Raw genomic sequence first — 72089 nt, 5'->3', positions numbered from 1 at the left:
TATCGAGATAACTTTACAAATGCCAATTTTGATTCATAATTTGTCCTTTCGCGGATGTTGCATGGAAAACATCACATGAAGAGTATATAAAGGTTGCTGATATTGAAAATATCTGAAATAGTTGAAGCATATGCTGGTCGCTCCTTTATCATATTTGTTTTTGCAAAAACTTTTAGAAGTTTAATCATCTTTTACACGATTAAAAAACATGCTTAATTTTTTAAGGTGATAATTCAGGGGCTAGAAGTGCCAAAGGAGCCATCTTATCTTTGATAATTGGGATAAAATTATTCCTCTGCACGTACTTAAGAGCCTATTTGGGTTGGCTTATTTTTGGTTCTTTTAAGTCAAGATAGGCCCATCCAAATGGGCTCTTAAAGCATTTCTTCTGGAGTCGCATCTATAAGTATATTTTTTTTTTCCTCTTTCGACGATATCTGGTCCATAAATGTGTTGACTAAAATCAGTAGATGTGTGCATTTTCATTTTTATTTTATTTTAGCTTCTTGGTATATCAGGGAAATTGTAACATCCATTCAGGACTGTTTGAGTATTTTGGAGTTGGAGAGTTAGGCTTGAAGGAGAAAGAGTTTAGGGCAAAACTTTGAGCTCAATTTTAAAGTTAATATTCATTTTAGACTATTCTTCAAATTTTTTGTACTCTTCTCTTGATTATTGTTGTCATGAGTTCTTTAGGCGGAGATGTGGGATTGTTTTACTCTAATTTTCTCTATATAAATCATATACTCTACATAGTCCGCTAATTTTAGAAGGTTAGCACACTATTTATTCTGTATTTAGCTTAATTCTTTTGGGGATAATATTTGGGTAAAATAGAAGAAACTGAATGTTTGAAGGAAAATTCTTCAAGAACAGTGAGCAGGAAGGTATGTAATTCTTTTGCTTTTCAATTTGTTAATAGGAGTATCAATATGCTATATGTGCTTCCTGATTCTCTGTTAGGAAAAACTAAAAATCTTCAGGTTTTTTTTCTAAGATATTGTTGTAGGGAGAGACAACAGGCAATGTGATAGAGAAATTTTTAAAAAAATAATATGATGATTCCTTATTGTAGAGGAGATTCACAAATTTAACTGTAGTTAAGATACAAATTACAGTTTCAAATAAATTTCATGACTGAATTACGAATATAAAGTCTGCCCTTTTTTTTTTCGAGGGGTCGGCACTGTTGATTTTCCAGAGAAAGTCTTATGAATTCAAGAAGTTCTTTCCTCAAAAGGTTCATTCTGCAATTTGTGGATGCAATTATTTAAATTTCATGTCTTTTATTTCATTTAGTCGGAATAATTTTGAAGAAAGTCCACCACTTCAACTATGAAGAGGTAATTTGTGTGTTCTATTCACGCTGTTGAACCATGAATAGCTCATGTTATGTGTTTCTCCGAATAGTCATATGCCTTACTGATAGTTTTGTACCTTTGAAAGTATCGCCATTTTGTTCCTATCATTGTTAATTTTTTCTTTTGGTTCTGATGTTATATGCTGCGGTATGATGATAAATAGTTGTAATTGATATTTCATGCTATATCGTATCAGATGTGTGCGGTGTACGAATAAAAGTTTAAACTTACAATTGAACTTGTATAAATTTTGTGAAACATTTACAAACTGTTTTTGTTTTCTTTATTTCCTTGCCACAGGAATTTCCTCCTGATGCTATCCAACCTCTTGATAATCCCTGCTGGAATTGGGAACTGATACATCATATATGTTGGTAGGGCATCAAGGACTGAGTTGATGAGTGTCACTCTACCCCTCAAGGACAAATATTGGCTCTTCCATCTGGCTAATTTCCTCTCAGGCCATCCATGAATCATCTGGAAAATGCTATGGCAGGCATGTTGCGAATTATCTCTGGTCAGCCTCCTCCTTAGATCTTCCTATTTTCTGTTAAGCAATGGTCTAAGGTAGAAGTAGTTCTAAATGTTGTTTGATTCAAGGTTTTTCATTATTCTCTTAGAAGCATAGAGGCACTTTAGTCATGTAAAGATCAACAACATTATTTCCTTTGAGAAATAAGAGCTTCAATCTTTTTAGAAAATTATATGAAAATTGAGATGACAGGAAATTAATGAGAATAAACATAATGTAGTTTTAACTAGCAAGTAAATTTGATAATGGTATTTATGTTGTTTCCATGTACTTCCATGATTTGAGCATAATTCTTCTTTCTCCTTACTTACGCCATGTGACACTACATTTTACAACACTTAGGAGAAGGTATCTGATTATTGTATGGTATGCAGAGGCATCGATATATCTATTTCATGGCGTTTTGTTATTAAATCAAAATAGATTTACTTCTTTTGGATGCCCCTTTATAATCTCTTCCGTCCTTACTATTGGTGCCTTGTACTAATCTGCTCCTTGCAATGTATGTCGATGCGTGTCGCCCAATAGTTATTTCTCGGATTACTGCTTTAAATATTTATTTTGATGTACAAGTGGAGTCTTAATATGTCCAAGAATGAAAAGTTACTAGCTTCAAAAAATATGTCCAAGAATGAATAGATTGTTAAGTGAGTTGGAGGAAGCAGTGGAAACAATTTTGGGCTTATAGGACTCAGTCTGAGGTCTCTGCTCCTTCTTTATGCTAAATAATATTTCTATTATTCCTTGTGCTTTGTACATACTTAAATAGAGTTGTAGTTGAGGCTCACACAACTCGGCCAGCTCAGGCTTGATCATTTGGAGGTTTGTGTTCTTCTTAGACGGTGCTGACTGTTTCTTCCTCTACTTAAAACATCTTTCTGCTTTTGCATTTTCATTTATGTTTAAATGTTTGAAAATGGATCGACATGGAATGTATGACAGGCAGTTGTAAGTTGTTAAGTATTCGATCCTCTTTACAAGTTCTTTTGAGGAAAAAAAGTCATAATTTGGATGAAACTCTCACATACTCTATTTTTTCATTTAGTTGGACAAGCAGCCTTTTACAGTTGATTAGTTTTCATTAATACAATAGATTTATGTTAATGAATTTGGAACGAACTAACCCAATTCACAAAATGAGAGGAAGTATATGTAGTATTTTCAATCAGAAAATGGAGTTCTTTTCCTCTAATAAGAATAGACATCGAAGTAAATTAGAAGATTTATGAAAAAAAATGACATGCGTATAACCAATCAATATGTTTATTTCCTCTTTTTTATTGTGATATCGAGATAACTTTACAAATGCCAATTTTGGTTCATAATTTGTCCATTCGCGGATGTTGCATGGAAAACATCACATGAAGAGTATATAAAGGTTGCTGATATTGAAAATGTTTGAAATAGTTGAAGCATATGCTGGTCGCTCCTTTATCATATTTGTTTTTGCAAAAACTTTTAGAAGTTTAATCATCTTTTACATGATTAAAACATTGTTGAACGTGAACGATGTTTCTCTGCTTATAAATTTCTCCTACACTGACTGTATTATTTGTCAAAATGATGTTTGTAGGAAGAAATATCCTTCATATTCATCAATGAATATACTTAAATTACGAAGACTTCTTCTTTGTGCACATCTTTTCAAATATACCATATTCTCCCTGTGCTTGATAATTGTAATAAGATAAATTCTTTTATGATATCAATAAGTTCAATCTGAAACCAAGGATGTTCAGCCCCTCTTTTGAATACAAGTTAACTGGATCATTAAGGTTGGTGCTTTATATACTTATATTCTTGCAACAGGCATCTTGTGATTGTTACTTTAATACTTATATTCTTGCAGCAAGCACGTTGTGGTTGTTATTATTGCAACGTAATAATCTTAATTCTTACTCTCTTATGCTCTTTTGGGGTTAACAGTCTGTGTTTGGGATGATATGTGGTTTGTTGTTGATAGTGCTCTTTAAGCAGTGATCACCATTAATTTTGGTTTCTCTCTGGTACATTGATTCATTTCACAAATTTTCACTTATCGTGGAAATTACATTCTAAACTTAAACAAGCATCAACATTTTGCAGGTATTATCTTGCTTTGGTGATGGTGTGAGACAACCTGAGAAGCTTATGCTTTTCACGTTTCAGTATCCGAGAGCAAAACTGTCACCTGTGACAGTGGTAACGACCGAACTGTCATCCCTAACAGTGGTAACAAAACTGTCTCTAGCATCAACATAAAGTTGCTTATGTGGTCCTTGAATTACGAAGCAAGCTTAAGACGTCTAAATGTGTTGTATTAGATAATTCAACTTATACTCTTTAGTAAAGAAGCTGAGTTAGTTCCATTGATTCTGTTCTGAAAATGTCCTTTTTAGTTATGTGATAATTCAATTTATTCTCTTTTAAAAAGTATTAATAAATTTTCGTAGCAAACACGAATATAATAAAGTTTTAGATACGGAGCACAAACTATAATGTTATATTAATCGTATTTTGAACATAGTATATATATATATATATATATATATATATATATATATTATCACGTTGGGAAAGCTTCGTGAAAATAGAGGATCTCCACTTGACTTATAGCTGCGTAAGAAAAGCTAGTCAAAGGAGTTGGATGAGATCCCGCCTCAGATGTACTCTTTTGTGCCAGCTCATGATCTAAACGAGTCGCACATACACCCTAGTACATGTTCCTCGACGCTGAGGGCACCCCCGAAGAGCGGGGGATTTCGTGACAAGAAGCATCGGACAAGTTGGAGTTCTTACCTTCTTGGGACTCCATGGACCAAGAGTCGGTCGGTCGAGTAGCTTATTCGAACGTTGTGAACTCATTTCTGCCTTTGCAATACCAGCACATCTTGTGCCACAGAATCGGTTGTGCTCTGCCTCTTCCCCTTTATCAGAAGATTGCCTTGTGTGGAAGGTTGACTCTGAACTTCAGTCAATGGGAGGAATCCCCTTATCTAAGGTTCTTTGTATGGCACTCTAAACTCTCGTTCTTACGCGCAGAGGGAAAGGTACTTCGCACGGGCATAGACCATCTAGTAACATATAGACATACTACTATAATTAGAAAATAGGGGCCTTAGAGGCCTTACCCTCCGGCTGGCACTGATTTCTATGTACCTCGCTGGTCCTGAAGAATGAATACATTGACATAATACAGATATATTTGTATATATATTTAACCAAAATTTGGTTAATTTAAATCGATTTAGCAATGTGGTTTCTTACTTGAAGTTCACTAGTGACGGCACATATTTTAAAGTTTGAAATATCAACTGTATTAGATTTGCGGTACATTAAAAAAGATTAAAAAAATATCTTAATATATATCTTTCGTAAGTTATACAACTTGAAGCTGTCAAGACAAAAAATTCCATTTCCTTGAGCGCGTCTTCCCAAATTAACCAAAATGGTCCTTAAAGCACGAGAGTTGGACCATTTTGGCACTTGATATAGCTACTTTACTGCAATAGTCCTTAATATTAGGTGACTCATTTGGTTTGGTTCATCAATTTTGAGAGATAGATATACACTACTATTCTTTGAAGATCTAGATTCTAACTCTTCAATTTAAATATAGGCTTAATGCATATGCAGCCTCCTAAACTTGCACCTTTTTTTCATTTTGACATTCAACTAAGCGTTGTTCCTATTGAACTTCAGAACTCATCCTCAAATGTGTCTATCAAACACAATTTGACTTGCAAACTTTGCAATAGGATAGAATTATTCTTTGTATGCGTGAGCATATATCTAGTTAGTTTCATTAGTGTCATTTTCTTACTTAATTACCAACTTCCAGTTCATATGCCACAGTTTTTTGGTTGATCATTGATTGAATTGATTTCTAATAGGTGTTACTGTTTTGTTGCACTTAGGTAGTCAAATAATTGAAAATGTTCTAAAGATTTTGTTGCGGGGTATCTGATTTAGTTATAGAAACTACATGGGGTTTACACTTTACAGAAGACAGTCTTGTTTGAAGTTTCTGGATATGAAGAAAAATATATGGAATTTGGGTTCAAGATGGTTCATTGACCAGATGGCTAGTTTTGTAATAGTATGCTTAGATAGTCAAAGAAATGGGTTCATATCTACTATTTGAAAAATGTTATTTAAGTCGGATTATGTTTGATAGACACACTTGAGGACGAATTCAGGGGTTCAATAGGAACAACACTTAGTTGAGGTGCCAAAATGAAAGAAAAGATGAAAGTTTAGGGGGTTGCGTACGCATTAAGCCTTAAATATAACTGTACTTCTTTTCTTTCTTTGGGATATTTAACTAACCATTGTGACACGTGATTCTTAAAGTAAAAAAAGCAAAAAACATAAAAGCAAATTGGTACCACATGCTAACTACTCCTTAGGTTACAAGATAGGTGGTATAATTTTTTTAGTCAGTTTTTTTTTTTATAAAAATATTTCTATGTTTAAGAAAAATATAATTCTAAACTTCTCATTTTATTCTTATTGAAATGATTTATAATCACATAAATATCTATGGCTTGTTTATATATCACAATTTTCAGAAGTCTTTTCACGTTTCTTAAACTTCATGCACAGTCAAAGTGCATCATATAAAATGGGAGGATCGAAGGAAGTATTTCTAAGGTTTCGCTTATTTTTATTAAAGTTAAATGTCTTAAATAAATCTTATTGCTAACACGTTGTCTTTAAATCTACGCATCGAATATCTAAATTAATGTTGTTTATTTCTTAGCATCTACATGTGTATAATTTAGTTTTATTTAAAAACTAGTAATTACAAAGTATTGTATCAACAAAATATTAGAAAATTTGAATTAGTATGGTGTTGTAAATTATTCGGTTGATGAAGCACACTCTAAAAGCTAGGCACAGTCGTGGGTAATGGTAGACGTCGACAATTATAGTTGTGGAGTACGTAGTAGTTGGTGTTGGTCATGGATGATGGCGGTAACTGATAATGGTAGTCGTGCACTGTGGCTTGGTGTTGTAGTGATGGCTAGAGATGATGGTTGTACAGTAATAATCGGTGATAGTACCGGGCAGACTGAAAGTAAAGATGATAGTTTGTGATTACTGGTCATGGAGGTTACTGGTAAAGGTGGTTTAATATAATTAGTAATGGTGACAACTGATGGTAGAAAAAGTTGATCGCGGTGGCCGATAATGAAGATGGTTGGTGGTAATACGTTAAATAATTGGTGGTGATGGCGGCTATAGGATGGCATGGTTGATATTAGAGGTGGTTGAGGTTAGTGGTAAAAAGTAATTTTTACAAGAATTTTCAAATAAATATTTTATTAATTTTAATATTTTGTACGATGTTTGAATAATTATTTTGATCCTTTCTAGCTCTGTCTTTTTACTTTCTTGATAACTCAAACCCACAATCTTCGGATTGGAGATAGAGAAGGCTTACCATCTGAGCAACCCAATAATTCAAAACTTATTATAAGACCGAAAAGCAATTATAAAAGCAAGGATATAGATATACTTAACGGATTAAAATATGAATAATTCATACCTCTATCGAGTAAAAGTAAATGGAAGCTAAGTCTTCTAACCAAATATAAAATAGCATCAAGGAAATGGGACTACAATGTGTTGCACAAATTAGATCAGCGACTAAACGTGCGTCCTTTTCAATCCTTCATATTTTGTCTTATGGTATTATTGGTTAGAAATATATGGTCCTAAAAACCATGCCAGTAAGGGATTGATGCATGTCATTTTCTCAGGCTGTCATTTCGTCGGTCATTTGGTTTGAGGATTTGCACATTTCTTAAAAAAATATTAATTTTTAAATAAAAATAGATAATTTGAATTATTCCTAATTAAATAGGTATTGAATTTAATCATATAACACTTAATAAGGGCAAATCTTAAAAAACAAGGTTAATTCTTTCTTAATTTGATAAGTGAACATTTTTTTTACCCAAGAAGAAAAGGCTAAGTGGACACTTTTTTAATCCGAAGGGAGTTTTAATTATGTTGGAATTAGTGATACAGAGATTAATTATGCTCGGATTAGTTATCTTGGTATTATTTCTTATTGATTGTTTGGTTTGTTTTATTAAAAATAACATGCATTGCATAATATCTAAAAAGAAGATGTTTGTTTACGAAAATGCCCTCATGTTTGAGGGACCTCAGGGTATTTTTGTCATTTTCATTATTTTATTGAGGGATAACTAATCTGGAAACTATCATTTTACTAGCTAAAGGAATAGTTTATCTCGACACTATTTTTAATCCTGATATAATTTACCCAAGATTAGTAACCAAACAAAAGATAAGACAATACTATATTTTTATCTCAAAACTATTTATATTTGTCCAGCATACCAAGCTACTGGGCACATATATAGATTGAGAAAAGGCCATAAATAGTCCCTTATCTATGGGAGTAGGTTTAAAATGATCCCTTAACTATACACTTACCGATTTTAGTCCTTTAACTATTCAAAAACTTATCAAATTTGGTCTCCGTCTATTTTTTTTATACAAACAGTGTACAAACTCATAAACCTTCATGAGATTAATCATTAAACCATTACTTAGACCTATATTTCTCTCTCCCTACTTTTTTTTTCCTCAAGTTCATTCTTTAACCTCAACTTTTTTCCTCAAGTTCTCTCTCGCGTTTCGTAACCGACAGACTGCATCGGTTAAAACCAAACTAGTACATCGGTTTTGTTAAAAAAAACAATTTTTTTTTTTAAAAAAACCGACGGTCTCACGTCGGTTTTTGATTTTTTGAAAATTAAAGAATGAAATGTAGGAACTTGGAATCGAACCCGGGTATGTTCCTTGGCATTAAAGGCTATACCACTAGAACACTGATATGTTTTGTTCATATACTTACATTGATTTAATTTTTACTGTTTTTCGCTCTAAAAATCGACGGAGTTCGTCTCCGTCCGTTTTTTTATAATAAAAAATAAAAAATCAACGGACTCCATTGGTTTATTTTAGAAAATAATTATATTTTTTCGCGCATTTTTGTGCAAAAAATAATCGACATAGTCCGTCGGTTTTCTTAAAAAAAAAGATTTAAAAAAATTATTGAAAAAACCGACGGAATCCGTCGATTTTTTCCATTGGTTTTTACCAGTTTTTAGTAGTGTTTGAGAAGAATGGTTACATAAATTTTGTGCCTGAGTTTGTCTTTTCGAATTTAGAGACTAGAGAGCGACACCAGTGCCAGAATGCTCTTTTTTTTTTTAAACAAGAGGAACTTGAGGAAAAAGAAGCAAGGAGAGAGAAATATAGGTCTGAGGAATGGTTTAACGATTAATTTCACGAAGGTTTATGAGTTTATACGCTGTTTGTATAAAAAAATAGACGGAGACCAAATTTGATAAGTTTTTGGATAGTTAAAGGACTAAAATCGGTAAGTGTATAGTTAAGGGACCATTTTAGACCTACTCCCATAGATAAGGGACTATTTATGGCCTTTTCTCTATATAGATTTGTATTTCCGGTTGTTGTGCAGCAACCAATATATGTTGAGCAGTGAGATTTGTCATGTGAGATCATGACACTTGTGTAAAAGAAAAAAATTAAGGTGAATCCACTGTAAAAAACTCTAGATATGTATAAATATGGGAAAAGAATAAAAGTTATTCAAGTAACAGTTAGGGTTTAGCAAAAAAGGAAAAAAAATAATCCTCCGTTTCAGTTTATGTGAACCTATTATTATTTGGGGAGTCTACGAGGTGGTTCTTTGACCACGCTTCTCTTATATTTTTTCTAAATTGTTTGAATTATAAATTATCATAACCTATAGTATTTTTTATGTATTTTCTAAAAATATAAATTTTATTTTTACAAACTTGAAAAATTTATGTCAAAATTTACGATCAAAGTTATAAAGTTTTGACCCTCGTATTCCAATAAGGTTCACATAAAATGAAACGGAGAAAATAGCTCCTACTATAGAAAATTACGTTACAATTTCTTGCTTTTTCTTTTCCTTTTTTATACCGTATTGAAAAGAATTAAAGAAAGTACTAAGTATGAGAATCAAACTTACTAATGTCTATATCAATTTGAACATTACTTTTGTACTCTTTTTCAAATAAAATATTTATAATTGGTAATCAGATAAAAGTACTGCAAATTAAAAAATATTTTATCTCAACTACGTGATGTTTATCTTTTAATTTGGTCAGAAAAAGAATGATATCTAGTATTAGTTGGATATAACCTATGGTGTACTGATTGTAGTGCCAATACCAGTGTCAACAACTTTCAATATTTAGAAATAATTAAATTTTAAACTTATATTTGTAACTATAATGAGATAATTTATATCACAGAAATTCTTATGATATATTTTAGAAGATACGTTATTTTTAAAATTATTCATATAAATTCAGTGCACAATTAAAATACTCATATAAATTGAGACGAAATAGAATAATTTTTAAAAAAAATTATGATCAAGAAATTAATTATTTGACTCTTGAAATTATACTAACATTAAAATATAAATGGATTCAAAAAGAGTGATGTTTTTAGGGATAAGGTCGGGGTCCATAAATTGCCTTGAAGTGCTTTATTAGTAGGAATTTTAAGACCTAATTATTAATATTAACTACCCTTTTATTTAATTATATTTAGTATCTAATTAACTTTTCTAAATTACAAATGGTAGCTATATCAAAAATACATACCCAAACACATATATCTTTCTTTTTTCCTAATCACTACCCATTTCTCAAAACCCTAAAACATCTCTCTCCCCTTCTCTCAACCACCACCACCATGGTCGCGCCGCCTCTCTTCTCTTCTCCCCCTCCCTCTGTGCTCACCCCTCTCTCTCTCCGCCGCCCCTCTCTCTCTTCTCCCTCTCCCTCTCCTTCTGTGCTCACCCCTCTCTCTCTTTTCACTCTATCCGGTGAGGCGATGGCATAGATCTGGCCGTGTGTATTTGTTGGTGGTGGCGGCGGCAATGACACTGATTATGAGATGGCGGAGGAGAAGATGACATGGAGGTGGAGAGATTAGGGTTTTGTTGGTGGTGGAAAGGTTAAGGTTTTTTTGTGGTGGTGGTGTGTCAGATTTGGGTTTTTGGTGGTGGTGGTGTCTCAGATTAGGATTTTGGTGGTGGTGGAGAGATTAGGATTTTTGGTGGTGGTAGTGTCTCAGATCTAACCGTGTGTATTTGTTAAAAGCCAAATACAAATACATTTAAAAATCTACATCTCACAAATACACTGTTTTTGAATGTATTTGTCTTTGTATTTTTTTAGTGTATTTCTTAGTGTATTTTGTTAATTTTTGTTTTTGTATCTGAATGTATTTGTTGAAATCCATTCAAATATATGAAAATTTGAATATATTTGGCTTCATATGTAGTTGGAATGTACACAATGTATTTGAAATACATCAAAGAAGTACATCAAAAAAAGCCATTGAAATACATCAAAAAAAATCAGTACAATATATAAAAAACAATCACTGAAATACTTAAAAAAAAAAGACACTGAAATACATTATAGCAAAAAAAAAAAAAAAAAATCACTGAAATACATCAAAGCAAAAAAAAAAAAAAAACTAAAATACATCAAAGCAAAAAAAAAAAAAAATCACTAAAATCCATCAAAAAATATATATTTATTATCTAATTTAATAGCTCCACCGTTAAAGGCTAAAATCAAGGATCCTTTTTTTTTTACCCTGTTTTCATGTATTTGTTGGCAACAAATACACGTGAAAACATACACTATTTTGCTAAAATGTAGCTACAAATGGTAATATTTAAAAGGATAGCTACAAATAGTAGGAAGCTACAATAAGGTAGTCATTTGAGTAAGTTTGCCTTATTAGTATTATTACAAGATTTACTAAAATTTAAACCACACACATTGAAACGTGTATAATCAGATATGGGACCTACTTAAGAAGTGTGGGGTCCACCAATAAAGAGAATCTGAGTTCTTATATTCAAGAACATATTGGTGCTAGGATTTGTTGTTCATTTCCTCTGGATATTCGATATTTATGTTTGGATCGGAGTAATTTGAATTCGAGCCAAAAAAATTTATCTTAAAAGTAAAATGCTTTATATCAAAAGAGAATACATTTTTAATGTTTGAATTTAAAACCTCTAATTAGAGAAGAATAAGTATTTACTTCATTAGCAAAATATTGACGGGGGCCGTTAGGTAGCTAGTTAGAGTTATACAGATATTTGTAATACAGAGATTAGTTACACGGAAATCTATGTATTATTTTATGTAGGGATTAGTTATGCAGGGTTTAGCTATTTGTTTATTAGTTATTCATGTATTATTTCGTCTTCTATATTGCATAAAATAATACATTGATTCCCTCATAACTTGTACATATATTAGTTAAGAGGTTTCTAAATTGTAAATCAAACACCATATTTTTTTTACATGAATAACTTACCTCCTAACCAGCTATCAAACTTAGTATTATGCAGGATTAATACCTGCATAACTCAGCTCCAAACAATCAACCAAATCGACCCCATTAATTCACATGAGCTTTTCAAAGCCCTTTCTTTTCTATTTTTAGCCGTTGAACGGATCTAATCTATTTAGAGTAAATTCCCAAAAAGATCAATCATGTATTTAGAATTGTCTTTTAATATCATTTTTTTTAAAGAACTTGAATATCACTCAACTTTTACTATTTTCTTCAAAATCTACTAAACACACAAAACTTCCTTCTCTCCTAGTTGGCATGCTGTTTCATATAAAATTCTATTTTTTAATAATATATTTTACTCATCCAATCCATTTAACTCAACTCAATTCAAGCATACAAAACTACATTTGCGTAGCCATATTTTTAAATTACACCCCGCATAGGCACTTTTTCATAATATACAACTTTATACACCTGGAGTAGACAAATGTATCAACCTTGAATAAAAGTGTGTAATAATGTATAAGAGGTGTTTATATCCAAGAAAATTCAATTGTATACAATAATATACAACATTTTTTCAATTGTAGTGAGGGTACAAATATACAACAGCCTGAAGTGAGGGGCACAACTTGGGCCATTTCGTGTAATTTTACAAACATGGGCCATTTCGGGTAATTAATTTTCCTAAATAGTCATAGAGGGTTATTTTCCCTGAATTAGAACGTATGAGTCTCATCATGTTCCGTATGCTATCTAATTTTGCTTGTACTGAATTTCACTATATTGCCACTTCGATCCTTCATCTTTTCCTTTTTAAATTGATGAGTCCTGCGAAAAGATATTAGGGATCTTCACACCCAAAATTTCGACAAGTTGACACATCAGGCTTAAAGCTCACTTTCGATTAATTGTAAGTCGTTGTTGCATACTATCTCCTTTGGTAATTCGTAACTTGCAGATAAAGTGCCTTAACCAGCTTCAAAATATGATGAGAATTTCTTTTATTTTCAAGAACCAAGCGGTTGATTACATAAGAATAATCTTACAACGGTGCCCTTCTCCCTTTATATTTTATAATACCTGTCACGACAGTGTTTCAACTAAACCTTTTTCTCAAAAAACTTACGCATATTTACCTTCAGCCAAACTTAATTACGGACAACAACCCAAATGTACAAAACCTATACTCTGATATGTATATTGTATATATATTATACGTATAATATATGTATATTGAGGTATAAACCTATACATTTTGCTGTCTATTTTGTAAATAGATCCAAAGATATTAGAATGTAATTTTTCCCCTTTTCTCCCTCTAACTCTGGCCTGAATAGACAAAATTTGTTTCATTTTTAAGGAATAAAAGTTGGCTGAAATATATGTTTGATTATGTTCGCTAGTGATTCAGAAATAACAAGCCCATATATCTATGCTAAAAATAAAACTAAGTGTGCAATTTGCACGATTACCTTATTCGGGGGTGGTCTTTAATTTTTGCGCCTCAAATTGTTGGTCTTTAATTTTTGTCCTTTGCCTAAAAACCTATGAGCTCCGCGTTCAAACCACCGCTCAGTAAAACATTAAAAAAAAAATCGCAAGACAGAGTTTGGATTTGCAAGGCAAAATTTGTCTGCAAAACTCTACCTTAAGGCAGGTAAAACTCTTCCTTGAGGCAGAGTTTGCCTTAAGGTAGCAAACTCTACCTTAATTCAATACTCTGGCTTCCGAATCCAAAATTCTGCCTTGCGAATTTGTTTTAAATTTTTAACTGAAAGGGGGTTCAAACTTGGAACCCATAGGCTTTTAGGAGAAGGCCAAAAATTAAAGACTAACAATTTGAGGGACAAAACTTAAAGACAAGTGCCTTTGAAGGACAATCGGCGCAAAAAAATGAAACTAAACTATGCCAAATGGATCTAGCTTACCTTATGCCTTCCTAGCCCAAAACGAAAAGCCCAATAATAGAATATACCAAAAAGTCCTAGCTCTCCTGAGAACATCCACAACACTCAAGAAAAAAAAAAAAAATGCTAGCAAGAGCTTACTTAAATAAATAATTATGTGTCAACCCTCAAAATATTGATCTACCCTTACAGCTAGGAGTAATATGTTATGGTTTATCATTAACATTTGTTACATCTTCTCTCCGTCGTTAACTTTAATAAAGACTTAAAATTGTCATTAAAACTAAATGGTTCATCATTAAGTCGATTTGATCAGTTTTTGGATGTAATATATTAATGCCATGTATTTCTTTTTAACATTGTATAGTCATTTAAAGTTCACATAATGGAATAGACCAAAAAAGTTCCTAGCTCCCTCAACATCCACAACACAGAAAAATTGCTAGCAAGAGATTATTTGTATTAAAAACCAAAAAGTGCCATACAATGAGATCAAGTTTATATACAACTTTTTTTAACTTATATACATCTAGTAATTAAACAATACTTGCTACGTTTCAATTTATATGAATCCATTTGACCGAGCACGATATTTAAGAAAGAGGGAAGACTTTTGAAACTTGTGGTTCAAAATAAGCTTTGAAAATTTGTGTGGCTGTAAATCATTCATAAAGTGAATTTATTTCTAAATTAGAAAAGAGGTCATTCATTTTGACACGGATTAAAAAGGAAATAGGTTCAAACAAATTGAAACAAAGGGAGTATAAGCTTATAAAAAGCTCAATAATATATCATTTGTCACTATTAAGTATTTGGCATTATATAATATATACTATCTTTTTCACTCTTAACTATGAACAATAAAAAACAATAAAAAAAAAAAAACTATGAACAATAAAGCCACAATTCGACAAATTATGTAATTCAACTCCAAAAAGGAGATAAATGTTTTTTTTTTTCATTTTGCATTGAAATTTGATGCTATGGTAGTAGATTTGTGCACTTTAATTATAGTATATTTAAAGTCACTGTCTTCTAATTTCACGGGTGAAATCCATGTCAATGTCCTGCACGATAGAATTTTAAACTCCATAATAGTAACTATTTTTTAAATTACAAAGATTAACAAGTGACTAGTTATTTGTGAATTTTACCCCGAAAAAAAGGGCCTCTTATTTGAGTGATCTTTTGTCTGGTAAAAGGCAATTTTTAGACAAGCAAGCCGCAAATTTTCAGAAAGGGAACAAACTAAAATTAAGCCAAACCGCAAATAGAAAAGTATTTACTCTCTATCTATATTTATATTATTTTAAAAGCATGAATCTAAATGTTATGCCGGAGGGGGCATAACTTTTCCTCAAGGCATAGTTTTAGTTATGCCTTATGGGGTAAAACTTTTGCATAAGGAACTATGCCTTATGAGGCAGACTTTTAATTAAGAATAACCAAAAGTATGTCTCATAAGGCAGAATTTTTCCTTAAGGCAAACTTTTAGTGTTGCCTTAATGAAAAGTTCCGCCTTATGGGGCATACTTTTAGTTATATTTTATGGGGCACACTTTTAGTTAAGGCATAACTAAAAGTATACCCCATAAGGCGAAACTTTTCCCTAAGGCATAATTAAAAGTTTGCCTTGAAAAGTAAATAAAATAAAATATATGTCTCAAAGCAAAGTCTGCCCCCTCCGGCATAACTTTAGTTTTTCCTTAAGGATTGTATGCCGGATCCGGCATACACTCCCCCAGCCTTGCCTTGCGAAATTATTTTTTTATTTTATGCCTGAGCGGGGGTTCGAACCCAGAACCTCAGGTATCCAAGCGAAGGGCAAAACTTAAAGAACACAAATATGAGGGGCAAAATTTAAAGACCACCCCAAAAGAAGGGCAATCCGTGCAAAAAAAATGGAAAATGTGTAGGTTATTATTGGATCGTATTTTAATAGGCTTATATTTTTTTAGATTACCTCATCGGTTTGGTTTTCAAAAATAGAATAAGAGTTTATAAATTAAAGTAAAGTATTTATTTTAAAAGATAACGAGTATACTAAAACTTGGATAAAATTATAATGTTGAAGATTTTATCCAGTATCTAGAACTTTAAATTCGTAACTAACTAATAATAGAATCTTACTAAATTAGGCTACATTCATATTTGATAAAACAGTTGTAAGGAATTGGGAAAACTTAACTTATTTATTTACTATTTGGAACTTAACCCTATTTCTTTTTACGTTTTTGAACATGCCAATAATTTATTTCCATTAGTATACCTTTTAAATCCAAAATATAGGAGTATCTGTTATTAAAAAACATGAATGTCAAACGCGAAATGTGAGATTATTGTGTGGAGTGAGGAAAGCTGATTAAAATTAAAGGATACAATTTTTCAGAAAAACAAATCTTAGCTTTATTTAAAAAAAAAATAAAGATATGTCAAAACTAAACTAAATTACCTAGAGCCTGTTTGGATGGACTTATGCCTATAAGCTGAAAACAACTTATAAGCTAAAAAAAATAAGTTGGGGTAGTCTAACTTATTTTTTTTAGCTTATAAGCTGGTTTAGATAAGCTAAGTCAAATGGGCCCAATTATTTTTTTGAGCTTATTTTAAGCACAAAATGATTTTAAGCTGACCAGCCAAACACTCAAAAAGCTGAAAACAACTTATAAGCAATTTATAAGCCAATCCAAACGGGCTCCTAATATTTTTTGCTGACCTGTGCAGTTAAAATGTCTATATCAGTCAAAACTCACAAGAGCTTGTCTCTAAAATAATGTGAACTAGATCTATCAGAATTATTTAGGGCCTGTTTGGAAAGCCACCTGGTAATTGGAATTAGTGTAATTACTAGGGTAGAATTACACAATAGTGTAATTACAATGACCTGTTTGTTTGTCATAATGTAATTACAGTGTAACTACAAGCGTGCTGTTTGGTTGCACAAGGGTAATTACACAATCAGTTTAATTTAAAAATAAAATTTAAATATAAAAAATTTAAAATTAATATTTAAAAAATATTGCCTTTATAAATGATATTAAATTAGTTATTTAATAACACATTGTTTCTTGAAAATATATTAATTAATAATCATATATTTGTAACTAATATTGTAAAAAATAATTGATATATATATTTAAAATTAATATTTAATTTTAATTAATTATAAAACTTAAAAGAAGACTTTTTTTGTGAGAACGTCATGGATTGGATGTTTGACAAAAATAATATTATTCAAATGTTTGACATAAAAAATCCATCAAAGGTAAGTGAAAAATAAATAACATGCAATGTGAAAGCAAATAACTTAAAATTGAAAATATAACCTAAATTCAAAATTCAAAAGAAAAAGTTCAATAGAATACTCTTATGTCAAATTTCCAACATTACATAAGTAAGTTCTAACGTAACTTAAGTAACTAATTCAAAAGAAAGGAAAAATATAAGTCTATAACCTCATTCACAATGAAATTCTACTTTAATAACGTCACTCGTTATATGTCAAGTTTGTCAATGATTCATTCTTTCCAATATTAAGGGGTGTAGTTTCAAATATTAGAATAATAACACGGTTATGCTAAATGAATAAAATAAAAAAATACGAGCAATTACATGAAACCACAAGAAGTAAAGGTTGGGAATGAGAAGAAAGAAAATGAAAAATAAATAATTTAAAAAGAAAAATACATTTTAAAAAATAAAAATAATTAAAAAGTAAAAATAAAAAAGAAATAAAAATAATAGAAATAAAAAATAAATTAAAAATAAAAAAAATAAAAAAAATAATAGAAATTAAAAATAAATTAAAGTAAAAAAATACAACAACAACAACAACAACAAGCCCAGTATAATCCCACTATGTGGGGTCTGGAGAGGGTAGAGTGTACGCAGACCTAACCCCACCTTGAAAGGTAGGGCGGCTGTTTCCGAAAGACCCTCGGCTCAAGAGAGGAGAGAAAGAAAGACAAGACAAGACAAAAGGTTAGATATGATCAAGCGTATCGAAAACAATATGAAAGCAAGGAATAACAAAGCAAGAAAGTCATGGTAAAAGGAGAATTAACTGCTATAAATAACTATGAAAATGAAAACAATGAAGGTAAATAAGCCATTATGAACCAACAGAAAATTAAAGTAAAAAAATAAACAAACTAAAAAGTAACTCTGTAATTACAGGGTGTAATTACACCCAATTCTCAGCCTCCCCTTGAGAATTGGAGAGTGTAATTACACCCTGTCAATTACACCCAATTCTCACCTAACTGTGTAATTACTTGATCAAACAAACAGGCCAAACTGTGTAATTACACCCAATTACACCCAATTCCAATTACCTGGGTGGCTTTCCAAAGAGGCCCTTAATGTCACGTCTCCATTATTCAACATTTTCTATATTGAAACTTTCAAATGATGACCCTGCTTATGAAGAGCTCAACGAAAATTTTCAGAGAATTTAATGTTATGTGTCCACGGCTAAAACTTTTCAGTAATAAAATGTCATGCATCTTTTAATGCCAAAACAATAAAAAGAAAGGGTGAATGGGCGAGAGTTACATGAGATAAAGCTGTTAAGTACTCATAAATTTAACTTATATGTTATGATGGTGTAAATTGTTTTTTACCGTAACGTGCTATATCGCAGGTAATATGTCTTATATTTCATGTTAATTATCTTACTTTTTAACGACAATTTCATGTAGCTATCTATTAGCTAGGTATCTGAGTGTAAAAAGAAATTAAATTATCGGTATATAAAAGTTAAACTCGTTACTTTACCTAAAACTAAGGTCTCGTTTTTTTTTTTATCAAAATTAAGATTTTTGAATTGGAATATAGATACATGAATATTGGGATTTTATTTCAAACTATTTTGAACATGAAATAATCAAGTATTGTTTGTTTCTTAGCATTTATATTTAAAAAATATAAAATTCAAAAGATATTTATAAAATTTTAGAATTTTTTAAATTTACGTGGTACTATAAAAATTATTAATTTAATAAAGCACACTATTAAAAGCAAACTATGGTGCTAGCTAACAGTAGTGATCATTGATATTGCGTATAAAAGCTCAAAAAGCACCCTTGAAACCAAAATCACAATTGGGTGCTTTGATTTCCAGGCGGAACTTTCTCCACTCAGGTTTTATGTTCATTAATTTTAATGAGGCACCCACGACCCTTAAATTCTGCGTCCGCCACTGGTTGGAGAAGGCTAGTGTTGAAGGTGGTTGATGGTGAGGGTGAATAGTAAAAATAGTTAGTGGGTGATTTGAAGTAGAGATTGGTGATGGTGGTGATAACAATTAGTGTAAGAGGCGGTTGGTGCAGAGGCGGATCAAGGACTTGAAGGGAATTGAACCCCCATCCACAAGGTCAGCTAAGCTTAATTAAGCAGGTTCCATTACTGCCGTTGAACAAAAGTCTGCTTTGTTATTGGCTTCACAACTGACAATTCTTATATATTTAATAGCTTGTCAATATAAATAAGGATTTGCACAAAAGTTACTGGGTTTCTGAGAACACGCACTCGGTACCCTAGATCCTTTTGCTGGCTTGGTGTTGGTCGTGGTTGGTGTGATGGTGTGACTATGATTGGTGGTGATAATAGTTGTTGTTACTAATGAAAATGTAACCGTGACTTACCAACTCATTCATAAATCTCACAGCAAACTGGCATTGCACTTGGTGAATATTGTCACGAGATTGTGATAAACTTGTCCGTCACAAAACTAATGCTAAAAGTTGTAGTACTATACAATCTATACTACTAATAATACTTAGAGAAGTATTCTTAACACACGTACAGTGTAGATAAATAGGTACACAAATCAAGCTTGCATTTTCTTAATCACACATTAATCATATTGCGAGAAAGATGCCATTACGTATAATTTAATGCCACACAATAGATCCAGTGTACCTACGTACGTACCCAAAATATATATGTGAATATTTCTGAATAATGCACGTGACATATAAGACCTTGAAGTAAATACCAAAATAAATTGGAGGGTCTCAAATTCTCAATGGCCCATATCATGTACAAGTTGCATTTGTGGATATAGGAATAGCTACTTGAACGTTGGAAATACAATAGACCCAGTGTGCCCATGTACGTACTCAAAATATAGATGTGAATATTTCTGAATAATGCACGTGATATGTAAGACCTTGAAGTAAACACCAAAATAAATTTGGAGGGTCTCAAATTCTCAATGGCCCATATCAGGTACAAGTTGCATTTGTGGATACAGGAATAGCTCCCGGAACGTTGGAGCATGTTCAATTATTTCTATGTACCGCACTAGTCCTGAAGAATGAATATTTATGACATAATACAGATATAAGTGTATGTGTATTTATGTGTGTATATATATATATAACCAAAATTTGATTAATTTAAATCGATTTAGCAATATGGTTTCTTACTAGAAGTTCACTAGTGATGGCACATAAAAGTTTGAAATATCACCTGTATTGGATTTGCGGAACATTTTTTTTTTTGGTACTTTAAAAAAGATTAAATAATATCTTAATATATATCTTAAGTTATACAACTTGAAGTTGTCAGGAGAAAAAACTCCATTTCCTTGAGAGCATCTTTCCAAATTAACAGATATTCTTGAGAAATTAACCAAAATGGTCCATACAGTACGAGAGTTGGACCATTTTGGGACTTGATAGCTACTTTACTGCAATAGTCCTTAATATTAGGTGACTCATTTGTTCATCAATTTTGAGAAATCGTGTCTGAGCACCGTTAACTTTAACATCTGTTTCAATTATTCAAATGTCCTTACATCTGCGCCGCTCGTTTATAGGAGTACTAATTTTACAAATATGTTTAGCAATGACCTTTGTGAGCTTCCAACGAATATTTACAATTTAAGGGTACTAATAAAGGTAAAACTTACTGTAACCGATTATTTTTTTCACCAAATTATACGACTCTGTCATCATTAAATCAAAAATCAATATGTATATTAAATTAACTATGCTTTAATAATAAGAGTGTAAACTAAAATATATATCACTATTCATTGAATTGGTGTACTCACCAAATTAAAAAAAAAATTACAATTAATAAATGCCTGTTGTAGAACATATTAAGTTCTATTAGGTAGATAGTACACTGACTATTCTTTGAAGCCCTAGACTCTCTCACTCTTCTCGGCCGCCGTTTAGCCATAGATTTATAAATCGGAAAAGGGCTAAAATTACCCTTGAACTTTGAAAAATAGTTTATTCATACCCTTCGTTATACTATAGGGCCAATTATACCCTTACCGTTATACTATGAGATTAATTATACACTTATGTGTAACGGTTGCCACGTGGCATCATCCCAGACCTTAAAAAAAAAATTCCCCTCAAAATTCTTTTTACCCATTAAAATAACCCAACCCGACTCAAAATTATTTTTCCACCCAAACTAATACGGACCAACCCATTTACCCTAAAAACTATTCCCCCCCCCCCCCCCCCCCCCCAAACACACTCTCTCTCTCTCTCTATCGTCGACGACTTCAACTTCATTAGAACTCTAGGTTTTTCATCTCGCTGATTCAGTCGATTTAAAGACTCAAAAAGGTACTGTTTTCATCATCAAATATTGTACATATACGTGTTTATCTGTTGTTGTTATTCATAAGATTCTTATTGGAAGAAGGTTCTTTACAAACTCCATAATCTTCATTTATCTGCTATTAGACTCTTGTATTTTCAGCTTTTTAAAGGTTTGTTGCGGATTGTTAGGTCTGAACGTTAATGTATGTTGATTTTTTATTTTTTTTTGAAATCTGGGGTTTTGCCCAACGTTAATGCATGTTGAATTTTGTGTAGTTATCTTAGTTGCTCTAACCCCACCTTCAATCTTTTCGCGATTTTCATTGAATTTAAGGTTTACAATGTTCGAAATTAGTTGTAATTCAATGAAGAAGTGTCACTGTGGTGAAATTGCTCGTTGTTTAACTTCGAAAACACCTTCAAATCCTGCCAGACTTTTATCATCTTAATAACTTGCAATTAATTAGTAAATAAAGTAGTTAATGTAAATGAGTAGACAAAATACCATTTAGCAAAACAGAAAAGCAAATAGTAAATTAGTTAAAATAAGGGACCACAAACTGAAACCAACACACAATAGTATAACAATGAAAAAAAGATATAACAATGAAAAAAAGATATCAAGATATCAACTACTTCGGGGACAACACACAAACTGGAACTTTTATGACAAAACAGTTCCTACAATGAAGGATCTTCTAGATGTTATCATTAATCATAAGAGCAAATACCAATTAGCAAAAATGAAAAAAGAAATCAATTTTGGGGACCACACACAATAGCATAAGAATAGGGGGCCACTTCATAAATGTAGAACCATGCAGCTAGCTAATAAATAGGTAACATATACTCACATTTTACGCGAAGGAAATCAATTAGCTGATGCATTAGCTAACAGAGCTTTAGACAAAGGAACAACAGTATATGAACATTTCAATGAGATAGAAGTGGAGCTAAGAAAGATTCTAAACAGCGATAAATCCCAAGTTTCATACTTAAGAGTGCAGATCAAGTAATAGAAATGAAATACACAGCGTATGAGGAACGAAATAGAAGGCTTGAAATTTTGGAGACATACCTGAGTTTGAAAGGTTCAAGGGTAGAATTGCAGAATCAAAGGAAGATCAATTTTCTCAGAAGTCAAATTCATGATTCCAGCATATACATGAAAACAATTAGAATGTTAGCAGCTATAATGGTCAAATGCGTACAAGATTCAAGAAACAAGGAAAATACCTGTGATTTCGAGGACAAAATGAAGGAGCTTGAGAGCATTAGCAACCCCATCAGCGCAGCAACGATGAGAAGATGCTTCGAAGTTTTCTCCTGATGACAAGAAGAAGATAGAGCAGGTGATGAGCAGCTCAAGGAGCAGCTAAGGCAGAAGAGAAAAATGGGGCAACAAGAAGCAGATAGGGCAAATCGTTTGGACATTACTTTCCTAATTATATTTTTGTTCTTTTCGGAAAAAAACAAAAAAAAAAAAAAGCTAATAAATAAATGAACTTCCCATAAATGTGAAACAATAAAAAAATACTAAGGGACAACAAGACAACAAAACACCACACAACCAAACATATACCAAATAGAATTGTTTATCACACTAAGCAATATAAAATTCTGGAGAAAGTATAAAAACCATGAAATTGTTTATCCCAAAACACACGCTTGACATGAAATTGTTTATTGACTAAATTCCCCAACATTAACAGCATTTTGTTTTTCATAAATCAACCCAGCAATAAACAACTCAAAACCAATCTAAGCAATATAAAATTCTACAAACCAAACCCTAAAGAATATTTTTTTAAAAGTAAAAATCCTAAAACAGTATCACCTTTTCATTATACCCCTCCCTCCCCCCCCCCCCCCCCCCCCGCCCATTAATATCAGGACCACAAAAGAACCCTAAAACCACTAAAAACAAAACCCCAAAAGAAAACACTAAATATAACAATACAACAGAGGCATAAAGTAACTATGTGAGTCCACCATTTTTACTAATAAGCAAGTATGACCAAACTTTAAGTTTTTTACAACCTCCAAAATATACAGCCACCTTTCCAACTCTAACCCGAGGCATTGGGTTGCAAAATAGAGAAAAACTATGTTTATAAGATTCTGTTGCACTTTTGGTATAATACGTCAAAGACCAAAAAACAACTAAGACAAAAAGGAATCTAACGAAAAAGTTGAAATTAGAATATATTAATCAACAAACAAACCCAGAAATGAAAAATATTTAAAACAAAAAAGGAAACAATAACAACAGCTGCAGCAGATAAACGCATATATGTACAATATTTGATGATGAACACAGTACCTTTTTGAGCCTTTAAATCGACTGAATTGGTGACATGAAAACCTAGGGTTTCTATGGAGAAGGCGGCGATATAGTGTGACGATAGAGAGAGAGATAGAGAGAGTGTGTGTGTTTGGTTGGGGGGGGGGGGGGGGGGGGGGGAGGAATAGTTTTTAGGGTAAATGGGTTGGTCCGTATTAGTTTGGGTGAAAAAAATAATTTTGGGTCGGGTTGGATTATTTCAATGTGTAAAAAAAATTTTGAGGGAAATTTTTTTTTGAAGGTCTGAGATGATGCCACGTGGCAACCGTTACACATAAGGGTATAATTAATCTCATAGTATAACGGTAAGGGTATAATCGGCCCTATAGTATAACAAAGAGTATTGATGAACTATTTTCCAAAGTTCAGGGGTAATTTTGGCCCTTTTCCGTTTATAAATTGAAACTTGAAACTTGAAACTTGAAAATTTGTGTTTTTAAAGTTGTGATATTTGGAGCTTCAAGTTGTGTATGAACATGCATTTTATTTGGAAAAAAATTAAAATTTTGTGAGTGGAAATGAAATTTCTCTTAAAAACTGACTCATGGAGCTTGAAAAGATTTTGAAGATAAATTTCAAAATCTGACAATTTCATGTACAAACAGATGTTTGAAGGTAAATTTTCAAAATCTATAGTCAGACGCTAGTTAAGCATAACTGTACTTCTTCTTTTCTTTCTTTGGGGCAGATGGCCAAGTATAACTAACCATTGTGACACGTGATTCTTAAAGTAAAAATGAAAAAGAAATTGGTACCACATGCTGACTACTCCTTTGGTTACAATACAAGTGGTATATTTTTTTAGTCAATTTTTTTTTTAAAAATATTTCCATATTTAAGAAAAATATAATTCTAAACTTCTTATTTTATCATTAATGAATAATTTATAATCACACAAATATATATAGCTTGTTTATTGATCAAAATTTTCAAAAGCATTTAGATGTTTCTTAAACTTCATACTAAGTCAAAGTCCATCATATAAAATGAGACGAAAGAAGTATTCTAAGGTTCTATTTATTTTTATTAAAGCTAAGTGTCTAAATAGATCTTATTATCAATACGCTATCTTTAAATATACACATCAATTATCTATAATCAATATGATCTTTGCGTCTAAATGGGTATAATTTATTTTTATTTAAAAACTAGTACGTAATAATTACTAAAAATGAAAAATAAAAAGTACTATTAAATTAACAAAATATTAGAGAAAATCTAAATTAGTATGGTGTTGTAAATTATTCGTTTGATGAAGTACACTCTAAAAGCTAGGCACGGTTGTGGGTAATGGTGGTCATCGACAATTATAGTTGTGGAGTAGTGGATGGTGGAGGTAACTGACAATGGTAGTTGTGCACTGCGGCTTGGTATTGTAGTGGTGGTTAGAGATGATGGTTGTACAGTAATAATTGGGGATAGTACCTGACAGTAAAGATGATCATTTGTGATTACTGGTCATTGAGGCTACTGGTAAAGGTGGTTTAATATAATTAGTAGTGGTGACAACTGATGGTAGAGAAAGTTGATCGTAGTGGCCGATAATAGAGATGGTTGGTTGTGATGGTATGTTAAAATAGTTGGTGGTGATGGCGGCTATAGTATGTCATGGTTGATATTAGAGGTGGTTGAGGTTAGCGGTAAAAAGTTATTATTACAAGAATTTTCAAATAAATATTTTATTAATTTTAATATTCTGTACGATGTTTGAATAATTATTTTGACCCCTCCTAACTATCTTTTTTTACTTCCTTGGTGACCTAAACTCACAATTTTCGGATTGGAGATGAAGGGGACTTACCATCGGAGCAACTCCAATAATTCGAAACTTATTATAAGACCGAAAAGTGATTATAGAAGCAAGGATATAGATATGCATACACTTAACGGATTAAAATATGAAGGATTCATACCTCTATCGAGTAACAGTAAATGGAAGTCAAGTCTTCTAACCAAATATAAAGTGGCATCAAGGAAATAGGACCACAATGTGTTGCACAAATTAGATCAGCGACTAAACGTGCGTCCTTTTCAATTCTTCATATTTTGTCTTATGGTATTATTAGTTAGAAGTATATGGTCCTAAAACCATGCCAGCAAGGGATTGATGCTATGTCATTCGATGTAGGGATTTAGTAACTGAGTTGGTTGACTACCTGAACTTTCACCTTATTGGTGAGGGTTCGAATCTCCACGCTGTAATCTCCTCCCCCATTTTCCCTTCCCCTACCTCCTATGTAATAAAAAATATATATATTTTTTAAAAAGATGCATGTCATTCATCATGTTCCTATCTTGTCTCATGCTCTGTCATTTCGGTTGTTTGGTTTGAAGATATGTTATACTCATATCGGTAGTTATGTTGTTATTAGTGATACTGAGATTAATTATATAGGGATTAGTTATTTTGGTATTATTTTTTATTGATAATATGGTGTATTGTATTTAAAATAACATGCATTGCATAATTTCTACAAAAAAGTTATTTGTTTACAAAAATACCCTCATGTTTAAGGGACTTCAGGGTATTTTTATTATTTTCATTATTTTATCCAAGAATAACTAATCCTAGTACTATTATTCCTATATCTGAAGGAATAACTTATCCCGATACTATTTTTAATCCTGATATAACTTACCCAAGATTAGTAACCAAACAAAAGATAAGACAATATTATATTTTTATCCCAGAACTATTTACATTTGTCCAGCATACCAAGCTACCCGTAAGGGCAAAAAGTTTTGTATTTCTGGTTGTTGTACAGCAACTGATATATGTTGAGTAGTGAGATTTGTCATGTGAGATCATTGTACAGGGCAAAAAAAGGCCTGAGATCGCATATGAGACCGGACGTTCGGGGGGTTCGGGGGAACCCTTACAGTTGTTCCCTATTTTCACCAACTCCAGTCACATCCACGATTTTAAATCAAAGAGTCACTGCCTATGCTAATGTTGAAGGTAACCTCATGTCCTGTACTTTAGAGGTAGAAAAGTCTCATTTTGGTTTACATATAGATAACTTATCATGTAAGCCAAGGGGATCCAGATCATCTCTTGTAACACCCCCTCCCTTATTTTTTGTCTCAAGAATAATATTTCTGGGCACACTGATTATCCTTAAGAACATATTTACCTTGCTTGACTTTATTACTTTTCGTGTTTGATTCTTTCAATCTAACTCTTGTAATCACAAAAACCTATCCGAAAGGAGAGTTTCCAAGATTGGATACGACCCACTTGTCTTCAAATCCTTGAAATACAAATCTCTAACTGATTATCCGTTTTCACCGGAAAACAGTTTGGCGTTGTCTGTGGGGATAGACAGATGTGGAGTCGTCCTGATTCGCAACAGAAATTCTTCTTCCAAGAACTCTAGTAAAGATATTATACGCAGATAGACATGTTTGTGGCGGGTGGTAGCTCGAGCAATATGCAGGGGCTCGAAGACGCGCAGATGTTGGTATGGGGCATGAAGGACCTGATGGAGGTACAAGTGTCGGAGCACGGCGAGGAACTCATTAGAAAGCATAGGAGTAGTAGAGATGGGACATCGCACAGATAACTTGGTGAGGAGCGAAGCGGAGACATCTCGAACGCCGACGAAGCAGAGCAACCACACAAGCGCATGTTCAGAAGAATAGGTCGAGTACGATCTCAACCTAACAGGCAAAAAACTGTTCATAAGGCGGGTTCCTTGATGAGTGAAGTACGGATGGCCACTCTCAAGGCACAAGATAAGAGGATGCAACACATGGAAAGGGCTATGACCACCATGGCTAAACACTCTAGGGCAAGGATTCCGGTGTCAAACCAGGATGCTGATAAAACCTCTACGACCCCACAAACACAAAAGGCAGAGGCATCTAAAGAACGGTTTGATACATTTATCGAAGGGCTCCTCAGGGTCTGAAAAGAAATAAATGAACCAGATCCCAGGAGCCCTATCTGTAACAAAAGGCGCAGGAGCCAGAAAGTACAGCATACTGCCGTACCCAGAGAGCACAGCCCCTGCGCCCATTCCTAGAAAGTTTAAAATTCTATACATGCCCAAATACGATGGTACCACTGATCCAGAAAAGCATATAACGACATTTGAAACAGCCGTCACTAGAAATGAACTTAACAAGCATGAGATCGAATCAATCATGCTGAAAAAATTTAATCAGACACTCATAAAGGGAGCGCTCTCCTAGTATACTCATTTACCTAAAAATTCTATTGACTCTTTTGCTACTCTTGTAGATGCTTTCATCAAAGCCCACGCGGGAGAACAAAGGGTCGAAACACACAAGCAGGACATGTTCACTATAAAGTGGTCGGGGGACGAGCTGCTCAGAGGGTTCGTAGACAGGTTTCAAAGAGAAAGAATGTTGTTGCTAGTTATCCTAGAGGACTAGGCTACGACCGTCTTCGCAGATGGTCAGACGCATTCAGCAAATTAAAAGAAAGCTTAAGGTAATTCCCGGCCAAAATATGGAGCGATATAAACCTCAAATATACAAATAAAATGCACATTGAGGAGGATTAGAGAGCAACAGTTCCGGTAGAAGTAGGCAGCCGCCTTGGAAAGAGATCGGACCTAGGTTTCGAAGCAAACGTCAAGAGTTATTAGGGACGGTTTAAGCCATATGAAGCCCGTAGGCTTTCAGGCCAAAATTTGAACAGAGAGACCAATAGGAATGGCCGGGGCTTCCTTAGCAGAAGTGCCTTGCGCCCTTCGAGATAGACATCAAAAGGGGCTGGACCCTCGAAGTTCTCAGAATTTCAGCATAAAAGCTACAAAGCTTGTCGTAGTAATGAGGACGATGAAGGAGGCTTGGTTCCCAGAGGAGATCCGGGCCAACTCAGATAAAAGGAACACCGATTTGTGGTATCACTTCCATAGTACCCACGGGCATACCACAGAGGATTGCGCAAACCTAAGGGTCGAGGTGGCCCAGCTTCTGTGAGCCGGGAATCTCAAGGAGTATATCAGTAACTGGGCACTCAACTTAAGCAAGAATCATGGGCAGAAGTCGGAAAAGACGCGCCAACTTACTCACATAATCAACGTGTCTTCGGGGGAAAACGATGAACAAGATAACTTACACCACGATCTGGAAATTCAAAATTTCATTTATAACTTAGAGTCATAACCGTGGCCTTGCCAAGAGAAAGAGCAACTTCTTTACCGACAGTGACTACAAGGGACTCATCCCTTTTCACAATGATGCCCTGGTAATATCTATTCAAATTGAAAGTTCTTTCGTTATGCATGTGTTGATTGATCCAGGAAGTTCAGCAAATATTATCCAGCAGCGCGTTCTAAGGGAGATCGAGGTAGACGAAGCAATTATCCCCACAACCAAAATGCTGGACAGGTTTAATACGGCAAGCAAATTGACCCGAGGGAAAATCGAGCTACTGGTCCACACCGATGGCATGGAACAGGACACAACCTTCGATGTCATAAGTGGTAACATGTCCTATAATGTCACACTAGGGAGGCCGCGGATCCGCTCGATGTGGCCTGTCCCCTCCGCTTTTCATTAAAAGGTCAAGTTCCTTACTCCCTAGGGGATAGGAGAAATAAAGGTAAACCAAGGTGCACCCCGTGGAATGGAAACCATAGCGGTAATAGCGGCTAAGAAGGATAAAATCTCCAAATAGCAATTACAGGTACCGAGATTAGATGATAAAGCCAGGGAAAAGAAAGAGCAATAAGTGAGAGAAGAAATATCCGGGGGAGGGTGTCGAGATCAGCTCATCCCTAAAGGGTTCATCGTCCAAGTCGATAGAAACCCCGTAGACTCGACGACGGAGAAATTAGAACGCAAGACATTTTTTGAAGGCAATCCCGAAAAGAAGGTACACCTGGGCTTGGGGCTTTCTCCCGAGCACAGGAATGATTTTTTAACTTATTTAAAGACTAATTGCGACTGCTTTGCTTGGTCACACCTGGACATAACAGGGATCCCCCCGGAGGTGGTCACACATCGGTTGAGTTCTGATCCACGCCATCCCTGGTAAGACAAAGGAAGCGGCTAATATCAGTTGTGAGGGATCAGGTCATTGGAGAAAACGTGACGCGATTGCTTAACATAAGATCGGTCCGAAGGGTGGAAAACCTCGAGTGGCTGGTAAATGTGCTGCTGGTCCCTAAAAAGCTCAACAAATTCAGAATGTGTAAGGATTTTAAGGATCTGAATGAGGCCTGCCTAAAAATTCCTTCCATCTGTTGCATATCGACCAAACGATCGATGCCACCGCAGGTCACAAATTGCTCTGTTGTTTGGACGCATATTCCCGTTATAACCAGATCAGCTTGCACCCTGAAGATCAAGAGAAAACGTCTTTTATGACCAATCAAAGAAATTTCTGTTATAATGTCATGCCTTTTGGTCTCAAGAATGCAGAGGCAATGTATCAAAGGCTTGTAAACAAAATGTTCGAAGAGCAGATCGGTAAGACCATAGAAGTTTACATTGACGACATGCTGATCTAGTCTAAAACGGTGGATGCTCATTTGTCAGCCCTACAGGAGACCTTTGATACACTCTGTAGGTATGGTATGAAGTTAAACCCAGAAAAGTGTGCCTTCGGCGTGCGATCAGGGAAATTCTTGGGCTATTTGGTCTCGAGCAGGGGTATCGAGATGAATTCGGACAAGGTCAAGGTCATTCAGGAAATGCCGGAGGAACTAGGTAATGTCAAAGCAATACAGGGACTGACCAGAAGGGTCGCAGCGCTGGGAAGATTCATCTCCCAGTCCTCGAATAGATGCCATGAGTTTTTCAAGCTAATAAAGAAAGCAATGGATTTAAGTGGACTCCGAAGTACAGCCAAAGCTTGAAAGATCTCAAGGAATATCTGTCCGGCTCTCACATAATGGCTAAGCTGAAAAAAGGGGAGCGCTTGTTCGCGTATTTGACTATTTCATCAGTCTCAGTTAGCATGGCGTTAGTACAAAAAGATGGGGAAAGCTAACTCCTAATCTATTACGCAAGAAAAACTTTGATAAGGGTAGAGTCTTAGTATGTGGCCCAAAAAAGGTTTATCTTGGCATTGGCTATAGCCACCCGGAAGCTGCGCACGTACTTCTAATGTCACCCGGTGATAGTAATTACTACTGCCTCGTTAGAGGCAACCTTGCAAGGGCAGAACCTTACGAGTCGACTATCTAAGTGGTCGGTAGAAGTGAGTGAATGCAACTTGGCATATCAATCCCACTGGATCATAAGCGCGCAGAGCTTATCCAAATTCGAAAATGACTTCTGTTACAGACGTACTGCCTAGATGACCCCAGGTACGAACCCTTCGTTTACCCTTTCGTTGTTTCTTTTCCTTTTAATCTTAGTTTTATAGGACCAGGACTGGAACTGGTTGAAATAAAGATCGATCCCCAACCGAAGCAGATAGGAATTAGAAAATAAGTGTTGCACTCTTTTTCTTGGTCGAGCTTTTCCCTAAGTAGTTTCTTACCGGAGGCAATGACTGAAAACGTATTATCCTTGCAGACATGGTCGAGCTTCAGCGATCATGGGCCGAAAGCTTCTTTCGCCGTACTAAAAGTCTAAACTCCTTCAGCGGGTAGCATGCGCTAGCTTCTAACACGATTGAGATTCTGCTTTTGTCAAAGACAGGAGCTCAGTCCGCATGGCGAGAAGCCGTCAGTTCTTTTCTTTGATCGATGATGTAAACGTAAACTGGCTACACTCCCCATTTTTATGAATGAAAGAAATTTGAACTGACGCGGTTGCACTTTAAATTTGTTAGTTCGAACCAGTGTTTTAAAAGGCGTTTTCGGGGCGAGCCCCGGGGCGGGGCGTACCAAAAATGCCCCGGGGCGATGGGTTGAGGCGAAAGTCTCCAAAGGCTTACGCCCAGCAATTTGGGGCGTACGCCCGGGCGTTTGGGGCGAGTTTTTTTTGTTGAGGCCTAAGTCTAGAAAACTTCTTCAAACTAAAACAAAATTTGTTAAATAAATCCTTAATATAATGCCCAAATTCTCAAAAGTCAACATGTAATTACTCAAATGTTTTAAAAAGGAACTGAAACAATAAATTTAAAAGTCAAGACCTTTTTTTATTTCTAGAATGTCTAATATATATTCTTTTCCAATTATTTATCTTGTCTTCTACTATCTCAAAAAAGTAACGAGCAGTCACTTGTACTTGTAAGTAGGATATAATAGATTGCTATATATATATATATATCACTTATTTATAGTTTTCTTCAATTTTTTACGCTATTTCACCTATTTAAAAGTATTTATTATAATTATATCATTTTATAAAATACTAAAAATTAAAACCCCATGGGGCTTACGCCCCGTGCCTCGAGGCTAAGCCTCATTGAGGCAGACGTAAAACGCCCCGCCTTACGCCCTCGCCTTTTAAAACACTGGTTCGAACGAATCCCCCTGGATTCGAATACATCCCCCACGGACACACAACACGGCCTATGGGCCTCCGAACGTGAAGGAATCATAAAATTTACGCTAAAAAGATGAGGTCGAGATGTTCTCTTCATCGGCATCAAAAAATAATAGGGGCCCCTCCTTTTATTATAAATCGGATGAATGATACCTAATCATAAAATACGCGGCAAGAAGTAGCATTCTCATATTAGGAGAAGCGATTGCACGCAATATCAAATGCATAAAATGAAGCAATCGAAACTCCTAAATATATGCTTCCGAAATAAAAACAGAGCACGATTCCCATAGAAGGATCTTAGGGTGGATGTATCCTTACAATTGAGATGCTCCCTTTCAAAAGGACGAATAAACATGACACCCGAACCATAATTAATACCAACAGAAGTAAACTCAAGCAACTATATTCAGTAATGACTGAATCCAATAAGAATAACTTAACAATTGGAACATAGGCAAGGATAGATAACATAAGGCAAAAAAGAAATGAAACAAATATGTTCATCATCCAACGTCGGGCAAATTTTTACAAAGGAAACACAAAAAAATATCAAACATGGCATGGGCAGGCAAAAACACCAATCAGGGTTTGGTGGTGTCGGATGAAGCTCCGCCCTCGATAGACTCCTTAGGAATAGGGTTTGCGGGATCGGTTGAAATAATATTAGAGACGGAAGGGCCTTCAGCGGTAGGAGCATCCTTGGGCTGCTCCGGCCTAGCCTCTGCAAGAACTCCTAGAGTCTGCTCTCCGGCCTCTTTCTCATCCTAGTCATCCGAAGACCACCCCTCAGCACCAGATGATTGATCTGCATCATTGATCGAAGGCTGAGCAGGCAATGCCCCGTCTGCAACCTCTTTAATGGACAGGGCAATAATAATTTTAGTATCAATGTTGTCTGATCCATCCCAAACCTCTTCAAGCGAAAGTCTGCGAGCTCGGTACGTAGCATAAGCCTTTTCCAAGACAAATTGCTTCTTCAGATCTTGCATCTAGGCATTTTTCTTAGCAATGCTTAGCCGTTGTTTGTCACTGGTACTATGCATATTGGCATTGGTTTGAGAGAGGCCTTTGACCCTTTGTTGTCCTCTAACTGTGTCTTGTTCTGGGCCTTCTATGTCTCTAGCCTCTCCTCTAGATTGGCTATGGTCCTTTCAGTTACAGCCTTCTCTTGGACCCTCTTCTCCGACTCTAACTCTAGGGTCCAGACTTTCTCCATCAGTTCGGATTCCCTCTAAATAAAATTTGTAAAATGATCCTGGTGATCAGCCTATTTCTTTTGCAGGTCGGCCAGATCGGAGTGAAACTTGGCAGCCTTCTTGTTATGAATTTTTCTCTCATGCTCTGACAAAGCCAGCTTTGTTTGTAAATCCTCTACGGGTACTAACCTGACCTCCATCGGGAATACACTCATAAAGCCTCTGAATCTCTTCCAACCTTTCCCTCTCCTAGATAAATTTGCATTGAAGATCCTCTATTATCAAAAGGCTAGCCTGAAAGGAAAAATGGCACACCCAAAATTAATGGGTGATGATGGAAGCAGGACGGAGTCTAAAAAAGGAAAGAGATAAATCACCACGTACCTATGTGGCCGCGTGGGCACCATCATTCAGTAGGCAGTCCGCTGACATGGTATCCATCTTCATCGTATGTTTCTCCATGGCTATAACACTCCGTAAATCTGGATTAGGTGTGAATGTATTAAATGAGAATTAATGTGATATTTTTTGGCATATGAAGTCCTATCAATATGATGTTGGCTGGAAATAGTTGATTTAGGATCAGGACCAAGTAGTTAAGTTCATAAAGTTCTCAAACTCGTCTAAATTTTGATAGGTCTGACTTCTAGGAAAGTTTTTTGAAAATACGTTGGGAATTGGGAAAATTTCCTTAATAAAAGTTGTAGTTATTTGAAATACCTTTCCAACCATATATGGTGGAGCTCAAACAGATCTCTGTGCTAGGAGTTATACCCATTTTATTAAACGTCGTTAGTGTAGTGGAAAATACGGCATGCACGGCGCTCTGCGCGTCTTGGGGCCCAGCGTGCCAGGTCAAGTTTCCAGAAAACTCAAAATTTTGACACCATCAAAAAATATACCATGCTCGGCCTTGGCCGCGACGCTCCACACGCCGTGCCAAGCCATTTTATTCCTGAAGCGATTTTTCTCGAATTTTATAAAAGCTTAACTTCGTAAAACTTTTGGCCACTTCTTTTTGGCCGACTTTTTGGAGAACAAGAACCCTAGATATCTCTGTTAAACCCTAAGGTGAGTTCCTAATCCATGTATATCAATTTTACACCAAAATTCAATCCTTTTTGATATTAGTTCATCTTCTCAAGCCCTAAATTCTTGAAAACTTAGGAAAGGAGAAGAAGGGGCGTGTGGAATTTCGTCTAAAAGACAAGATTTTTTATTTTTTTGGGATTATTAATGAGGTTTGGACTAGTTTAGAGCATACTACAAGGTTAGAATTCAGTAATGATTCATATAAGGATTCAAGAACATGTTTTAAGGCTAGAAAAGCCCTAGTTTTTTTAATAAGGGTAGAGATTCCTAGAATTGGTTAAAGTTCTAAACTTTGTTATTAATAACCATTGTAGAATGATTGTTGAACTTGAAAGAATCCGTTTGCTAGCTTTTAGTAGAAATTGAGGTATGTCTACTTTTTAAAAACCTTCTTTTTGAAGTATGTTATCTTGTTTGAAACGTGTAGATGATTGTTCGTGACTTGAAATCTTCCTTTGGAATATGAACATGATTGAAACATTTGTTTGGTGGAAGTTTTTTCAGAAAGATGATTTCTTTTAGATAAGGTCATGCGTGTGTAGGGTCAAGCCTGTATCGAACCTTATACGAACTATACTACTTTGTGGAACTCTTTTTTTCGATTATTGAATGATTGAACTCATTTTTCTAAAGGTTGGACCTTAAACTTGTTTTGCTGTTGAATGGGTTTCTTGAACTTGAAATTGAATAAGGAAGATGAATAATATTTCTAATTGGTTATGACTTAAAATACCTCTATTTTGAGATGATGACTTGATAAGTGATATTCGACTCTAAGCCATGACTGATTATTCGGCTGATATGCTATGATTTGTATCTTTCTTTGTGTTTGGGCCTGTAGGGGAAAGTTGTGCTAGTCCAGATGATGATTAGCCGTTATGGATCCTAACGTGTCAATACGAGTATTGTTGTGTTAGTCCAGATGACAATTGATCTTCGATGCTGCCTAGCCCGACATATCTATTGTTGTGTTAGTCCATAGGACGATTGACCTTTGAGGCGTATATCCCGGTGCATCTATTGTCGTGTTAATCCAGAGGAAAATTGATCTCCGAGGCATGCATATACTGTTGTGCTAGTCCAAAGGACGATTAGCCTCCGTGGCTTCTTAGCTGGAGTATTAAGTGGTTGATATTTTGTTATCTGTGAGTGGATCTGGTGATATTGAGTTCGTACATGAAAAACTTTACACGATAATGGTAATGAGCTAATTTGATATGTTTTTCATTGTTGTATTCTCTGATGACTTCTTTAAGGTTACTGGCTCACTCTATCTTTGGAGTTGAACTGTCTTTCATTGATACCATTTTCAAATTTTATTTATCTAATTTTATTTTGTTAACTATTGCCCCTTAGACACTCACTGAGTACTCAGTAGTCAGGCATACTATTGTTTTTTTATGGTGCGTCAGGTAACATTAGGGAGCAGGTTGGTGATATGCGTGCAGAGTAGGGGAACTTGCTGCTTTCCATATTTATTGGTGAGCCCACATGCTTGTTTATGGGTCATCCTCTATCTTAGTTATTGCTTATATCTTTCTGGGCTGCATCCCGAAGTTTAGACTATTCATTTATTGATCTTAGAAGCTCCATAGATAGACGTTATTACTGTGGGTAGTGTTGAAGTCATCGTTTGACTCATTGAGTATAGCTGCATTCTTATGATGTTACATCTATATCAGACTTCCGTTGTTTGATTTCATAGTTGTGATCATGATTTTATTTAAGCTATTTATAATTCTTTGGATTAAGTAATAAAAGGTTGTTAAATAGGGACTTGTTGTTATAAATTCATAAGGTGCTTCCGGTGTTATTCATAGCATCGGATGCCTGTTACGTTTAGGTTCGGGTTTGAGGCGTGATAGTGGTCAATGGCCTCATATACTTCACAACTCCCACTGGTAGGGAAAGTAAGTTACATTCCTGGGAGTAAGTTACATTCTTGGGGAACTGACACAGAGACCTGGCAAAAGTTGAGGGGTTGCGTATCGGGGCCCAGAAGGTGTTCACCAAACCTCCTCCCGGGGCTCCTTGGGCATCGCCGGAGCTTCTATTACTAGTGAAGCCATGAGATTGAGTATTCTGCCTACAGGGAACCGGTAGGAGAGGCCCCCGGGAAGATGAAGGAAGAGACGAGATGGGGGTCAAGCTTCGGGTATTAGAGGGAACAGAGGAGGGCCGACAGATAGAGCCTATCAATTAGGCTTGTTCCATCTCCTCGAAAAAGCCTCGGTAGTAGCTTCTTGAGCAACCTTTTGTATTGTCACGCCCCGAACTATGGCTTGGGCGCAACACGGCACTCGGGTCTTGCTTGCATGTATCCGATCGAACCTCATGGCTTGCTTATCAACATGGGAATCAAAACAGCATAATCTATATGATGCAATTTAAATGAATCATGAAAACGTAATTGTGGAATAAAGTCTTGAAATAATCTCATAGTATGAAATATCATGAAAAACGCAATACTCTGCAAACATAAAAGCACAATTGACTCTGTGAACTAATATCTATCTATGAAACCTCTAAAACATGGGCGTAAACCCCCATCTTACAACTGAAGAGGGAAATTCTGAAACCTCTAAAACATGGGCGTAAACCCCTATCTTACAAATGAAGAGGGAAATTCCAATTCCCATATTATTTATCTGGTTTTCTAAGTCTAGGATCATGGTTAAAGCTTAGGTTAAAGGTGCGGGGTGTTACATGTATACAAACTAATTCTGGAGTCGGGTCCTCCTCCTTCTTGTTAGTACAGGCTTTCAGGTCTATTGCCACTTGGGGGTGCCTGGGGTCTCCAAAGTTGGACTCAGACCACCCCGTCCGGTATCGGGTTACTTGCTCCTTTTTGTCGAAGAAATAAGACCCTAAGATGCCCTCTTCGCTCGAGTCAGGGGGCATTTTCTTGCCTTTAAAGGGAGAAAGAAGCAGCTTGTAGCACTAGTTAGATGGCCACGGCCGGATCCTTAGATACCTCAACCAAAGGACGTACGGCATACCTCTTGGACAGCTCGTGGTTCTTTCCCCCTTCAATTGTACCTGTTCGAAATCTGTTTCCACACCCTGATGTTAGGGGAGGAGAAGTCAAGGATTTTTGGGATCCATCTCAGTAAATCCGATATCAAATTCGGCGTCCATAGGGCGGCTGCAAGAATTGGGGAAAATAAAATCAACGATCAAGCGTAAAAACACAGCTTAGAGAGGGCAAGGGGTGAAAGCGCTTACGTTTATAGTTCCATTGTTTGGGTATGAGAGCCTCAGAGGGTTTGACTAAGTCCTCGGTGGCGATGATAACATACCTCTCTGTTCATTCTTGATCAAATTGTCATCAATGCTTGTAATTATTGCGTTCTAGCCACACCGGATAATAGGAGAACCCTGACCATGAAGATCTTCAGATAATAGAGATGGATCAAATAGGAGAGAGTAAAATCCACCTGGACCTATGTAAAGAGGTACCTAAGGCACGCCACAGTCCTCCAGATCGCCGGCCCGGTCTGGGCTAAGCATACTTGGTATTTCTGTCAAAACTCCAAAATCACGGGATCAATGTGGTCACTAATCCTTAAGAAGAAAGGATACGTATAGGCGTAAGAGTAGCCGGGTTAGTGGGAAGTAATGTTTTCCTCTTTGGTCGGGAGAAGCACCTCGATATATTTAGAACCACAGTCTTTCTTGGCCTGGCTAAGGTTATCCTTGTGAATGGAGGAGCGGTATACATATGCTGGCCAGTCTCTCTCATGGTCCGGAGCAGTAGAAGTACCGTGCACAGCCAAATTTTTATCGGTAGACCATTTTTCAAGAATAAACATTTTTTCCTGTTAAGGGCGGTGCTTGAGGCCGAGGTCTTTCTCTTTGATGCCTTATGTGATGGGGGACGGTCGATCAGGACGTGTTGAATAGAGACCGCAGAATCACTGTTGCCGGTTACTCGGGCTCGAGTGGTGGCGCCACTAGCGATGGATGAATCGAAAGACATAATAAAAGTCGGGGAAAAAGGTGATTAATATTTGCAGAAAAGATGATAGCCTAGGAGAAAAGTCGCAAGAGATTTCTTTGAAGAAGATAAGCTCGAAAAGGAAGTGATTCCTTGGAGAAGAGTTGGAGGTATTTATACAGTTGAAAGAGCAAGCGGCGCGACCCTAAGTGAGGGGGCTATTATTTTGGCTGCGCTAAGTCATACCTCGAAGGAAGGGTTCCGTCATCATTTCGAAGCATCGATCTTTCGTAAAAAGGCTAGGCTGAGAATAGAACACGTGGTAGAAAATGTTTGATAGGAAAAAAATACATGCGAAGGTAAACGATGCCACCAAATAAGAGAAGAGGTGCATTAAATGCAAAATCCTGGCAAGGTGTCTGCTCACGAGGTAAGCTGCAACAATTCAAAGATCTCCCATGTGAAGGTTAAAAGTGATGGGCTCTTCTATTCCTAGGCTCACGATTCGGGTAACCTAGAAAAGTGGGGGACCATTTGTATTGGGGGAACCCTCGCAGCTGTTCCCCACTCCCACCAACTCCAATCACATCCATGATTTTAGATCAGAGAGGCACTGACTATGCTAACTTTGGGGGTAACCTCACGTCACATCACCCGTACTTTAGGGGTAGAAAAGTCTCATTTTGGTTTACATATAGATAGCTTATCATGTAAGCCAAGGGGATCCAGATCATCTCTTGTAATACCCCCTCCCTTATTTTTTCTCTCAAGAACAATATTTCCGGGCACGTTGATTATCCATAAGAGCATATTTACCTTGCTTGATTTTATTACTTCTCATGCTTGATTCTTTCAATCTAACTCTTGTAATCACAAAAACCTATCCGAAAGGAGAGTCTCCGGGATTGGATACGACCCCCTTGTCTTCAAACCCTTGAAATACAAATCTCTAACTGATTATCCATTTTCACCCGAAAACAACCATGGCACTTGTGTAAAAGAAAAAAATTAAGGTGCATCCACTGTAAAGAAATCTAGATACGTATAACTATGGCAAAAGAATAAAAGTTATTCAAGTTGTTGTTAGGGTTTATCAAAAAAAGAAAAAGAAAAAAATACTTCCTCTGTTTCAGTTTATGTGAACCTATTATTATTTGGGAGTCTACGAGGTGGTTCTTAGATCATGTTTTTCTTACATATTTTCTAAATTATTTGAATTATAAATTATCATGACTTATAGTACTTTTTATATGGTTTCTAAAAATATAATTTTATTTTACAAACTTAAAAAATCTATATCAAAATTTATGATCAAAATTATAACGTTTGACTTTCGTACTCCAATAAGGTTCACATAAAATAAAATGAAGGGAGTTGCTGCTACTAGAGAATTACGTTACATCAACAATTTCCTGTTTTTTCTTTTCCTATTTTTATACCCTATTGAAAAGAATTAAAGAGTTCTAAGTATGAGAATCAAACTTACTAATGTCTGTATCAATTTGAACATCACTTACGTAATATTTTTCAAATAAAAGATTTATAATTAGTAATCGAATAAAATTAATGTAAATTAAAAGAATATTTTAGCCCAATTACGTGACGTTTATCTTTTAATTTGATAAAAAAAGAATGATATCTCTTATTAGTTGGATCTAACTTGTGGTGTATTGATTGTAGTGCCAATACGAGTGTCAACAGCTTTCAATAATTAGAAATAATTAAATTCTAAAGTTATATTTTTAACTGTAATGAGATAATTTATACCATAGAAACTCTTATGATATATTTTAGATGATACATTATTTTTAAAATTATTCATATAAACTCAGTGCACAATTAAAATACTCACATAAATAACGAAATAGAATATTTTTTTTGGAAACTTGTGATCAAACAAATTAATTATTTGACTGTTTAAATTATAACATTAAAATATAAATAGACACAAAGAGAGTGATGTTTTGAGGGTAAGGTCGGGGTCCATAAATTGCCTTAAAGTGCTTTATATATAAGATATAATATTTACTAAAATTTAAACCACACACAGATGAAACGTGTATAATCAGATGTGGGACCTACTTAAGAGGTATGGGGTCCACCGATAAAGAGAATCCGAGCTCTTATCTTCAAGAACATGTAAGTGCTAGGATTTTTTGTTCTTTTCCTCAGGATATTCGATATTTATTTTTAGATCGGATTAATTTGAATTTGAGCTAAAAAAAATTATCTTAAAGTAAAATGTTTTATATCAAAAGAGAATTCATTTTTAATGTATGAATTTGAAATCTCTAATTAGAGATGAACACTATGTATTTACTTCATCAACATAATATTTGACAGTGGGCCGTTTGGTAGCTAGTTAGAGTTATGCAGGTATGTGTAATATAGAGAGTAGTTACAAGAAAATCTATATATTATTTTATGTAGAGATCAATTAATGATTATCATGGATATATACCTGCAGCTACTTGAGAAACTTTCATCTGGGAATCATTTTTTATTTTACCTTGCAATTTATAAAATTTTGTTAGTTATTAAAAATGTCAGTGATAGTCTAATGTTTGTCTATAAGTTTGAGAATATATAAACAAACATTATATAAGATCCATGTTTAACGGAAGGTTGAGTTAAATGGATTGAATGGAGTTAAGGAAATTTATTATTTAGAAAAAAATAATATTATGTAGCATGGCATGTCAACTAGGAGAGAAAAAGATTTTTGTGTGTTTAGTATATTTTAAGAAAAATAGTGATAGTTGGGTGATATTTTATTATAAAAGAAACAAAAGTAGTATTAGAAGGCCATTCTCAATGAATGATTGACCTTTTAGGAATTTACTCTAATAGAAAAACAAAATGACATTCTTTTTTTGCACGTGACCTATTTGATGTATGGACCAATATTGTTGTTACGCTTGATTTGGTTAAGAAATTGACCACAAGTCCACAACGAATGTTATATTATGATGAAGTTAGTTAAAATTATAGTTATAATCATATATTATGCATCTTAATTTGATATAAATATTGGATTCAAATTATTTTTACTGTTACTCGATGGAGTAAAATTTTGAGATACGTTTAGTTTTAAAACGACAAAATAAATATTCTTCCTCAAACTTATGGCCCGTGACAGATGTGTGTCTGTATGTTAAAGGTAATGGTACATCCATCATCTTCCAATCTTAGGTCTATCTTTTCTGTCTTTGTAAATAAAAAAGTTAATTGTAATTTTTTTCTTGTTATACAACACCAATAATATTAAAATATTCTCATATGATTATGATTTTTTCCTGCTGGGTCGCATTTCATGGTTGCTATATGAACGCATAAAGACGTATTTGATCCTTGCTAATTACAAAATCCATAAATCGTCTTTTGGCGTTTAGTTGAGTAATCTTTCTCATTTGGTATCATACATTTTCTTTAGAAAGAAAAATTATAATTTCACCAGAAAAAATATATGAATTCAATCGTAGCAAATGCACCCTAGGTGTCTCAATCTTACATATTAAAAAAAATAGATACTTGGTTGTATTTGTGCCTCAGATTCTCACAGATTCACTTAGTACTGTAATGTTTGTTATTGTAAAGGTTACATCAAATGTTTTGCACGTTTTGTTTTTATTGAACAATATGCCAATAGTACTCAAAGAGGCTCAAAGTGCGGCCTCAAAAACATAAACAATTTGTTCTAAAGAAAATGAGAAAAGATTTAACTTTGTCAATATCTTGCAGTGATATGTCCATTCAAAAGCTAAAAAATTTACTTGTATTTGGTATTTATGTCAACTCAGTAAATACCATTATATGTGTTTTCCCAGACACTCTTATCATTAAATTATAGTATTCAATTCCTTGACTTTTTCATCTTTTGTATAGTTTAATGTAAACGTTAGGTGTGGATAAGTTTTAAGTGAAGAAAATTAGTGAAAAAAAGGATTAGGCATTTTTTTTAAATGGACCACGCTCCAGATTCTTGTGCAGTGTAAAAAGCCTAAATTCATACCAATGTAGTACTTTTTGGGAGATTGACCTATATATACATAATAAGAAAAGTATTTACAAAATATAACGATACTTTTCAGTTTACAAAACATAGAAAAAGATTTCTTACATAATTTATACGAAATTTTCGCTCAAATTTATTTTAAATTAATTTTTTTAAATTTTTTTTAATTTTTTGAAAATATTTTTTGAAAATATTTTTTAAAAAAATAATTTTTTTTAATTGCTCAAGGCTTAAAAAAATCACTCAAATTTTTGTTTATGAAATGTGTTTATCTCGCTCAAAGCTTAAAAAGTTTGCTCAGAATTTCGTGTATGAAAAATGTATGAAATGTGTATATCTGGTTCAAGGCTTAAAACTTTCGCTCATTTTGTGTATAGAAACAGCATGAATTATGAATATCTCGCTCAAGGCTTAGAATTTCGCTCATATTTTTTGTGTATAATGTTCATATTAGGTTTCTAAAAAATTAATACAACTACAACAATATTATATACAACTTTCATACAATATTTAAGGCTTAAAAAAATTGCACAAAATTTTGTGTGTGAAAAATGTATGAAATATGTATATCTCGCTCAAGGCTTGAAAAGTTTGATCAAAATTTGTGTATGAAAACTGTATTAAAAATTTCGCACACATATACATGTTTCATACAATTTTTATACACAGAAAATTGACTGAATGTTTTAAGTATTGACCGAATTTTTTTAAAATAAAAAAAATTAAATATAATTTTTTTTTAAAAAAATGTATGAAAAATTAAGATCCGTTGTATTTTGTAAGTAAGGAAAAGTATCGTTATGTTGTGTAATAAAGAGTCTTAAGTAGGTAGCTTATGTCATTTTCCCTAGGTCTATAGACACGTAATTTTGACCCTCCCCGTGTGTTTCACCTTATAGTTTTTGAATATTTCTTTTAATTTTAATTTTGACGTGTCGATTTTATTCTATTTTTATTTAGTAGACTTATTTGCGAAAATCTAAAAGAACAAAAATATTTGCTATTTTTAGAGTATAAGTTTTGTGTTTTAAAGAAAGAAAAACTAAAAAAAAATGCTTTATAGGTTTTAATTTTGCTTAGCCAGTTATTTATTTTAAGAGTATTTTTTTTAGTTATCTAGAAATAGTTATTAAATATTTTTTGTTTTACATTAAATAAAAGGTTAAAAAGAAAAAAAAATGAACAAATAGGATTACACCACCTCATCATAAAATGATAAAGCTTGATAACAAAACTTATCACTAAAGGGAAGGGGGTTCACGTTTTTTGCCCTTTAGGTGGGACCCTCGCCCATTTTTCATCATCATCAATATATGACACATATATGCAATACATGGAGAAAAACACCATAGATACACGGACAACAAAGCACATAAAGAGGTGAATCATTTTTAGAATAGAAATTAGGGAATGATAATATGGCGAGAGAAAGGGACAGACCCGAAAGAAACAAAAAACGATCATCTCTTTCATCACATTTTTACCATCGCGAATCCACTACCACACTTCACTCGTCGAGGTTCCGTTGGTCACATTTTTATGTATTCATTCGCGGGTGGGATGTCCCGGAAGAAATCAATGTAAAAAATGGAGGTCGTTCGTGGAGAAGACCCTGGGATGTCGGGGATAGCTTAGTATAGTTTAGCATAGGATAGTACAGGTTTATTTTATCTTAGTTTTTTCTTTTATTTTAGGTTGTATAATTCGGACTTTATTCTTGAACTTTTCTTGGGCGCGTGCTTGTTTGTTTTACCTGAGTTTACTTGATTGAGTTTCCGCTTAAGCCAATACGAGTTAATTAAAGCGACCGTGCTAAAATCACGGGACTCGAGAGATGCTTCACGCCTTCCCCTCGGTCAACATAATTCTTTAACCGGAATCTCTGTCGCTGATAAATTTTTAGAGTCAAACTTGTTTTGAAAGGGATATTGATTTTACGGTGACTTGGCACACCAAAACTCGACGCCAGATGGCGACTCTTTTCTCTAAATAAAAATTCCTTTTCGAAACACAATTTTTATCGCTTTTGATTTGCGAACCCTTTTGAACTTAACAACAAGTAAATATTTTTTGTGGGAAACAAGGGGTGTGACAAGGTCAATCACTCAATCTCCTTATAATTTTTCCTTTCTAATGGGATTATTATTGGACCTACCTCCATGGCCTTGACCAGTTTTGGCGCGGGCCCATGTACCAAAAGAGCGACAGATTGACCAACGGTCCAAACTTTATTATTTGCAAGTGTAAGGAGCCGTTTGGATATGATTTCATCTCATGAGATGAAATCATGTTTAAACATGTAATTTAGATTTCTTAAGTTGCAGTTTTTTTATAAACATAAAAACCCCACAAGTTTTGAAAACCATCAAAATTTTCCCAATTCTTATACAATCTTACCAAATGAGTAAATCATAGTTCATAATAAAATTAATACACTAGTGGAAGGCCTTTCTAAAAAATGCAACGTCAATTGATCAAACTTTAGTTCAATAAAAATAAAAATTTAACATGAATAGTAATGTAACTATTCTTTCATATAATCCTCCCACATGGTACGAACAATATATCTACCAACTTATGGTTGGTAAACATGATTGGTAAATATATCTACCAACTTATGGGTCATTTTTTTTTTAAAAAATATAAACGTATGAGTCAAATTTTACATTTACAATTTTTGAAATCATGATTTCAAATCCCAAATCATGCCTTTTGGATGATTTGGGATTTCATCTCATGAGATGAAATCAGAGATGAAATCGCATATCCAAACGCTGATTTCATCTCATGAGATGAAATCGCATGTCCAAATGCCTACTAAAAGTCAGTTGGAATAACATTTTGATGATTACAAACATAAGGAGCCGTTTGGACATGATTTGAAAGCATGAGATGAAATCACGAGATTAAATCATATTTGGATATGCAATTTGAATTTCTGAAGTTTTATTTTTCTTATGGACATAAAAAAAACCCACAAGTTATGAAGACCATCAAAACTTTTCTAATTCTCATACAATCTTACCAAATGAACAAGTTATAGTTCATAACAAAATTAATATGCTACTAGAAGGCCTTTCTAAAAAATACAACATCACTTGATCAAATTTTAGTTCAATAAAATGAAAAATTGAACATGAGTTGAAATGTATCTACTCTTTAATATAATCCTCCAATATAGTTGGCAAGAGTACTTTTTTATAAATATACTATCAACTTGTAGATCTTTTAATTTTTGATATAAATGGCTAGTAAACATGATTGGTAAATATATCTACCAACTTATGGATCATTTTTTACAAATTATAAACTTATGGGTCAACTTTTACATTTAGAAAATTTGAAATCATGATTTGAAATCCCAAATCATGCTTTTTGGATGATTTGGGAGATGAAAGCGCATTTTCAAACGCTGATTTCATCTATTATGAGATGAAATCGTATGTCCAAACGCCTACTAAGATATAGTTTATTTATAATTAAAAGATAATCACAATTTCATAAATCATTGGAATATAATCATTTTTTAGAATCCATGAATCTGTTATAAATTTCGAACTTAAAAATGAACTTCATCCTAGTATCTTAAACAAAATTCAAGATACTGTCATGAAATTTCACTTTCAAAATTCGAAATCCATGACAATAGCGGTATTTTGGATTATCATGGTGTGTTAGCATTAAAAGTGATTACATTTTAATGAATTTGTACGCATTGATTATTTTTTAAAAACCGATCCGAAAAGTGGCTAGATTGTATAGTGACAAATATATTACTTGCTCCTGCTCATTTTTTGTGATTTGATTGGGTAATTACAACAACAACATACCCAGTGAAATTCCATAAAGTAAGGTCTGGGAAGGGTAGAGTGTATGCAGACCTGCTCTTACCTTGGGAGGTAGAGAGGTTGTTTCTGGTGGATGACACAAGAATATTTGATTAGGTGTAGTTAAGAAAGAAAAAAAATACTTTTGAAATTTGTTGTTTAAAATAAGTTGTAGACCTTTGTATGGTCATAAATAATTACATTAAGAATAAAATAAAAATTGAAAAACTTAAGCGGAACGAAAGGAGTAAATTACAAATATTATAAAAGTGGAAAAAGTACCCATACCAAATAATCAACACGTAGAGAATTTGTAAAGTTTAATTACAAGTAACATGGGCGGAGCCACCTTCGGCGAAGGGTGGTTAGGTGCACATCTTTTGTCGGAAAATTACACGGTGTGTATAGGTTAAATATTAATTACAATGAGTATATATTCAATTTTGCACACTTTTAATACAAGTAAGAAGAAAATTTGCACACCTTCATCAAAATCCCGACTTTGCCACTGACAAGTAATACGAGTGAAAAGCAAAACTAATTACAAGTATCTTTTAACTTTCTTTAGGGTTAAATGTAAAAGCTCTTTCTGTGAACTAAGTTTTGCTAATCGAACAAACTTAAAGGTAGTTTTATTGAATAGTTAACATAGTAAATATCTTTTTTTTTTTTTTTTTGGGCTTGACCCAAAAAAATATTAAATGTCAAAGAAAAAAGAAAAGAAACATTGTAAATGTCAAAAGTGTTGGAGTCTCATTTATGATTCTAATGTATTTTTTGCTATTTAAAATTTCATATATAAAGAAAGCTTGATTTTATAGAGATCAGTGAAAATCCAAAAGTATTATACTATTTGCAATAAACTACTATTATGAATTCGATTACATGTGCAAAAGCTTAAGGAAAACTAAAAGTGGTGGCCACTAAATTTTCCAATTGGCACTTTAGTTTCTCAAAAATGCTGAAAACATACCAAAAAGCGTCACACAAGCCAATCACACATAAAGACAATTTAAATGTTTGGCTCTAAATATATGTAGGTAAATAAAGTAATCCCTTCTCCACTTGACACAAAATTTAAAAAATAAATGATTTTTTAAGCTTTCGGACCTTAATGAAAATATGTAATTGGATTAAAATATTTTTTAGATTATATTAATTATTAACATGTCATGTGAAATATCAAAATTAAAAAATATTGTATTAAATATGAAAATGATATTCTTTTTAAGCAAATTAAAAAGGGAAAAAGATATACAAATTAACATAATAGGAGTAATAATATATAATATAATTAAACAAGGACAAAATGTAATCTGTATAAATGATTTAATAAATGGGTTATTACCGAACGCTGCCCAAAGTTTATATCGATTAAGATGAACTTGGTTAAGATGGACTAATTAACAATGGGTGATAGTCTAAATGCTCAAAATGGCCATCATTTTTCCAAATTCAAAACTTTACCATGATTCGATGATCGAATTTAGATCTAATATAGCAGAGACTTAGTAGGCGTTTGGCCATGAAAATCAAATATTTTTCACTTTATTTGGAAATTTAAGTTGGAATACTTAAAGATGGAGTTGTGTTTGATTATAGTTTTTGCAAAGAATATTTGGTTGCTTGAATGTACTGAAAGTAAAAAAAAAAAGTGAAAAAAGAAGTGAAAGCAGGGTTTTAGGTGCTTTCCAAATTTCAAATTCCTGTTATTTCACTGGTTTAAGTGGTTCTTCTTCACTTGTATAACACAGTAGCACAGTTCTTCCTATGCGGTGTTTTAATTGGTTGAATTTTCCACGTAGGATGCAATGGACATTCACATGCAAGACTAAAGAACATGAAATTCACCATATATGTTACTATGTAAGTTGGATTGTTTTTGATAGACATACTTGATGTCAAGTTCAGAAGTTCAATAGAATTAACAATTAGTTGAGGTGCCAAAATAGAAAAAAGAGATAAATTTAAGAGGATGCATATGCATTAAGCCTAATTTTTAATGACTAATATAGTTATCCGTACAAATAACAACAGCCATGGTGTTTCATTTTGTGGGGCAAGTCCTCTTTCCATAAATGGCTTAGCACGCTTGTGGTCCATGATTTCCACATTTAGAATTTCCGTAGTCCGGCAATTTTCCGGAGAATTTAAATTATATTTCCTCCGTTCATTTTTATTTGTCACCTTTTTTCTTATTTTACTCTAAATATTAAATATTTATTTTCAAATCATTCTTCAAGTTCAGTAAAACTATACACTAATTAATATGAATATTATAATAAAATACATACTTTATTTATTAATTTTTTAAGGAGCGTGCAGAGTCAAAAGGGATAAGTAAAAATTAACGGAGGGAGTATATACTAACAATATAAAAAAGGAAAATTTACTTGTCATAGCTACTTCTAAGACATATTTATAAATAGTAACTATCTTTTATTTTATTTATTGTTCATAACTAAAATATTTTCTGAAATTACACATCATAACTAGTGTCCTGTATTTCATAAGTTTTTCTTTTAAATTGGTTTTCTCTCACCTCTCAAATCTATTTCTCCCTCACCCTTCTCTTTCTCTCTCTCCGTTTCCTCTCCTGCCCCCAGATCTGTGAGATCTACTTCCCTTGACTGGGTTATTACTTATGACTCCACTAGTGGTGACTATAAGATCCTAAAAATTTGCTATCTCGTAGATGGTAGAAAAGAAGCTGGTGAAATTTTCACATTGAGAAGTGGTTCCTGGAGAAATATTGATAAACATCATACTGGAAGTTGCAGTCAAATGTGGTATGGATTCCGCTTTGGCAATTGTAAATAATGCATTTCATTGGATTGGTTATTTTGAGGTTTCAAGAATTTCTACTGTAAGGATAGTAGTGAAGGCGAAGAAAGTGCAGTGCATCAACACGCCCTCAAAGTTCAACGCCCGTCCACCATTAAACTACTCTTTTGATCGAATTGCTCTATGTTTTTCGTTAATAATTGTTGAATCTCTTCTCTCATTGATAACGACACTATTCTACTGCCCCTCCAGCATGAATCCAACGCATACTCTGCCTCCGATGAGAGTTGTCGAGCTTCATGCTCACCAAGTGTTTGATAAAATGTTTCAGTATATTTCAGTGTACTGTTTCAGTATATTTCAATATATTTCGTTGTATTTCAATGTATTTCTAATTTATGAAACAGTTTTCAATATTTTTCATTGTATTCCATTGTATATACGCATACTACAAATTTATATTTCTTAAACAATCAACCATATTTCATTGTATTCCAGTATATATTTTTCTGTATTTGGAAGTATTTCTAAAAGTTTGGAATAGAGTAATTTGGAGAGAGAAACGTGGATTGTTATGGAACTTCAACAGTTATGCGTGATACATGGTTGATTTAATTTGACTTACCATTTAAAATGAAAGAAGAGAATCTGTTCCATAAATACAGCCTATTTTTACTCTGCCAGATTTTCTATTTTAGTGTATTTCAAAAATGCGAATTCTGCCGGATTTTGTATTTCCGTGTATTTCCCTGTATTTCAAAAACACGAAATACAACCGAATACAACAAAAACTAGCTATGATTTGTAAATATAGAAAAACTAGCTATAAATTGTTAAAAGCTATAAAAAGATAGTTGTTTATGTAAGTTTTACTATAAAAAATGTAGACTCTTAGTACTTGTCAACCGTAATATTTTTTATGGGATATTTATTTGGATACCCTATCTAAACCTGCACTTAGCTTTTAAAAATTATTTAACATGTACCAATTTCGACAGACATTAGATTAAACATGTAGTTTCATATGGCTGAACTTCAATTATATGAAATTTCAGATCCCTCATGTTATTGAGATTGGACATTGTCGTAACTCAACCCCAAAAAGCAATTCATGAGGTGAGTAATTGAGTATTGTCCAAGACCATATGAGGAGACCAAATAACTCCATCTCCTGCAACGTGGGAACTCAATATCAGTAATTAAATATTAATGCCTACTAGTTATAAATTAATGCTTATTATAAAACTTTGTCAACCTGATTATTTACATATTTTTTGACGTGGTCGTTTCATAGATTTTTTTTTTTTTAATATGGAATGTATCATATCTCTCTATATATAGACCTGGTTTCCTTGCATATTCCACCATCAGTCTCTCAAAACATCACTTCCAAGAAGAGCTAAAGCTAGCTAAGATATCACCTCTTAATTAGCTTCTCTTTGCAATTCTCATGGATTCCTCATCATTGTCTTCCATTGAATCTCTTGTCAATGAGATCAAGAAAGAGTTACTGATCTCAAACCAAGATTTTAACAACACTTTTCTTACCCAAGCATCTGCCTATGACACTGCTTGGTTGGCCATGATTCCTTATAATAATCAAGAAGCCAATGGTCCTATGTTTGAGAGTTGTCTAAATTGGATTCTCAACAACCAAAATGAGCTAGGGTTTTGGGGTGAACCCAATGGTGAAAATCTTCCCACCATTTATGCTCTCCCTACTACTCTTGCTTGCACGATGGCACTCAAGAAATGGACTGTGGGTGAAAGCCACATTAGGAAAGGTAAAATTAAAGTAGAGAAAAAAATTGCAATTATTGTTACCTAGATTCTGTGTTGCTCCTCCAAATTACTACCGTGTTTGTGTCAGATTCTCTAAAACTATAATTTTTGAAAGATCTGACAAACACCGGATGACATTCTTTGGAGAATTTGAGCAATATAAACCTAGATTATGTGTTGTCGCATATCCCCAAAACGTCATTGCACCCATAGCAGATCTTCAAAAAGTTCATAATTTTTAGATATTCGAATAACATGAACGTGGTTTATATCGGTCTCTTGGGCCTACTTTTTAAGTTGTCTATCTACTCTAATTTTAATAAAGATAAAGATGCAAAATAAAACATTCTCTTATCACCTTCAGCTTTTGGATGGAAAAGACATCACCCGTATTACACATCCAGCTCTATCCATGAGAATGGAGCTAAAAGTTTGAATTTTCTTGGTCTAAAAATCACGTTTTGTGTATACTTCTTTTGAACTCATCAGTACTAATCGACATCACTCCACTTAATTAATATATAAGTTTTTTTCTTCCTTTTTATGTAATATTATTTTAATCTGTTTAAAAAAGAATGATATATTTATATAATTCAAAAATAAGTTAACTTTAAATTTTATTTTACCCTTAATATCATGACTTATTTGTCACAGAGATGCCATAACATGTTTAAGATCGCAAGTTCCAATAATCTTTCTTTTGTATCCAGCCACGCAGATTCACATAAAATATAACCGAGAGATTACAAGTATTTAAGCAATGACGGTTAATACCCTCTAATTCTAAATTGTGTCATAGTGTTTTTTTTTTTTTTTGGTTCCTTCCTATGATACCATATATATGATCTTAAATAACAAGTTAAACATAAAAGATAAGCTTTTTTTTTTTTTTTTAACTCGCGTAATTCAGTATTCAATCAGAACACAAAATAAGTTTCACTTTCCCAACTAATTAAGTTAGAGTTTCGTGCGACGTAAATAATCCACAAAGAAAATGGACTTTATTATTTGAAACATTTGTCCGTTGAAATAAAAGGCAACAACTTTAATTATTACTGTGTGTGTTGTTATTTTCAGGCCTGAAGTTTATTCATGCAAATACGGATACACTTTTGAAGGAGAATTCTCAACGTTTTCCACGTTGGTTTACCGTTGTTTTCCCTTCAATGCTTCAACTTGCAAAAGCACAAGGCCTCGATATTATTTTTGTTAATGGATCAAACAGATTTTTATCTGATGTCTTCATAGAAGAAAGCACTTCTTGAAAGGTAATTATTATTATTATAAGAATATATGCGGGGTGCAGTGTTGTGCACAGTGGCAGATCCAGAATTTTCATTCAGGGGGTTCGGAAAAAAAAACTAAATATAAAAAATAATGTTTTCGATGGGAATCAAACATACGACGCTAGAGACAATTTTGAACACCCTGAACCGCTTGAGCAAACCTTTTGCTTTTATTCAGGGTGTTCAAAAGTTAATATATGCACATAAACACAGAAAATTTACCCTATATATACACTGTAATTTTTTGCCGAGGGTGTTCGGGTGAACACCGTCAGCCCTCTTTAAATCCGCCCCTGGTTGTGCATATAGTTTTTTTTTAAGCAGTGTCGACATTTGATAACAAAAAAATGAATAAATCGCTACTATAACAAGGCATTATTAATATTTTCATTTTGCTTATTATCTATATATACATATCTTGTAAAAAAATTAAACGAAGTGGTGTCCGGTAACACCCCTTAGGGCTAGACCGCCAGAGGCAGATCCAAAATTTTGATTTGTTGGTTCAATCTTTAGATTCTTATAATGGGTTCAAAATATATTATCTATTGCGCAATATTTTAAGAGGTTTTTCAAATGTATATATCTATACTCCGGGTCGAAAATGTTGGGTTCATATGAACTCACCGCTACAAAAAAAAAAAAAAAAAAAAAAGACGAATAACTCCTGTCGAATTATCAAAAATCGTGTTAACTATGGACTACTCATTATAACAAGAAGAATAAACAAGATTTACTAGCTAGCTTTTGATACAAGAAACCACCATTATTCACCATTATTGATTTGTTGTTCTCTTTTTTCTAGTGAAAAGCTCAATGATGTGAGAGCAGGGCAAGATCAACCTCTTTTGGCATATTTGGAGAAGTTATCACATAGTGATATCCTCAAACACATATGTGAAGAAGATGGTTCTTTGTTCCAATCTCCCTCTGCCACAGCACAAGAATTCATGGCTACTGGAAATAAGAAATGCCTTGAATACCTCATGTCCATTGTTCAAAAGTTTCCCAATGGAGGTTAGTCATAAACATTATACTAGTAAAAAGTCAACCATGTCATATTTTTCATCAAACTAGAAGTACTTATAAGTAGTTTCGGGGTTAGCTCGCATGCAATTCGATTATTCCTTCGAATACAAACCTGCTACCTTCTACCAGCCAACACTAAAGGCTGACCAGAATTTATGTTAATCGAGTCCTTAATGCTACATAATATTTGTTGAAATTTTAGTAATTTTTGCATATAAATACTTTCTACATTTCAATTTATGTAGCTTACGTTCTTTTTTAGTTTGTTAATTAAAAGAGAATGTTATTTTCTTATTTATTAACTATTTACTTCCGACATCCCACACAACTTCTTTTAGACCCCAAAAGAATCAAATGACATTTAGGTACATTATATACATCTTTAATTTAAAACCACATGATTGAGAAGTCTCATTTACTTTCTTAAACTACATCTCTGGTCAAACTAAGATCCATAAAAAGACGTGAAGAGAATTTTTGTTTTTTCCATAATGGTGGTATTTGAATTAGCTTGTGAGCGCGCAACTCCACCATTCTTTCAGATACGTACTTGTTATCTCGTACGAGCACTAGCTAGATGCAGATCTAGGATAACTATTGAAGTTTCACGATTTTTGCTCATTTTATTAACATTACAACAAGTACAATTATTGCTTAGCTGATGGACATTTTCTTTTTGGCAGTGCCTTCAAGGTTTCCAGTGGATGAAGAGCTAAAAATGCTTTGCATGGTTGATAACATGCAAAGAATGGGATTAACTCAGCACTTTGAAAAAGAGATTCAACAAATTCTTGACCAAGTTTACAAGAATTATCAAATGAACTTGCAGAATAATGAGTACTTATCAGAAGAAACAAGTGATTTGCCTGAGAGATTATTCAAGGACTCATTGGCTTTTAGGCTTCTCAGATTGCAAGGTTACAAAATAAATCAAGGTATACTTTAAAATTTAAACATTATTGTGCTGCATTTAGTACGATGGAGGAAAATTACATTTTAGAGTGAATTTATCCATCAAAAGGGAAAAAATGGCTTTCCTCACTCAGTACTTATGAACAGCAGTCATTTTCCTCACAATTATCTTAACTTTTAACCTATCATTAGTTTCATTACATGCTCCAACCAGGGGTGGATCTAGAGGTCTGGCTAGAGAACTCACGTGAAACCAATTATTTTTATCCAGACCCTATATATTAAGAAACTTATTAAATATATGTAAATATTTGACTATAAATTCAGTTATTATTGTAGTATTAATTTTAGGTTGCTGTTGGAACTCATACATTTTAAACCTTGAATCCGCCTCTGACTCCAATTAGCACTTAGACATTATTATGGAGTAATACTTAGCACTCGAAAATTGTACTATTTATCAAATTACTCTGTAATTTCCTATTTTCGATTCACTTAGTAAAAATGTTTTCCGTACATGCAAAATGACTTTAATTATGTCGTATCAACACACACTATAATTAAGTACTATTTAATCTGTAACTAAGAATTTCTTTTTTTGGCTACGGCAGGGAGTTTTTGTTGGTTTCTTAATCAACCACACACAAGGGCCTACATAGAAAAGAACCAAGAACGGTTTGCATATGTGATGTACAATGTGTACAGAGCCACAGATCTAATGTTCAATGGAGAATCTGAAATGGAAGAAGCAAGGTCTTTCTCCAGAAATTTTCTTGTAAACAACGATAATTTAGCAGTACTTCCAGCACTTCAAAAAGTGGTAAGTAGTCCTACATAATAGTGATTGAACATAAATTTTATTTGAAAAACAAATTGAAAATTTGAGACTGATTGTTTAATACTCTCTCCGTCCCGATTTATACGAGGGTTGACCTGTTTGGAGAGTCAAACAACTCTTTTTTTACACAATAACATAGATTCTTTGAATATTTTACAATAAAATTTACATATTTGAAAACTTGATAAAAAGTAGTACAGTACTATATATAAGTCTACATAATTCATAATTCACAATATATGAGAAGAGTCGGAGAAAATCATTGTTAAAGAAAGAGTTGTTTGACTCACCAGATAGGTTTCATATAAATTGAGACGGAGGGAGTAATATCTTATCAATAATTCAAAAACTGAAATCCTAACTATTAATATATAATTTATATATGGTTAAATTTTCATGGTGCAGCTGATATGTTGTCACTCCAAAAATGTATATCTTTTGAAGGATCAGATACATCCCCGTATATTATTTTTGAAGAGTCTAAACAACATATATTAAGATTTATGCGATTAATGGTGGAGCCACTACCAATAAGAAGTGTTCACTTGAATACTTCCTTGAAAAATTACACCGTTCAAATAGAGTAAAAAAAAAATAAATTATTTTCTAAAAATAGCGATAAAGATAAGTTAAAAATTATTTTAGATAACATATTCGAATTTTTTTTAATAAGGTAGAAACTTCTTGTTTTAACTCTATATATGTTACGCTGACCTTTTGATTAATAACCAACGGTTTTTAAGTTTTAGAAAATTATAAAGGACACTTGTGGGGATAAAGTGGGAGGGGGAACTTTCTTTAGATTACACTCCCATTTGATCATAGATTTTGGGAGCATATTTTGAAGATTTATTTTTAAATTTTTGTTTGGCCATAAAATTTTAACAAATTTTAAAAATAAATCTTCAAATTCAGGCTCAAACCTGTTTTTGGGCTAAAATTTATGTTTTAGTCTTTTCAAAACTTTTAAAAACTACTCCAAACTTTTGTATTATATATAAAAAAAAGAAAAAAAAAACTCATCTATTTATGACCCAACTAATTTTATCTACCATGGTCCTCCATTAAAGTCGTATCTACCATGTTTCCACAATTAAAGCAGTCTCTTCTATAAAGTGAAGATTATTCGTACAATGTGAAAAGATTATATTAAAGAATAGTTAGTTACTATCGATGTCTTTTTATTCTTGCAAGAATGGATCTTTGTATTGTAATGAATTGTAATAGCTAGTAAGTGTGTTATTAGCAATTGTTATTAAAATATCATGTTCTGCCTAATTTGGAATTAGCAAGTATGTATGTTTTGTATGGTTGGGTATTCTTGATAGTTTTTAAAACTTATGGGTATAAGTAATGTTTCATGTTTTTTAAAATAAAAAGTGAAATATGTTTTGAAAATTATGGCCAAAAACATTTTCAAAACTTGAAAAACTTTACCAAATCAAGTTTTTAGATTTTTTTTTGGAAATCTAGGGTCAAACGCTAGCTACAACAAAACTTCAGGTGGCTTTTTTCACAATTGGTGTGATTTCTTTATCACAAAAATAAAAATAAAAAAATATGGTATTTGTTTCTGTCTCGTTTTGCAGGAATGTACTTAACACAAAATTTCGTTTTTTATAAAGAAGAGAAGATAGAAAATATGTGGAGCTCCAACACCACTCATAAGAAGTATATATTTTAATACTTTATACAATCATTGACAAGTACGCCATTCTTTCTGTTTTGTCATTGTTTTTTTACCTTTTTGACCGCTAAAAAAAGCTTATAATTTGTTTGGCCAAGCTTATTTTTTTCAAAAGTATTTTTTTAATAAGTGTTTATTTTAAAATAAAATAAAGTGTTTGGCCAAATTTTTAGCAGAAGCAGTTTTTCAGAAGCTAAAAAAAATAACTTTTGTCAAAAAATACTTTTCTGAAAAGCACTTTTGAGAAAAATACACTTAGAAGTACTTTTTAAAAGCTTGGTCAAACACTAATTGCTGCTCAAAAGTATTTTTAAAATTAATTAGTCAAACACAAACTGTTTTTTGCCAAAAGTACTTTTTGAAAGAAAAAAAAAACACTTTTAAAAAATAAGCTGATTTTAGAAGTTTAGCCAAACAGACTATTAGTCTTGTCAATTTACACGTTGTTTTCATGACAAATATTTATGTAGTTTTTATAGAAGTATTGAGTCATTTATCGATTTATTTTTAGCTATCAATTATAAATTGCGCTCACAAAAACCAGCACAAGATAAGATTTGTTTTGGATTTAAGTTATTGAATAAGCAACAAGACGTGGCAATATATAATATTTATTGCTATTAGTTACATTTTGAATAATTGGAATATTTTCTTAAATGCTAATTTGTCTTGTTTTAATAGATTGAACATGAGTTGAATGTTCCATGGTTTGCTCGACTAGAACACCTTGACCACAGACTGTGGATTGAATTAAATCAATCTCTTCTTCACACAATTGGGAAATCCCCATATTATTGGTACGTATTTAATATACTTTTCACAATTATTGTTTACAGATCTTATATATTATGATCAATATATTAAGTCTTCATAATCAAAAGATTTATGACTAATATATTTTTTTTTTTTTAAAATGTATCTTATTAGGTTGTCTTATCTGCAAAATGACAAGTTAACGCAACTAGCCGTGCAAAATTATGAATATCGCCAGTCAATTTACAGGAAGGAATTGGAAGACCTAAAGAGGTACAAACACAATTCCCTTTCATCTTTATTTTTTTCCCTTCCATTGTATGTATTATATTAGTTTAAATTTTATGCATTAACAGTCTAAGAAAAAAAATACTACTTTATACTATCAGTCAGATTACCTAAACAATAATTGCATATAATTGTATAAATACGTGGAATTACTAACATGAAAAAGAAGGCAGGTAATCTAATACAATAAATTGAAAATATACTCATAATCAGCGACGGATATATCGTTTACGATATGGTTTCGGCAGAATCCAATAGCTTTGATCCAATGTTATGTTTGTCTTCAAATCCATTTAATACGTACAATTATAAATTCAGAACCCAGCAACCCCAAAAGAACTAGAATTCAAAATCTATAAATTTTAAATTCTGGATCAACCTCTTCACATAATAAACTTTTTAATATTATCGGTATCTATAAATCGAATATTATATTATATATTGCATCATTCTGATTTCTAGTTGTTACATTACAATTTTGACTTTACTTTTTTTTTTTTTTTTTTTTTTGGATTTGTAGCTGGTCGAAAGAGAAGGGTCTTGTAGACATTGGATTTGGGAGAGAAAAAACCACATATTCCTATTTTGCAAGTGCAGCAAGCAGCAGTAGTTTTCTACCTTATGAATCTTTTCTTCGATTGGTTGTTGCAAAATGTTCCATAGTTATTACTGTAGCTGATGATTTTTATGACGAGGAAGCCTCTTTAAGTGAACTCCAAATATTAACTAAGGCAATACAAAGGTAACAATCTAATTTTCTATGATCTGATCGTGCAAATATTTTTTACAAACTATCATGTGCATAAAATATTATATTTTCTTTCATAGGTGGAATGCAAAGACCCTTGACGGCCCAAGTAAGATCATATTTGAAGCACTTGATGATCTTGTGTGTGATGTTGCCAACATGTACCACCTTCAGCACAAAATTGACATCACCCCTCAACTACGACACATGGTAAGTTCTCTCATCTTATAAGTGGTATAAAAGAAATCTTTTAACCATCAGCGTATCAAAAGTTAAACTCAACAAAAAAGATGACAATTCGAAAAATCACAAGAAAATTATGATGTCTATATACAGCAGGCAGTGAAGTTAAGAATTTCATTAAGGGTGCTTAAGATTTAATATATATGTAGAAAAAACAATTTTGAACTATATATACATTATAATTTTCGGAAGAAGAGTGTTCAACTCACCACTCTTCAGTGTATGTGACTATGCTACTATATATATCAAATACGTTAAGCACTCTTAACGAAATTCCTCGCTTTGGCTGCTACTTATTGTTGGTATAGTTAACTTCATGTTAAATAAGTGTTGTTCTAACAGTGGAAGGAGACATTTCATTCATGGATGATGGAAAGCTTGTGGAGTCGAACTTCAAATTTGCCATCTATGGATGAATATCTAAAAGTTGGGATGATATCAATTGGTGCACATATTTTGGTCCTTCATGCAGCTTCCCTTGGATGTCCAACAGTGTCAAGTGAGAAGCTTGGGCCAATTAATGGACACTATGAAAATATTACAAAGTTGCTCATGGCCACCACTCGTTTGTTGAATGACATCCAAAGCTATCAAGTAAGTTCAAGTCCATCTCATAAATTTTTAGATATATAAGTGATGTCGATCTATTATCATATTTCAGTTAGTACACATGTTTTAAAATTTGAGGTTGTGGGGTTTTAATAAGGTTTTATTTTTGTTCCAAACACAAAAAAAAAAAAAAAAACAAGAATTAGGACACTTTTGATGCTAAACAACAAAAAATCGTTATTAATCCTAGTTAAGGATGGATAGTGATGGATTATTAAAAATCTTGTTAGCTACGAGCTATTTAGCGCTAGACTAATGAAGAATTTTGTAGCTTTTTTTTTTTTTTTTGTAATAAAACTGATGTTTATTTTTCTTGTAGCTACTGTTAGTCTTTTTTTTTTTTGTCTGTTTTGTTTTGTATACATACACATATATAATTTAATATTTATAGGTGTGTTCCCTAAGTTTATGAACTAGATGAGTATTAACTTTTGTTATGGCATGATTTATTAATATGCAGAAAGAAAGAGAAGTAGGGAAGATGAACTACACATTGCTTCATTTGAATGAAAACCCTAAGGGACACATTGAAGATTCAATTGATTTTGTAAAAAAGATCTTGGGAGACAAGAAGAAAGAGTTTCTTGAAAATGTCCTAATGGATGGGTTCAATGACATGCCAAGGACAATGAAGCTCCTTCACCTTTCTTGCCTAAATGTGTTCCACATGTTCTTCAATTCTTGCAATTTGTTTGATACACAAGCAGCAATACTTGACGACATAATGAAAGCTATTTACATTCCTCTTCAACAAGAACAACAAACTCCAATGCCACCATCTTCAAAGCCTTTGCCACCAATGTTACCACCTCAAGAAAAGAAGATCAAGAAGGTTGAGATTGCCAAAGTCAATGCATGTCTCAATGGAAAAAACTTCAAACAACAAGTTGGTAATATTGGCATAAGCTTTGTTGGAAGGCAATCTCCTAAGAATTATAATTCTTTTGGTTGGTCCACAAAAGGGTTTGCTTCTCAAAAGTTAAGATCGTGCTTCCTGTGATTGTCAGAAACATCTCTGAAACTATTGTTGATTATTGTTGTGATTGTTGTATAATAGGTAATATTGTATTGAAATAACGAGTGTACGGGAGTCCCACATTGATAAATTGATTGTAAAAGTAACTCTTGTTAGGATCGGGAATCACTCTTTTAATATTGAAATTGTTGTAATAAGATATATCATGTTTCAAGCATTTTTTAGTATTCTACTTTTCTTCTTTACCTTATACTATCAAATTTATAAGGTATTGGCATAAGTTTTGTTGGAAGGCAGGCTCCTAAGAATTATAATAATCCTCTTGGTTGGTCTGCAAAAGGGTTTGCTTCACAAAAGCTAAGGTCACAATTCCTGTGATCGTCGGAAACATCTCTGAAATTGTTGTTAATTATTGTTCACTTGATTACTTCATTGAAAAGTTACCGTTCAAATCGACCAAATTTATATTAGAAAAATACAGCGATAAAGATAATTTAATATTATTTTAGATTCCATATTCGAAATTTTTGAATAAAATAAAAGTAGTGAATATGTGGAGTCTCCAACACCACTCATAAGAAGTATACATTTTAATACTTTATAGACCCATTGACAAGTAGGCCATTCTTTCTGTTCTGTCATTTTCTTTTACTACCTTTTTATCATGACGTGTGAATTAAAAACGCTGAGTCTTGTCAATTTACACGTTGTTTTCATGACAGATATTTATGTAGTTTTTATAAAAGTATCGAGTCATTTATTAATTTATTTTTGGAGAAATTTCATAAATATATAATTTGATCACTTACATTATAAAGCTTTAACCCATATACACCCATATACAATATTATAACCCATATGCCTATATACACTCATATACAATATTATAACCCATATACTTATATACACCCATATGCAATATCATAAAATATTATAACTCAAATACCCATATACACCCATATACAATATTATACACTATTATACCTTCACAGTGTTGGTGGAAACCCATGCTTATATTAATGTGTGAGTTGCTGATTCTGACCAACAATCTTCTCGTGACGGAAAAACTGGTGTTCGGGATGACATCTGTGTCGGTGTAAGTGACGGAGGTGGAAGTAGTACATGTTGCTTGTTGTCAGTAGACGGCGACGATGACGGTAATGGTGACGGTGACGGAGATGGCGAGTTGTTACCGTCGTCGTCGGACATTGTGACGGCGGCAGTGTTGATGGCAAGTAATGAGAAAGATGAGAAATAGTGGAGGAGGAGGAGGATGGAGTGGGTGGTGAAAGAGAGGGGGAGGAGGAGGGAGTGAGTCATTTTTTGAAAGATTTAGCAAAATGGGTAAATTTTGATAGCATTGTTGTAGACACGTAATTTTGACCCTCCCCGTGTGTTTCACCTTATAATTTTTAAATATTTCTTTTAATTTTAATTTTGATGTGTTAATTTTATTCTATTTTTATTTAGTAGACTTATTTGCGAAAATAAAAAAGAACAAAAATATTTGCTATTATTAGAGTACAAGTTTTATATTCCAAAGATAGAAAATTACAAAAAAAAAAAAAAAGAAGAAGAAGCTACTTTTAAATTGGGATAGCTAGTTGAATTAATAAGAGTATTATTGATTTCTATCATAATTAGCTGGTATTATTTTATATTAGTATTTATTATTTTTGCTTTGCATTTGGGACAAGTAAATAAAAAGGGGGGGGGGGGGGGGGGGGAAGAGAAAAAGAAAGAGGAGGGCACATTTTTTGGAGTGGATAAGATATTTTCCCAATAAGGAAATCTTTTATGTTTTGGGAAATGCACGCACCTCAGCACACACAATACATGATGGAGGATATATCAAAAACAATTAAAAAAAAAATAAAGAGAAAAAGAAAAGAACAACGAAAAGGGGACCCATTCCTTCTTGATTCACATTTTCCACACTTAAATAGACACACACGCAATAATAGATAGACAGTATATAGGGAGAATAGACAGAGGATAGAAATAGAGAGAGAGTGACGGACAGAAAAAAAAAAAAAAAAACAACAACAACAACAAGAAGCCCATAGAATCCTATCATGTGCGCGCAGACCTAACCCCCACCTTGAAAGGTTGGGCTGCTGTTTCTGAAAAACCCTCGGCTCAAGAGAGAAAAACAAGAGGAAAACAAGACAAAAGGTCAGATAGGGCCAAACATATAAAAAACAATATGAAAACGAGGAATAACAAAAGCGAGGAAGTCATGTAGAAAGGAGCATTAACTACCATAGATAAATAAGATAATCAAAGTACAAAGGCCCAATAAATATAAGCAGAAATCAAATGGCAATAAATGAATGAGCAAAACTACAACTACTATGGTGAAAAGATAAGCAACCTAGCCTTCTATCCTAATCTGAGTCCTCCACAACCTCCTATCTAAGGTCATGTCCTCGGTAAGCTGAAACTGTGCCATATCCTGTCTAATCACCTCTCCCCAATACTTCTTTGGCCTCTCTCTACCTCTCCTGAAACCGTCCATAGCCAGCCTCTCACACCTCCGCACTGGAGCCTCTGTGCCTCTCCTCTTCACATGCCCAAACCATCTCAGCCTCGCTTCCCGCATCTTGTCTGTCACACCCCTTTTTTTGCGCCCCCGCGCTATAAACGCGCAAGTTTTTATTATTAAAGGGTTTTTCCATTTGAAGTGACGGTTTTGAAAAGGGATTATTTATTTACTCAGAGTCGCCACTTGGAATTGAGTTTTGGTGTTCCAAGTCACCTAATGAATCCCTAATCAAAAGAAAATGACTCTTTTATTATGGTCCGCGAAAATAGAAGACCGGGTAAGGAATTCTGTTGACCGGGGAGAAGGTGTTAGGCATTCCCCGAGTCCCGTGGTTCTAGCACGGTCGCTTTATCGACTTATACTTAGCTTAAATTAATTTTTTGATATTTTATGTATCTGAGCCTTGATTTGCTCGTACTTTTATTTGTTGAACTTTTATTGGTTTTAAATCGGATGCGTAACCGCATTCTGGATCTTTTAAGCGTCTCAAAATAAGATGCATAACTGCATTCTTACTCGAAACAAGATTAATTATTAAAACGAATTTAGCCAAGGTGCGTAACCGCATCCTTGAGTTATTAAAAAATGTCTCGAAATAAGATGCGTAACCGCATTCTTAATCGAAACAAACATCTTAAAACGTGCCTAAAGCTCGTCTAGCGTTAAAGACAATTATTTGTCTCTAAAATCTGAGACTTAAAACTAGTTGGTTATTATTTTTTCGTTTTTAGTCATTTTTCAGTCTTCGACAATGGATTTTGAAACATGTTCGCAACCCGTCTCGCTCCCTCACAATTGATCTTTCCGCTCTTTTCTTTTATACTAGACAAGGGGTTTAAAATTAATCTGTACCCCATCTCGCTCATCTCACAATTAATAATTAAGTAATCGGGCCCTTAAAACGTTGGTCTAGGCCTTAAAGTTACACGGCCCAGTTAAAATTCCCACAGTCCCTCGTCAAATAAGAAATTGAGCATCCTCAATTAATGAGACATAAACATTCAACTATCAAATAAGAGATACAAAGGCCCAAACAGTAGATATGAATTATGGGACTTCCATGTTAACGTACTCTCACAGTTCCAAAATATTTAAACCTTAAACTTCCATATTTGGCATTAACTACTAGTAAAGTCATGGACATGTCAAGAAATCCTTTTAATCAAGATTAAACACAAAGCTTGTATATCACTTAAGTAGCAATTAAAGAAAGAAAATTACACGTAGACAGCAATCATGTGGAAGCCTCCACCGAGCCGTTTTCAGTAACCTCAAAATAGAGTCAAGGTATTTATGATTTTAAGTTCAGCAGCCCCTCGACCCCAAATTAATTGAAAAGGGCTCATATCACTTTGACTCATGTTAAACCCACATCCCACTTATTATATTACCTAACTTACATTATCAATTTGCAGTACTATCTAACCTAACAAACTACATATAACATTTATAGGTGCACTCAAAACAATACTAACTAAAAGAAATACAAAACGTGCTAACACCCCAAAAACAGTAAAGTGGACAGATAAACAAACTATTCATGATAAATTTATGGTCTATCTTACCAGTCATAAAACAGAGGTTCAACATCCTATTATACCCCAATGATTTTCTCAAAACTCACTCAAATCTAATAGTAAATTAGGATACTACCACTTCTTAACACGAGCAGTAAAATTAAACATAAGTGTAATTAGTTAATCATCATTAACCTAAGCAAAACAACCTCTCATTTAGGAATAAAGAGCAACCGTGAAACAAATAAATATAACTCACATCTACGAAGAAATAAAAACTGTAAAGCCCGAGAAGGAACAAAGTTTAAAAATCGGACCTTTGATAGGCAACAACTTTTCTAATATTTGTATGAGTGGAAGAACCTCCAGGCTTGAAATTTATACAGCAAGTATTTCTCAAAACTACAAACAAAGTCCGGAAAATTGAGCCAAAATAGGAGGCTCGCCTGAAACCGCGAACAGGAACTCTATAGACCGGTGACCTCGAACAGGAATATTAGTGGCCTTTACATGGTGGAGACGGTAGAAAACGCAGCTGTTTTTGTTGGTTTAGTGATGTTCGAACGGCTATTTAGTGGTGCTTAAAGGCGGCGCCAATGGTGACCGATCACATGGTGATGCCCCTTCAAAAAGAACATGGGTAGTTGTACGTATTTTTCCTGTGGCTGATTTTTTTTTTTCTTTTTCTTTTCTATCCGTTTCCCCTTTCTCTATCTATTCCTCCTCCTCATTTTTGTGATAAAATTTGTTATAACTTTTGTCATTTTGTGGTGAGGTGGTATATTTTGTAGAAGAGTGGAGTGATGAGCAAGAATTATTCTAGATGAGGTGTCAAAATGAGAGTGGTATCATGTGTGAGTTGGTTAGGGAAAAAAACAAAAGTAATGAGATATTTCTTGAATTATCTAAAAGAAAACTTAAACTAAAATAAAATATACTAACTAATTTAATGAAATAAAATATCACCCAAAATATTGAAACGAAATCAAAATGACAAGAAAAATAATTCTCCCAACTAAACAACACTATTACAGTAGCTTAAAACTATTTTATAAAACTCAAAAGTTGTGAGAACTTTAGAAACTAAGAAAACATATTTTTTGGGATTTTTTTTTTCTTTTGTTACAAATTAAAACATAACTTATATTCTAAAAATAGCAAATATTTTTTGTTCTTTTTGATTTTTGCAAATAAGTCTACTAAATAAAAATAGAATAAAACTAACACATCAAAATTAAAATTAAAAGAAATATTTAAAAACTATAAGGTGAAACACATGGGGAGGGTCAAAATTACGTGTCTACATTGTCCTCCACCGATGCCACTCCCACCTTGTCTCGGATATCTTCATTCCTAATTCTGTCCCTCCTAGTGTGCCCACACATCCATCGCAACATTCGTATTTCCGCAACTTTCATCTTCTGAACATGAAAGTTCTTGACTGGCCAACACTCCGCCCAGTACAATAAAGTCGGTCTAACCACCACTTTGTAGAACTTGCCTTTAAGTTTTGGTGGCACTTTCTTGTCACAAAGCACTCTGGAGGCGAGCCTCCATTTCATCCACCCTGCACCAATACTATGTGAAACATCTTCGTCGATATCCCCATCTCTCTGTATAATAGACCCAAGATACTTGAAACTTCATTTCTTTTGAATGGCCTGGGTACCAAGCCTCACTTCCTCGTCAGCCTCATGCGGTACGCCACTGAACCTGCACTCTAAGTATTCTGTCTTGGTCCTACTCAATTTAAATCATTTAGACTCCAACGCCTGTCTCCTAGCCCTCCAGCTTATCGCTTAACTCCGCTGCGAGTCTCGTCAATCAGGACTATATCATCCGTGAACAACATACACCAAAGCACCCCACCTTGTATTTGTCGCGTCAATTCATCCATCACCAAGGCGAATAGAAACGGGGTAAGAGCTGATCCATGATGCAACCCCCATCAGAACAGAGAAGTGCTCCGAGTCTCCTCCTACCGTCTTTACCCTGGTCTTAGCTCCATCATACATATCCTTTATCGCTCTAATGTACACCACAGGTACACTTTTAGCCTCCAAGCATCTCCATAGGACCTCTTTTGGCACTTTGTCGTAGGCCTTTTCTAGGTCAATAAATACCATGTGCAAGTCCCTCTTCCGCTCCCTATAATGCTCCACCAATTTTCTTATAATATGAATGACTTCTGTAGTCGAGCGCCTCGGCATGAATCCAAACTGGTTCCAGCTTTGAATGGTGCGCTTGTTCTTGTACAAGGGAATCATTATACTCCACCTCCATTCCTCCGGCATCTTCGCTGTCTTGAAAATGACATTAAACAACCAACTCAGCCACTCCAAGCCTACCTTGTCTACACTTTTCCAAAATTCCGCAGGAATTTCGTCAAGTCCGGTCGCTCTTCCCCTGCGCATCCTACGAACCGTTCCCTTAACCTCCTCAACCTTTATACTCCTTCAATATCCAAAGTCTTGATGCCTATCAGAGTGCTCCAAATCTCCCCACACAATGTCTCTGTCCCCTCCTTCGTTCAAGAGTTTATGAAAGTATGACTGCCATCTCTGTCTAATGTGGGCTTCCTGTACCAACACTTGGCCATCCTCGTCCTTGATGCACTTTACTTGATCCAAGTAGCGTGCTTTCCTCTCTCTCGCTTTGGCCAGCCTAAACAGCTTCTTATCCCCATATCTGTTCTTTAGTTATGCATAAAGGCGTTCAAAGGCTGCCATTTTTGCCGCCGAAACTGCCAACTTCGCCTCCTTCGCCTCCTTTCTCGCCATCTTATACTTTTCTCTATTTGTTCACTTCTCTTCATCATCCTTGCTATCTACCAACTTCACTTATGCCTGCTGCTTTGCTTTCACCTTCCCTTGGACTTCTCTATTCCACCACCAATCCCCTCGGTGCCCACCACGGCGGCCTCTTGAGACCCCTAATACCTCTCTAGTTGCTTCCCTAATGCAACTGGCTGTCTTATCCCACATACTGCTCGCATCCCCCTTACTATCCCACGCTCTCATAGCCATCAACTTCTCCTCCATCCCTAGGGCACTAGACAAAGTCAAACTCTCCCACCTAATCCTCGGTCGGTCATCCACGACCCTCTTTTTCTTCTTACTCCTTATCTCCAAATCCATCACCAATAGCTTATGTTGGGTCGTAAGATTCTCACTCGGGATGACCTTGCAGTCCTTACAGAGGCCTTTATCATCTTTCTAAGGAGCAAAAAGTCTATCTGCGTCGCAACCATTGAGAAAAGGAAGGTTACCAAGTGCTCCTCCTTCTTCGGAAAACTCAAGTTGGCTACCACCAATCCAAAAGCCTTTGCGAAATCCAAGAGTGAGACTTCTCCACCATTCCTGTCCCTGAAGCCAAATCCTCTATGCACCTCATCATAGCCTCTCGAAATAGACCCAATGTGCCCAATGAAATCTCCTCCTATGAATAACTTCTCAGTAGGCGGTATACTTACCACCATTTCATCCCAGTCCTCCCAAAAGCGCCTTTTTTCCTCCTCATCCAAACCCGCTTGCGGCGCGTAAGCACTAATAATGTTTAAGGCGAACCCTCCAATGACCAACTTAATCACCATCATCCTGTCATTGATCCTCATAACCTCTACCACCTGATCTCTAAGCTCACAATCTACTAAGATCCCTACCCCATTCCTATACCTCGACTTACCCGAGAACCAAAGCTTGTACTCGTCCACATCCTTAGCTTTAGGTCCTACCCATTTAGTCTCTTGGACGCAAGCAATATTAATCCTCCTCTTCTTAAGAATCTTAACTAACTCTATGGACTTTACCGATAACGTCCCAATATTCTAAGACCCTACTCTGAACCTAGAAGCTCCCTCAACCCCCTTAGCCCTCCCAACCCTAGACCCCGTACCCAAACGAGAACATGACCCTAGTCTACCATCCCTCACCAAAGCCAGTACAACAAATATACGCTAGTGAAAGGTTAATCTAAGACAAACAAAGAATCAATACTAAAACACAAGTTAGCAAGAGTCTATAAGCAGTGAAATAGGTATTCAATTAGGCGGAACAGGCAAAATTTAAATAAACCTATTCACCATCGAAAAATCTTTATTTGCTGTCGGAAAATTCTGTTCTCTGCCGGAAAGTATTGTTCACTGTTCACTGGCCGGAATCACTATTCACTACCGGAAAACTTGAGTACATGCGCAGAAAATGACCGGAAACCTACTGGTAAAGGATTTCCGATCGCAGGGTAGAAGAGGGAGGAAAAGAGAAAAAACAAAAAAGAAAGAAGGAACGAAAAGAGAGAACAGAGGAGAGAGAGATCTCTGGCCGGCCGGAAACATACTTCTAGTGGTGGTGGTCGTCGTCGCCGGTTGCCGGTTGCTGGTTGGGGTGGCTTGGTTGGGGGTGGGTGGCGTGGGAGGGGGGGAGGGGTGCTAAAACTTACCGTTATAGGGAGGTGAGAGAGGAGAGAGAAGGTCCAATACACCCAGAGAGATTCATTTGCGCCTCACAAGAATTATATGACGGATAGAAAAAAAAAATCATCAGCGTCTTCTTCACATTTCTGCCACCACCCATTTCTGATCATCTCTACCGCTACCTCCCACCATTAAACCACCCCCTCCCTCACCTCTGTATCCTTTTCCCCAACACAGAACTACCTTAATCTACACCATAAACCAGCAACATAACACCACCGAAAAAAAAAAAACCCGTCACCACCCCTGTCTATCTAAAACTCGAAACCAAGACCAAACAGATCCCTAAACCCCCATTTTAAACCAGCACCAAAACCCAAAAACTCAAAAAAAAAAAAAAAAAAACGTCTCCTTGGCAACTGAAAATTGTTGAGTTTGAGGTGTTGGGTTTTAGATCTGAAATGAGAAAAAAGGGTAACGGACTGCTGTTTTGGTCAGTTTAGCACTGAGGTCCGTTTCTAATCTTTATTCCATCTTTAATTAGTGAATCTCTTTTCATTGATGCGGTGATTGAAATATTGGTTTGATGCTTGTTTTTTGGGGTGATGATTACAATGGTGAAATTCATTTTTTGAATGCTCTGCTTCGTTTTAATTTTGGGTTTAAAGGAATCACCAAACACTTGAATACCTTTTAATTACGACAAATTAATTATATCGCCTTCCAAGTTTAGCAAATAGGCTATTAATAAAAACGGATTAATGAAAGTTAAATTGAAATGGGTCAGAGGCGTATTTAAGAAGTTGAATTTGGACTAAATATAATATAGGGGTAATTGAGTTTAAGTCTCGTTATTAATTTCATTTTTATTGCCCGACTCGCTTGCGATATTTTTTGACGTTGAACATTTTGGGTAGGCAAATTTTAGGGTACGGTGCATGAATTTTGAAGGTGAGAGGTTGCCCCTTTAGTTGAATTAATTTTATCCGGGGAATGCCCGGAGTACTTGTATTAGATTTTCATCCGGGGAATGCCCCGACGTTCTTGTGATGGAGCTCGAAGTGGACATTGATCAGAAGTTAGTATACTATAGCTTAGTTTAGTTAGTATACTATAGCTTAGTTTAGTTTTCCTTTTATTTTCTTTTCGACATTTTTAGAAAGGCACAACCTCGAGCCATTTTGTATGCGTGCTTGCTTGTTTGTTTGAGTTTTTCTTTATCTGATTGAGTTTCTATTAAAGCCGATCCGAGTTAATTAAAGCGACCGTGCTAAAACCACGGGATTCGAGGGATGCCTCACACCTTTCCCTCGGTCAACAGAATTCCTTAACTGGAATCTCTGTCGCTGATCAGTTTTTAGAGTCAAACTTGTTTTGAAAGGAATAGTGATTTTGCGGTGACTTGGCACACCAAAACTCGATGCCAGGTGGCTACTCTTTTTCTCTAAATAAAATCCCTTTTCGAAGCACAAAATTCGTCACCTTCAATTTGAAAACCCTTTTGAACCTAACAATTAAGTAAATCATTTTTGGGAAAAAAGGGGTGTGACAATTGCTACCCTAATTGACATAGGGTGTAGTTTTCCCTTTAGTTTTAGCTACTATTAATTATAAGTTGTGCTCACAAAAACCACCATAAGATAAGAATTCTTTTGAATTTAAGTTATTGACCTAAGCAACAAGACGTGGCAATATCTATATCTGTTGCTATCAATTAAATTTTGAATAATTGGAATAATTTCTTACATGCTAATTGGAATAATTGGAATAATTTCTTAGATTGAACATGAGTTGAATGTTCCATGGTTTGCTCAACTAGAACACCTTGACCACAGATTGTGGATTGAATTAAATCAATCTCTTCCTCACAGTTGGAAAATCCCCATATTATTGGTACGTATTTAATATACTTTTACATGTTATAAATCAACTGAATGTTGATGTCCTTTCCGTAACATCTTTGTTTATTCATGAATGTATTGAATAAACTAGCTAATATCTTGTAACTTTCGGATGAAATTCTACCCTATATAAATGGGTAATTCTAATCCTACAATTACACATTTAAAGAAACTTGAACATACTTGAAATAAGAAGAAAGTCTACTCCTCCTTTCTACATTTTTGTCTACATTTCTTGTCTTATATTGCTCTTATTTTATAACACATTATCAGCACGAAGTTCTAATCAACTGAGAAGATTTTCGTATGGTTTTCATTTTTGTGTTACAAAAGTGAGCTATGTTTTCCAAAACTTTTACTTTAATCTGGTTCTTGGAATACATAATTATCATTCTGGTTACATTCAACTACTTCCCAGCCTTGAACTTGATCATATCTTGAATTCTCAAGACATAAGCATGAGATAATACTAACGACGGTGGTTGCTATAGTAGCTTAAATGAATTTGATATAGGTTGATTGTCTTTAGTCTTATAATTACAATCACATGCATGTCATTAAATAATCTTACCTTGATCACTATTATGTGTTTGAATACATGTGGTACGATATAAGAAAATTACCACTCATATTTGGTATTATTTTATTGTTCATAAAATGCCAAAGTTATATAACACAAGTAAACTACGACAGTTTAGGATATGAGATTGCATATGTATTATTTTATTCGGTAGCTATATAGCCCGTGAATTAGATGCTCAATTAACGATCACATGAAATCTCTGTGTGAAAAATACTTTTCTCAATGATAAAAGACTCCACACATGCATGACTAAAATTTTCATTAATATTAATGCCAATGTGAGCAATTAATTGCATCTTGGTCACAATTCATAATAAGGGAGTGATGATCATCATATTTATTTGGATATCAACATTAAATGTATCTTCATTAAATTTCAAGGTTATAATATGAGATAAATATCCATTTCATTAGTAAGTATTACTTACAGAATTGTAAGAAATATATGACCATTAGACCGATAATAAATATTTCATAAAGTCTTACTATGAGTAAGCATTTATCTTATAACTGTTAAATTAAGTGATAACACATTCAAAGTATTATTAATTATGGTTTGGTTATTATGATCACTTAAATTGAAAATATTT

General features: G+C 34.1%; 1 protein-coding gene, 1 long non-coding RNA gene and 1 pseudogene across 2 annotated transcripts; 2 read left to right on the top strand and 1 right to left on the bottom strand.

Annotated features, from left to right (window-relative positions):
• Positions 1-63: 63 nt before the first annotated feature.
• Positions 64-4259, top strand: LOC132619138 (uncharacterized). The gene is made up of 2 exons (XR_009574527.1): positions 64-1878; positions 3979-4259. It is a non-coding gene; the product is annotated as an uncharacterized LOC132619138 (long non-coding RNA).
• Positions 4260-50771: 46512 nt separating this feature from the next.
• LOC132619106 ((E,E)-geranyllinalool synthase-like) lies at positions 50772-60759 on the top strand (annotated as a pseudogene).
• Positions 60760-67050: 6291 nt separating this feature from the next.
• On the bottom strand, positions 67051-68217 carry LOC132620200 (uncharacterized). The gene is made up of 2 exons (XM_060334893.1): positions 67873-68217; positions 67051-67128 (listed from the first exon to the last, which is right to left on the bottom strand). The coding sequence occupies exons 1-2, from the start codon at positions 68215-68217 to the stop codon at positions 67051-67053; spliced, it is 423 nt and encodes a 140-aa protein (XP_060190876.1).
• Positions 68218-72089: the final 3872 nt, after the last annotated feature.

Source organism: Lycium barbarum, chromosome 11 (genome assembly GCF_019175385.1).
Source record: "Lycium barbarum isolate Lr01 chromosome 11, ASM1917538v2, whole genome shotgun sequence".
In the NCBI taxonomy this organism is placed as follows: domain Eukaryota; kingdom Viridiplantae; phylum Streptophyta; class Magnoliopsida; order Solanales; family Solanaceae; genus Lycium; species Lycium barbarum.
This window is presented reverse-complemented; position numbering and strand designations above follow the sequence as displayed.

Excerpts from the sequence above, each read along its gene's own strand:
- LOC132620200 (XM_060334893.1), bottom strand. The coding sequence starts at position 68,217 with ATGAGGATCAATGACAGGATGATGGTGATTAAGTTGGTCATTGGAGGG. Across the intron at positions 67,129-67,872 it reads CGAAGAAGGAGGAGCACTTG|GAGGGGACAGAGACATTGTG; the intron begins GTAACCTTCCTT and ends TCTTGAACGAAG.